General features: G+C 42.9%; 1 protein-coding gene across 8 annotated transcripts; it reads left to right on the top strand.

Annotated features, from left to right (window-relative positions):
* Positions 1-21,896: 21,896 nt before the first annotated feature.
* On the top strand, positions 21,897-68,876 carry ZC3H12C (zinc finger CCCH-type containing 12C). 8 transcript variants are annotated; one of them, XM_035542781.2, is made up of 8 exons: positions 35,129-35,176; positions 35,940-36,020; positions 37,241-37,388; positions 42,732-43,498; positions 56,069-56,208; positions 59,310-59,544; positions 60,580-60,686; positions 61,874-68,876. In XM_035542781.2, the coding sequence occupies exons 3-8, from the start codon at positions 37,365-37,367 to the stop codon at positions 63,271-63,273; spliced, it is 2,673 nt and encodes an 890-aa protein (XP_035398674.1). In that variant the 5' UTR covers positions 35,129-35,176; positions 35,940-36,020; positions 37,241-37,364; the 3' UTR covers positions 63,274-68,876. The 8 variants fall into 8 exon arrangements, with proteins under 8 accessions (XP_050566525.1, XP_035398677.1, XP_050566518.1 ...); XM_035542783.2 differs by lacking the exons at positions 35,129-35,176; positions 35,940-36,020; positions 37,241-37,388 and adding exons at positions 22,565-22,756; positions 24,231-24,368; XM_035542782.2 differs by lacking the exon at positions 37,241-37,388 and having other exon boundaries at positions 35,151-35,176.
* Positions 68,877-71,758: the final 2,882 nt, after the last annotated feature.

Here is a 71,758-nt window from a genome sequence, read left to right as displayed (position 1 = left end):
CACATTGAAACAAAAACAAAATCAGAAACAGAGAAAAAAAATACAGTTACAGTTAATTTTTCCTTGGGACAACTAGGTGACCTGTAAGGAACCATGCAGCCCTGTTTTACTTTTCATCTATAATTCTCAGATTTCAACTATAATTCTCAGGTGCAGGAAACTGGCACAAGAGAAGCGGCCAGTGTGTCCAACATCACCCTGGGTTCCCATCTAGAAGTCAAGGGTACAGCATGTCCTCTGTGACACTGCTAGGAAAAACACCTGTTTGAAAGGATGCTGATTTTGTTTCCATTTAAAACAGATCACAGTTGGTTTCCTATGCTCTTTCATATAACCTAACAAGTAATTGTTTAAGTGGTTTCTTCGATAAAGGTCTGAAAGATTACTTTGGCTGAAAGCTGTAAAATATTACTGTCAATTTACGATGAAAGCCATGAGTAGGAAGCAAGCTCTGTTGCACTGATTTCCACATATATAGCAAGGAGCAACTCCAGTGACCAGGCAGAGCGTGTGCAGACTGGAGAACTAAGGTAAGCTGCAAACATAACCTGCTGGATTTCCTGTTCTGCTATACCCATGTAAATATTCAGCAATGTCACTGACTCCTACAGAGATTGAAGTTGGGTTAACTAATCTGTATGTGAGCCTTATCTGTATTATATGCAAGTCCACTAGAGTCATTTCCTTGTTTTTGAAGGGCATGGGATCGGACATTTGTACTCTTACTGAGTCAGAATCTGGCTTGGAGAGTTAAACTCAGCTTTCATGCTAAGGACGTTGCACGTAGCACATGGACTGCATACTGGACATCTGGGATACAAGTCTCGTCCTCCTAACAGTGAAGAACCGACTTTTTACTGCCACCTGAAAAAATACTGAATCATTTATTAAATTGCTGTTATTAGAGCTGTCGGATAGGTAACAGTAAAAGACTGAGATTTTTATTTTTTTTTTTTGCCTTTGCATCCCATTTCACTGCTGCCATGCAAGACATGCCCTTGCATACCAGCTGAATGAGGAAATGTTGTGTGGTGTAGCAGCAATTGAATTGTGGCTTTGTTTAAGGGAAACTGCTCAGTGTGGGGACCAGGATTTTGTACAGCAGTTAATGAACTTCCTATACTTTGAGTCCTCAGCTCTACCTGATTAGCTTGTGGTGCGAGCAAACAGGGCAGTGTTGCTCTGCTTTGTCTCACCAAAAACTTCAGTGGGTTCCCTGGAATGCATAAGGGATTTGGTTGAGGACTTCTTATCCTCCGAGATGCCCATTTATCTCAGTCCTCTCAAGATGCAGTAATTTTATAAATGACTGGGCTTCTGATCCCAGTTCCACTACTGATGGAAATTTATCTGCATCCCAAAAGCTGCCAGTGCCAGCCAGCAGGCTGAGACGAAGGGCAACCAGGCAGCACAACGCAAGCACAAGCTGCTACCGCCGTCACTGCTGAGGCTGTTTGATGGACACATTTTCAGCCCTCTCCAGCCACTCCAGAAACATTCTGTGAAATAACTATTAGTCCCCATACATCATCGTGTGGATTACATTTTTATATTTTCTAGGCTTTGCAAGTGAACAGAGGACATCAAGTACTAAATTCTCCTTCTGCATCAACTCCGGAGCAGCCAATGCTTTACAGATTGCCACTCTGTAGGTGATACGATATTGTTCATTATGTTTGGTGGGAACTGACACTACATTTTTCAGTGTTCAGACGTGATTTACCCACTGTGCAAGTACACGGCGAACGCTGCAATTGCCATTTCTTACTAATTATCTGGAAAAATCCACAGAGGGAATAAGAAACTCTCACAATAGCTCTTTAGCTAACAAGAAAAAGGAAAAGAGCATGAAAGGTAAAAGTACATCTCTAGAAATAAATAGAATATTTTTGACATCCATAAAAAAGCAGAACTAGGACCAGCAAATTGTTCTTCGCCCTCGCGGGCTTTGAGGAAAGAAAAGGGAAGGTTGGTCTCCCAGCGCAGGGTACTGAGTCAGTGCACAGAGCATGAAGAATCGTGCCCCAAGGCATCGCTGCTGAGGCAAAGCTGCTGGTATTTGAGGTGACTGAACAGGACAACAACAGGACAGCAACAAGAACAGGACAACACTTGCATTTGGGAGCACACCAGAGATTCCAAAAGGTCTGGTTCAGAAGAGGGATTGAAAATACCATTAATTAAGGTTTTAGCTATGTTCTTAATGTTGTGCCCATAATTTCAAAGACAAAATGTTCAGACTAAATTTCCCCTCGCTTGCCTACTGTTTCTACAAATTGGATCTGTGCATCACCACAAGTAAAGACCACAGGAACATTCAGAAGTGTTAAATGAAAGTAGAGCCAGGAAAGGAGCTCAGCTAACAGAAAGGCTAAATTTTAGGGGGGGGGGGGGAGGGGTGGAACAGGATTACTATTAGTATTTAGTTTTTAGGGTTCACCCATTTTCTTCTTTTTTTTTTTGCTTCACAATCCTCTTGGCCAAATAACCTTAAAGACATAAGAAATTATAGCCCAAATTTTTTAAAATTGATTTTATATCCCAATTTTACACGTATTTAGAAGAATTGTTTTGCAGAAAATGAGTGATGAACGCTGGTTTTATTCACTGGCAGAGTCAGTGAAAAAGAAACTTCCTGACAGCATCGACCCCAGCCACCAGTCTCCCATTCAGGTCACTGCATTCTCCTAAATTTATTTGGAGTTTATCTGAAACGTTTTTCAGCTCCAGACTTAGAGCAAGTTCGTGCAGGACACCAACTGACAGCAGATGTAATCCGGACATAGACATGCCAAAATGTCTGCAACAGGCTGACAGCAGTCATCAGCAAAGACATAAGAGAAAACATATTTTCCTGTGCATTTTAATTACTCTCAGGAAAAAAAAAAAAATCCTAAGTCTGGACCAATTTTAAAAGGAAGGTGAGTACTTGCCACAGGCACTCCTGCTGGTGAGTCAGGAAGGAGATACCACAAACTCCGTGATGCTTCTTAATGCCTCCTTGGATTTGCACAGAGCTTCAGAATAGGTTGTGGAGTCCCTAATCCTCAGCCCTGTTACCCTGAGTCTACTGAAATAAACTTCACTGCCTGCTTTCATTATTTTCCTCTGATCTCCAACTTCCCAAAGGTGTGGAAGTGGGCTCTCTACACACACTTTTGGCTGAGGTCCCTGTTTTGGTGCCACGGTGTCTCCTCAGCTCCTGCCAACTCCCAGCTCCAAGCACAGGGCACCGTGGTCAAGTGAGGAGCTTGGCCTTCAGTGCAGATCAATCCCATTTCTAACTCTTGCTCTGGTGGGACAAAGCATGGAGATCTTACAGCAGCCTTCCAGTACCTAAAGGGGCCTACAGGAAAGCTGGGGAGGGACTTTTTGTCTGGGAGTGGAGTGATAGGACACAGGGGAATGGATTTGAACTAAAGGAGGGGAGATTTAGGTTAGGTATTAGGACAAAATTCTTTACTGTAAGGGTGGTGAGGCCCTGGCACAGACTGCCCAGAGAAGCTGTGGATGCCCCATCCCTGGAGGTGTTGAAGGCCAGGCTGGATGGGGCTTTGGGCAACCTGGTCTGGTGGGAGGTGTCCCTGCCCATGGCAGGGGGTTGGAACTGGATGGGCTTTAAAGTCCCTTCCAGCCCAAACCAGCCTATGATTCTATGACTTGTCCAAGGACAGGGGAGGGAGGGCCAGAAACAAAAATAGATGGGTCTTTAAAAGAAAACAGCACTGATGTATTTATTTCTTTCCTTTGGGGTGAGGGAGGCAGTCTGAATCATATCTACTAAACAGCTGTACCTGGTTATTTTGTGAACATCGTCCCTGTCCTTCTCCCTGAGCTGGAGCTTGTGGCTGTGGCATCTTGCAGGCTGTGAGAGAGAAGGGCTTCAGATCTCTGCTGCCCACAGTCCACGCTTCACCCTGAGCCAAGATGCTTCAGATATCTGATTAGCGGCATCTTGCTCTGGCTCCTGCAGTTCTCCTCTGGCACATTTGACCTTTAATTCAGAAAAGAAACATTCAGCTTGGCCTTCTACCTTGGAAAGGATGCTGACACCTGCCACATACTTTCACTTGGAAGAGAAAGTAATTCCTGCTCTGTTTAATACAGTAGATTGCTGGGGTGACCCATGGGACAAGCTAGATGGATATTTTGGGAACTCTAATTCTTAACTAAAAGCTCAGCTTGGAAGGGCTGTCCGTGTTTGTGACTCTGCAGCTAGGCTGGTATTTATTTAGCTGCTAGCGTGTGAGAGCTGCTCTGACTCTAAACATGTTCCACAATATTCAGGGCTTAAAATATTCCTCTCTCAGACCGTGGTACTGCCTTTGACCTTGAGGAAGCCGGAGAGAAGCATAGAAGCAGCTGGAGAAAAAGGCTGGAAGACCTGAAGCTGGCTGATTTGCCCATGTCCTTCAGAGACACAGCCACCTCCGGCAGTCAGGCCACCGCCTACCTGACTTCCCCAGAGCCTCCTTCCCCAGCCTGGAGGGGAAGCAGCTTGGTGCCATGGCAGGGACTTCTCTAGGCTTGGGTGCTGAGGCGCGAAGATGGCTCGACCTGTGGTCATCCTTTTTGTTGCAGAAGGGTGTCCCAGATGTGCAGCCTGGCTACGGGAATGAACCCACAGGACCTCACAAGTCCAGGACGACCTCCAGCTGAGGACAGCTTCCATTGCACATCGCTGCCTCAGGGTCAGCAGGGGCTCAGGAAGCTCAGGCTGGTGTCACAAGGGCTTTGACAGGACACTGCCCTTGAACCACACACTGTATGGGAAGCGGGGACAATACAGAGTGGAAGAGTCATGAAGCAAAACATTGTCACTTGGCACAATCGAGTGTTGTTTTAAGCTGATTGAGACCTAATGAGTCATAATAATGAAGCTGTAAGGCTCCAGCACACAGCACATCACAGCCTGGTCTGTCTGCACAAGGGACAGCAGGGATGGAGCAGCGCGTGGTGTGCTTCCAGTCCGGCTGTCTGCTAAAAGCCCTGCAGGAGAGACCAACACGAACCCTTGGGAGGGAGGAGAGCAGAGGGAAAACTGCTTTTCAGACACCAGCATGCTGCCACGTTTTTAAAGAGAGGATTACAAATGATTTTTCCTTGTGTCAAACAGGGAAACAAAGAGGAAGAACAGGCTGAAACAACAGGAGACTTGCTCACTCCCAACTGCAATAATGCAATTAAAACATTCACATGCTTTGTGATATAGTGATACATATCCTTGATGGCACTGGTTTTTGTTGATTTTTTTTTCTCCTATTATTAGCTTTGGGGATGATGGCTTATTATATGCATTTACTTCTCTGAGCTTTCTGACTGTCTTCTATGCTGAGCATGCAAAAACTTTTATGTAGGAAAAGAAACAGCAGAGATTCATCAAACATAGTGCTCCAATGTGATCAGTAGTGCTTAAGTAGTCCTGGTAGCCACATTTTCTGAGCATCTCATGGCCTTTTCTCAATGTATTTATTCTCAAAGCACTTCTGTGATGTAGGAAAGTATTTCTAAATCCATGTGCTGGAGGAATAACTAAAATATAGATAGTGAGGCCCATTAGCCTATCCATTATACCACATCTGTGCAAGTATACAAAACAGCTTGGGGACCCCTATCTGACCGCCTGGTACGGTACAGCTTGCATCCATGTAGATGGCCTCTATCCAATAAAACTGAGTGGCCTCATCCAAACTGCCTGCAGGCCCAGGGCTGTGCTAACTTCACCTCCCTCAGCTACAAAGGGCCTCTAAGGGGTCCCATCTGATACTCCAAAGGATGCCTCAGAGATTAGCCACAGCAACAGTAGTGGCAAAACTGGAGAAATTCCACTTCTGAAATCCCCAAGGATGTCCTGGGTCCATCTCTGGAGAGCTTTCTGGGAGACATTCACCACCAATTCCACCGGCATTTACACTGCTGTGAGTCCACAGTGGTCACCCACAGGTGGCAATGCCACCAAAAGTGACAGCAGTTGAGAATAAGGCCTGCAGACATTATCCAAAATCAGCACACATCAAGAGGTCCTGTAAGCCACATGATCTGCCGGGTTATAGCAATGGTTTTCTGCAGTGAGTGCAGGTGCAGAACTAACAGAAACACAGCCTTGGCTGGTTTGCAAGTTACTGTAAGTGCAAGAAGAGAAGCATGCCATAACTTTGTTTTAGTTTAATGTAAAACCCATTAGCTGTTGCAGCTGAAGTGAACAGGGCTCTTTCCATAACTCCCAGAGAGAGTGTAACCTCTGTGACCAGCCATCATTTCTTTTAATGTTGATACCATCGTCGAAAGCTTTCTCTGTACAGAAAAACTGATCAGCATTTCATAAAGCCTGGCACAAAACCACCAAGCAGAGGGGAAGAATAAACCTCTATTGAAATCTTTTCTGATGAAATTATGTTCATTAAAGGGAGAGAAAATCTGGCAGGACAAATGAATTATTTTAAATATTTGTTAAGTTCTGTACTTCCTGAGAATAAAAAGGAAGAAATAGCACAAACAACAGGTGCAGAACATCGCACAGTATGGGTAATTAATGCCACCCTCTTTGACATTTCACGGATGTTGGGGTCCAGCAAAAAAAAAAAAAAAAAAAAAAAAAAGACATTTAAAACATAGTTTATTTGATTTGAATGTTACTCACTGAATAAAACAAGGAGTTCGGAGATAAATATGCAGAGAGTGTTTCTTTTTATATTTATATTTTTATATATGTATGTATAAATATAAACTTCCCGCAAGCATTAGCTGGAGCTCTTAAAAATACATGAGCACACATAAGATATCCTTACTCCAGCACCAGCTGGAGTTATTGTCGCTTTCAATAACAGAATTAAAATAAAACCTCCCAAAAGGCTCAGTTTCCTACGCATCTCCGCCAACAGAGCAGTGAAGTAAGAGTGCCATCAGGCCAGGGATGAGCAGCAGGAGGCACAGGAGGGTGTGAACCCTTCAGCCCAGCTTTGCTGCAAGAGGAAACAATGCCCTGAGGCTGCACCCTGAAGCTGCTTTCAGTCGAACCAGGCACCTCCAAAGCCAAGATTTTGCAATGGCATCTACTCAGCGTAAAATGCTATTTCACGTACAATGATCAGAGGAGTTACCAACAGCACAGAAGTAATCGAGTTTTTATCAGCTTTCTGGCACACATCGTGGTATCCAAGTGTCAGAAAGCCAGACCTGAGGGAGCATAGCAAACGAGAGGAGACGTTTACCACTAATACATTATGGCTCCCAGATTCATTTTGTTACCTTCAAAACTATTCTCAGTGAAGCATGAGTAATCACTTATATTTTTCACTCTTTTATAAATGTAAACATTCTGTCTCAGAAGTGATACTCAAATGTTTATATAAAATGCCATTTTCATGGGCTACTTTATGAAGGGCTGTGTAATGAATTTTAAACTGTACTCCAAAAGACCACACAGAGCTTTATGGAGGTTCCCTTGAGGGCTTCCTTCAAATCTTCCTTGAAGGCTTCTGGAGAAAAATGAGGACATAAGAATAAGTTTGATCTTAAATCAGAGTCCATTTCAAAACAGGAAAATTCAAGGGTAAGATTCATCAAAGAACCTGAGAGCTTTGTGTCTGAAGGAAGAAGAAAGAGCCTCACGTGTTTCTGTGTATTTGACCTTAAACATGGAGATGACTTTTTTCCATCTTCTTTCATGCAATACAGTTGGTTTTTAAAAATTTTATTTTTACTTGGAAAAAAAACAATATCCATACTAATAATGCTCATAATACTGTGAGTGATTTTAGGGTAGCTGGAAAAGTAGAGGTAAAAATATACCAGAATTATTATTGATCCTGAAGAAGACCAATTCCCCTTCAAACTCCTTGGAGCTCTGGTAGAGAGTCCAGGTATCCAGCAGTGTGCTGAGAAACACATGTGAGTCTCAGTGGCACGCAGCAGAACAGCAGGGAAACTCTCTGAGCCACTAGAGTTTCCCCGAAGTCAAACCACCAGGTTTCACCCCTCATACAGGGCATCATGCACATGGAAACCACTAGAGGTACTTAAGTGATCTAGTTTTAAACCAGCTCAGAGACGCTACTATGAACCTGAGTGAAGCCATTTTCTCAATCCAGTTAGAGACAGCTAAGCCAGGTATCTTACAAATTTCTGCCCTAGCTGGATCAGAAGCAATCAAACAGAAGTCTGCATTTTCACTTGATGTTTTAAACTTCAGCCTGCTTCTGGAAAAATAACTCTCAGCCAGCCAAACAATAAATCACAATAAGGAAAGAAGCATTCGTCTGCTCTCAAATAAAAAGAGGGTAAATCCCAGAGTATGACAAAATTTAAATTAAATCTTGTCTAGCCCTCAAAATAAGGACTGATGCAGGGAAGGCTGTTGTGACATCTAAGGCAAGGACCCGGCATTTTCCTAATATAGAAGCTTGCTGCCTGTGCAAAAATAGCAGATTAATCATACTGATTAAGCATGATGCAAATATACATGCAGTAATGCTAGCAGATGATCTTGAAAATGTATTAACAAAAAATGAGGCAAGAACAGCAAGTTTCATTCAGGCTTGCACTTTCAGATAACTGGATGAAATTTAACCTTATGCAAACCATCACTTGAGTATCATCCTCCTGCAACCGTAGCCTTCAGCAGCACATTTAGAGAAGTGAACAAAGAGGCGTGGTTCATGCAGCAATATGCCTAGAACCAGTCATGGTACACATTATGCTAATATTTTGGCAAGATGCTTATAAACTGTTAACAAGACCCGTAAGCTGAGCCCAAACTGCAAGGTTCTCTTTGAGTAGCAATATCTCTTGCAGAAAGAGGTAAGATTAAATTCATAGCCAGACTGATAAGGGAATGACTGTTTCTTGATTGAAAGTCTCAGTACTAACTACTAAAAAGCACTAGATATAAGAATAACTGGTTCTGTTTTGAGTAAGATCTAGAGAAGGCAAAGATGGAAGCCTTGTGATTTCTTCCCAGAACTCCCTCAGTTCCCTCTAACATGGCATTAGATTGCCCCAGGAACACACCAATCTGCCTCTAACAGGTGATAGCTCTAAGAAGCAGCCTGAAGATTTGGCTTTCCAAAGTAGAAATCCATTCCTCTGCTCAACAAGCCTGCACAGTTCAGTTCCTTGCCGACCAAACTCCCAGGAGAGTGCAGCTACCCGAGGATACAAAGCACCAGTCTCAAGGATATGAATATCAATCTCATGCAGAGCCCCTGAATGCCAGAACTCAGAACACAGGACAGTTAGCAGAGCCAAACACCACTAATGGACATGAGCTGAAATCAAAGAAGTTAATGATGCAATTGAGCAGCTCCTGTCATCGTCAAGTCTAAGGAGCCTGTAGCATCATGTGGATCTGTGACACCAAGCTCACTATTTCTTCCATCTGTCCCAGGAGGAAAGTGACTCTGCATTCATCCTCTCAGCAAACACCAAGACAGATTCGCCTCTAGTATGACAAATCCATCCAAACTCAATCAGTCAGCAACAAAAACTGGAGTCAAAAGAAGCAGATTCTGCACCTATTTACATACCACCATAGGCTAAGAGATTCATAGCATAGCTCCTGCCCAGCAGACCCCATCAAGTCAAGCCTGGCCTCATCTTCAAGAGCTGGATCTTGAGGATTTCGCAATAGAGGCTTGTCCCAAACTGGCCAGGATTTCATTAAAAGCAGGAACACGAGTGTTCTGGTACCGAAGGCAGATACGTGGCCCTGACTGTTTTCCCCACCTCCCTAACTCCTGCTGGGTCCATAATTGTGCTAATGTTTCGTTACCAATGTGCACCTCTTTAGGACACAGTGTGGGTGTTTCTGGTGGAACCTCCACCACGATCTGTGGAGTTCTTTCAGGCATTTTCACTCAGCAATTCACTGAACTCCACCACCTCTGGGAGCTGGGGCTACACTTGTTAGTCAGACCGCGTTGCGGCCTACACCGAAGGCGTATCACTCCTGGGGCCTTTGGTGCAGCCAGTGCGGCAGGCCCTCAGCACTTCCCAGAACAGTGGCCCTAATAGTGTTCATTTCCATTTGCCACAAGCAGTGAGGCAGAAGAGCCTTCCCTGTGCTGCACGTGTTTATGGACAAGTGTAAATCATTCTTACCTGACACCTGTGAGGGCTGAAACATCACCAAAGTCCTCATTTACTGAAAACCCACATGTGACTGCTGACAGAGGGGCTGCTATCCATCCTGCACTATGTACCTTCTTCCAGATCTGCCCTAAATTCATTTTGGACTGTAATAAAAAATGGCAACTTTATTTTTAATTGAACCAGGATGGTGGTCACAATATATTATAGTTAATGTGGTGTGTAGACGCTGAAATACAGGAATATCTGGGGGAAGTTCAAGACATTTACATAATTAATCACCCTTTTTAGGGTAGATCTACCACAGTCCAAGTATATTTGGGCTAGGAAAGGACTTCTGAGCTGTCTTTTAACCTCCACCTAAGATGCCACCCTTTCATAATGTGTTTTGCATAAGTAATTTTGCAAATTGCACATTGTCACTTACACAGCAATCAAGCGAGCTAATTTTCAGTGGAGCATACTAAAAAATCAGATTGGAAATCATTATGCCTCTTGAATGTGCTAATCTTCGCACCCTGTGGCTTTTTAATAGATGGTGAGATTTCACCCAACAACAGTGTGTCTAAACAGTAACAAATCTTCTAATAACACAGAACCAAACCTGCTCGATGCCACTCTGCCTTGGGTTCAACAGCCTCAAATGCTCAAGCAAATTCAGACTGACTACAAATAGAACAAACACCAAGTAAAAGCAACAGCGGTAACTAAAATTAACCTGACATTTCACGACAGAAAAAGGGAACCAGTGTCAGGGCCTTTTCCACATCCTGGCTCTCAAACGCTAAGCAGTGCGCCATGGTTTCAGTTTGTTCAAAGCATTGCCTCTCGCTGCTTTTAGAGAAAAGCTGTCATTCATCACAGACCACCTACAATATGGCTAACCCTAAATTTTGAAAGGCACTAGTGGCATACTTAGAATTGCTATTAATTATTACTTGGAATTAGTCAAAATCAGGGAAATTGGCTAGAAAACTGCTCGATGTTCATGAAAATGAATTGTACGGTTTACGGTATGCATCCTTGTGCTAGTACAGGCTGGGCCATCAGACCCAAAGAGCCTACTGTCTGATGGGGAAGAGGCAGATGGGAAACAGTTTTGACTCCTGGGGAAAAGTTTAAAGAACTGAAAAAAATTCTCCACTCCAAATCAGGATAAGAAGTCTTCATGTCAGTTTTAAAAAAGATGAAATGACTTGGGCTTAAAAAGAGATTTCAATTCAGTTTTGATGATTTTGTTTTCTCACCATCCAGTTTCAGTAGAAAAGTCATTTCAAATGAGAAAAAAATGGGATTGTCTACATATAAATCTTGAAATATTGCATATCAGATCTCCAAAATCAATGGTTGGTCAGATCACATGTCTCTGACTGTGGCACCCATCTATCTTCACCTGTTCTAAATTAGGAGGTATGAAGGGGACAGATCCTCTCTGCATTTTGTGTCTGTCAACACCTAAGGCGGCAAGTCCTTGATCTCGCACTAATAAGCTTGTAGGCATAACATTAACACAAATAACAAATTATAATCAAATAATTGGAAGAAGCAGAAGAATTGTGTCTCAGGTTACATGTGAACTGTGGTTATTAGTAGTATCATAACACTAATAAAATCAAGGAATAATCAAAATGGTATGGATTACCACAAACACAAGCACTGTTTGCAGACACTCATGCATTCTCCCACACCCCTAATGTCAGTTTGGTCATTTGCATTTTCTTTATATTACCTTCGGCCTCAGACAGCTCTCTCCTCTTGAAGTTTGTTCCGTTTTTATCAAAAAAAATGTTCTGAGTTTCTTACAGATTGACATATGAACAATTGGAAGATTCAGAAACAATTATCCCCCATAAGATGTATGATAGTAATAAGGAATTTTTTATGGAACTATTATAAAGCATTTAAGCAGTTTATAAAAATAGAACTGAAAAGAGTAATATTTCTGAACACTGAGCTACAATGGAGTACATTTTTAGATCCACTTGCTTTTTAGATATATGTAAAAATCCTCTCAATATTCCTCCCCCACCCGTGAACTTGAAAATTTACTCCACCACATCAAGAATGAGGGCAATACCTTCTTAAACTAGCAGTCTAGTAAGTTTCTTAACAGCACTTTTGGCATCTTATTTTTGTGAGCATCTTTTTAAATAATTGTATATATCATCAAGAATCTACCAGCACGCTTTTGTTGATGTGGTGTTTGCTGATTTTGATGCTCTCTATGCAGGCACTCTGGCTCTCTGACATCCAGTGCCAAGCTTTACAGCACAAAGCTGTGTGGGGTGTGATTCAATTTTTTGCTCTGGTGGTGATGTAATGGAAGAGGGCTTTTCCTCTGCTTAAGTTCCCCACTCACTGTCCTAAAAGATAAGTTCGGGTTCCCACAGCATACATTTAATGCCATGTAGTCTCTCTTCTACCACATGCTTAGTTTCAAGTTCCTTATTATGAGAACTACATGAACCAAATGGAAGGAGCCCAAAGAGGAACAAAAAGGATGACTTAAGAACAAACAATGCTAAAGGAAACAGTGGGCTTGTTTCGCCAATAGAAGATGAGAGACGGCATGACAAATATCAAATAAGGGTAAAGGGTGTGACAAACAGGAAAGGAATAAGCTGCTTACCATACATGTCCTGTAGATGAGACAGAGAGAAACAGCTTTGGATATAGGTTAGACTTTAGGGGCGGTCTGTCCCACTCAGCTCTAAACACCATACTGTAGGTAACTGACTCAAGCTCCAGATCTCCACTTCCAGCAGAAACTTAGAAACCTGCAGTATTTGTAGATATATACCTGGAGACCTCTACACTTTAGAAAATTAATCCCATGCTGAGTATTTGAAAAATTCCCAGGGAAATGGTTCTAATAGTACGAACAAGTAAGTGCTGGAGCATTTTGTCTATAGAGTGTATGGCATCTCCATCACCAGATGTTCTCAAGAAGAGCTAGGAAAAACACAATTGGAACTAATTTAGGTTAAGATAATCTTGCTGTGGAGCACAAAGGGGGGCCAAATGATGTCTCTTGTCATCCTATTTTCTGTGATTTCTATGATTCTGCACATAAGGATGTACAAAGGTGGCCAAGGATGTGGGTAACAGACCCCAAAAGGCTCAAAGACTGGAGCATTAAAAAGGTGAACTGTCCTGGTTTCAGTTAGGACAGAGTTAATTTTCCTCCTAGTAGCTGGCAGGGTGCTATGTTTTGGATTAGGATGAGAAGAGCGCTGATAACATGCTGATGTTTTAATTGTTGCAGAGCAGTGCTTACACCAAGCCAAGGACTTTTCAGCTCCTCGCTCTGTCCTGCCAGCAGGCAGGCTAGGGGTGCAGCAGGAGCTGGGAGGGGACAGACCCAGGACAGCTGACCCAAACTGGCCAAAGGGGTATTCCATACCATCTGACGTCATGCTGAACAATATATAGGGGTGGCTAGCCGGGGTGGGGGGGCCGGCTGCTCGGGGATAGGCTGGGCATCGGTCAACGGGTGGTGAGCAATTGCATTGTGCATCACTTATTTCGTACACATTATTACTATTGATATTATTATTATTATTATTATTATTGTTATTATTATTTTCCTGTCTCAATAAACTGTCTTTATCTCAACTCACAGCCTTCACTTTCCCGTTTCTCTCCCCCATCCCAGAGAGGGAGGGGGGAGGGTGAGCGAACGGCTGTGTGGTGTTTAGCTGCCAGCCGGGCTGAACCACAACATGAACGTATAAAGCTGTTATTGCCTCCTGAGCAATCTATATATACTGGAAACTGTTCCATTAGTTCAAAAATTGTTACAAAGGGAAATTGGAGTGAACATAACTCAGAGGAGGATCTGAGAACCTGGATGCTCAGTTGCAACTATCGTGCTATTGCCATCTCAAATGCAATGAATAAATATATAAATATGGAGATGGTTCAGTGCTTGCCTGTTTTCAGAACTTTTTTTCAAAAAAAGGGGCAGAACATTTATTTAAATTGAAGGAAGAAAGAAAGTAGAGATTCTTATCTGTCAGGAGATGATGCATAAAGAACAGCAACTACGAAGAGAGAAGATATTACCGCTGTCTCATTAACAATAGGCAAAAGCACTAAGAAAATGGTAACATCATGTACTTAGCAGCTTTTGGTCAAATTGCATAGTTCCTGAAAAAATAAATTCTCACTGCAACCAAAAGCCATTTTGTTCGCCTCTGGAAGCTGTTCTGCCGTGTTCAGCCCTGAGCCATCGTGAAGCAGAAATATGCATGGGAAAAAAAATCAGGAAAGAAAATGCTAGCGTTGACTCTTCTTTTGCGTCAGTAAGATCAGAATTTAGCAAAACAAAGGAAAAAAAATTGTATCACTTTAACTTGTAAAAGCACCAACCAGCTACAGCACTGAGCTATAATACTTACAATAAAAAATACTGTCAGGTGAAACCACAGAAGATGACTAAGAAGCTGCAGAAGGACAGAAAAGTTTGTTCCTCTGCAGCAGTCTGCCAGTTTTTGCCATCTGTCAAATTTACCAATAGACAAATTTTACTTACAAATTCACTGGGACGCTTTGATTTGATTTTTTTTCAAAGATACCAAGTTTCAAATTTGTTACACGCTTTTCAGAAAACATTCCTAGTTTTGTGACAGGTGAATCTCCTCTCCCCACCTCCCATAAGCAATGCTTACCCCAGAGGAAAGCCACAATTGCAGTACGCCCCAAAATATTAATGCCACAATTAAATGAATCAAAGGACCAGCTGCTGGAGCAAGACACAGCCCTCTTCTGGTTTGGGCACTTGAGTTTCCTGCACATGAAATTCAAAGTATAGCATTATTTTTACAGAATCTGGATGTTGGTGCACAAACCTCCTTGACATGAGAGCCCAGTCCTGGACAGAATTTATAGGGACAAGCAGGTTTAGTTTCACTGGAAATTCTAGTTGACTTTGGACTATCTGAAAATTATCACCCAAGCAGTTGTTCATTTTAATTTTTGGCGTTTAAAATATTTTAAGATAAACTAAAGGAAATTTCAAAGATTTTTTTTCTCCTAACCATGGAATCAAAAAACCCAAATAAAGATGGAAACTCAAATTATTTTACATAATGAAAATTCTGTAAAACTTTTCCATCTAAAAGTGCTCCATTTTTAAAGGATTTTGACTCCAAACTTGAAACACTATAGCAACTATTTTTGTTCAAATTTGCATTGCTTCAATACACAGACACCCAAAACAAAAAAAAGGGATGAAGGCATTTCACTCTCCCATCATCCTTCTTTGCCTTATCTATTAAAAGCAACAGACGAATATATGGGGTAATAAAGCCCTTCCTAAAGGAAGGACAAACCCCATACACTGGGTTTCTTCACCACCTTCTCCCAGCACTCTCCCCAGCCCAAAGGGGACCTTTGGCATGGGGAACACCCCCAGCACCGATGTTCCTCTGGCTATGCCTTGCCTCACAGCTTCCCAACAAGCTCGAGGTGCCTCCTGTCCTTTCTGGGCTCCAGAAGCCAACGTGCACACATCCTGCTAAGCGAAAGCCCATCAGCATTTTCCGAACGTCAGATTCCTGCTTTCCTGTTCTCTGCTAGGAAGAAGATTCCCCTCGGTTTTCAATTATGCCCCTGGATATGCTGACAGTAAGTAATTCTCCTTCCTGCTGGTGCTGTGGAATTTTTGCAGCCCGCGCCTCTGACCTGCCCTGACCCACTTCAGGGATCCCCCAAGCGATGGCTCCCAGCTGCAGGAAGGAGCTTGCATTTGCTCGATTCACTCTCCCACAGGCACAGCCAGGGAATTACTTCTCTGGCTCCCCCATCCCAGCGTTACTGACACATCTCATGGCTTCAAAAAGCCTCAGGGTTTTGCTTGTTTTTTTCACGATGAGGGGGAAGGTGATAATGCAGGCCACGCTTGTCTGCATCCACAGATGTATGAGGCAGCCCTTTTTTCTTTCTTTTTTAACTAAAAAAAAAAATGCTGACTCGTCAAAGGCAGATTTCTGCCTCCTGCTTATCCTTTGATCACCTCCCAGTCTCACTGTCTCCCACAGTGCTGTAAGGTTGCAGGAGCAGAGCCCTGGACAAGTCGAAGTGTTTCAGAGCTTTCCCAGTAAACAGGCTAATAAACATTAAAGGATGAACGTTTGCACTGGGACACGGGTCTTAGCCCAGCCCCGTATCTTTCTCTGGCAGCAGCCAGCTGAAGAAGTCCTCTGCCAAGCACAAGAACCAAACAAACATAAAAAGCTCCAGCAGGGAGCTTACGGCTCAGCGCTGTCTTAGGGACTTGCTGAAACAGAGATCTCTGCTCCTTGGTTTTCAATAGCTCTAAAGGGATTTTTATTCCATGAATGACTCTGCTTGTTTTTGGAAAACATTGGTAGTTTCAGGGAATTTCTCCTTCTGTTACTCTGAAACCTGACATCTGACAATTTCATCTGATGCTCCCTAATTCCTATATGAAGAGGGACAACAAATAGTTATGCCCTATTGATGTTTTTCATGCCATCCATGGTTCACAGGTCTCTCTCATACCCTCACCTGGCTGTGTGTCCTGTGCAGGCTGAAGAGTGCCTGTTCAGTCACACCTCACGGAGAAGCTGCTCCACATCCCCGACCATCCGCATCACTTTTCCCTCTTTCTACTGTGTCTCTTTTGAGATACAGAGGTGAGAACTGCTTGGAGCATCCAAAACCCTGGAGCACCATACACGTGTACAGTGGCATAATGATGCTTTCTGGGTTTTATTCTTTTTTAATACCGATTTCTTTCAGCCACTGTTGAACACTGACATGTTCATTATAACCCCAATGTCCTTTGCCTCACATGAAGTCAATAGTTCTTCATCACTGGATTTTAGTTTTTATGACCTCAAAAAAAAAATAAATCATGGAATTTTTTCCCCTTTATTCCCTGCTTCTTTTTCCACATTGCTACATATACGGTGGTCAGCACAGGTGCAAGTACACAGACCTGTGCAGGTAAAAGAAATGGGAAATACATATTCTGTGCAGAAAAGCACACTTTTAATCTTTAAGAGGAAATAAGTACAGAAAGAAAATCTCCATTCTTTGAAAGGATAAAATGGCCATCCAATTTTCCAAAGTTATCTTTAATGGGAAAAAATGTAGGTTTAATCTCTTAATGGACATTGTCTTTAAAATCTCCACAAGTGATGTATTCAGCGTTGGCATTTACCGCAATAGCATTTTTATTCCAGGGTGCCCAAAATGTGCCTGGGTCTACACTCACAGACATGCTGATTTAAGGCTGTAGCAGCAAAAGTTTGTAGAAGCAAGTAATATCTACTTAGACTAGATAGCCTGGTCAGAAAATAGAAAACCTATCATGCATGCTGTCTGTTGATCAGATCTAACAAGTAAACAAATGGCCATTGTTTTTGGTATAAGCTATTTATGTTAAATTGAAATGCGTAAGTGGGTATTAAACTACATTTTTGAATTGTAATTCAGTTTTAATTTAAAATTTAAAAGAAAATGCTACCTAGAAAATAAATAACACATCACAGTTCCCATTAAAAACTCCTATGAGCTCCTGGCAGAGAAAATAGGGGAATTTAGGAGTGTGTGCATGAGCTAGGTCTGAAATACCAATAACATTTTACAAATGGAGTGATTTTATCTAGTATATGTCCAAAGAACATCAGATTTATGTTAACATTATGTAGGGTTTATGTGGAATGTGTTTGAATAGACTGAAACAGTCATCTAAATAATTTTTATTGCATGTTTGACTCACATGAAATTATCAGTTACCTCAGCAGCTAACTGCTGTACAAGTCACCAACTCGTGTCTCTTGCGGGCTGCCAAGAAAATGAGAAAAGCTTGGGTCTTTGACTATACTCAAGAGAAAAATGGGACAAAACATTTTTTTGCCCTCCAATGGGCACAGGAATGACTGCGGATCCTACTTGAAAAGAAAACAGAATGTACAATGGGACTGGATAAATGAATGGTGATTAATGAGGAGCCTCAGAGTATGTGTAATCACAGAAAAATACCTCTGCAATGGACTCGGATTAGTCACCTAATCCATCCTCCAATTCCAATGCCAGATCAATAATACTTACTACTTGTCCAGCACATCCTTAAGGACATCCAGTAATGGAGACACTACTACACCCTCCGTAACATAAAGCTGTGCCTCACTAATGTTACCATTAAAAAAGCTTTTCCTCCGTGATGCAATTTAGATCCATTACATCTTACTCTACCTACCCAAGAGTAGATTATTCCCTTCCTCTTTGCAATGGCATGTACTTAAAAGTACATGACGACTCTTAGCATGTCTTTCCCCTGCCCTCTTTTATTTAGTCCAACAGCTCCAGTTCCTTTCGTCTTCCCGACCCTCTGCTTGTTCTTGTTGCCACCTGCACTGTCTCCTGTTGGCTCCCATCCTTCCTGGGCTATGGTGCACAAAACCAACCCTTCTGCTGATATCCTACCAATACTGCAGAGACCATGGATCGCGTCCTGCACGTACATCTTCCTGGGATGTTTCCTATTTTTGCCACAAAAGCACATTGCTGATTCATGTTAAGCTCATGGCTTACAGTAGACTCCAGATTTATTTCTGAATGGTTACTTTTTCACCAGTTGTTCTTCCTGAGTTTGTGCAATTTTTAATACCTGCCTAAGTTAAGCAGCTTGCTTTTGTCCTCCCCACAAGTTATGCCTTGTTTTTTAGACCAGTTTTGTATTTCTCAAGACGCTACCCTCCTCCTCCAGCATGTCTGCAATTCCTCCCAGAACTGAACAGAACCAAATCTAGATTCCTAGAGGATCTTACGTGGTGCATCCATTTTGACACAAACCCTTGACACATACTCTGTACGTATGGTTATCTAACTTTTTCAGCCCCAGTTCCATAGCAGCTCTGCACAGACTCCGTTTCCCTAGCTTTCTATGAGCATACCAAGGTACAGTATCAAACAACGTGACATTACATCTTTGCATGACTCAGTTGCTGTGGTAACATAAATTAACAAAATGTACATTGTCGTAGCAGCTTTGTCATAGCAAGTATGTAGGCTTTTCTACGCAAATCATGGCAGAAGCAGCACAAGGATCTGAGATGAAAATGTAACTGGACAAAATGTGGTGGCTGAAAAGGGAAAATAATGACAGTGGGAGGCTAAAGCAAGAGCTGACGAATCATCTAGGTGTTTTAAGGATGCCTGTTTGGAACCAGGGACCACAACTGTGTTTTAGTGAAGAAAAAAAAGGAAAGGATGAGGGTCTACTCAAAATATTGAAGCAGGTGGCCAGTGGGAAATAGACTTACCATTTAGGATCTTAAAGTAAAGCAGCAGTTATAAAATAAAGGCAACAACCACTAACAATCGCACTGCTGAAATCCATTATCTGCTCTGGCACATCTGATGAGAACAAGCCGGATCAAGAGAGTTTTGAGCAAGGACTAACTGAAAGAAGTGGACTGGTGTGGAGGAAGGCACTTAACACAGGTTTCCCAGGACAAGAGGGTGAGTAGGTTCACTTACAGGGCAGCTTGTTGGACAACTGCAGGAATAAAAGAGGCATTTTCTATCCAACAGGCAGAAAATATTCAAGTCATGGAAAAAAGCTGTAGCTAGTACGGGGAGAGCAGACATGGCAGAATAAATGCACAGCACATTTGAGAAAGTAAACAAACTTTGAAAATATTAATATGCACTTTTTAATTAAAAAAAAAAAAGCAGCTGTGATGCAAAGTTGCTAAAGCCAACCTGACTTAACAGAGATTCACAAAGAAGGCAAGGGAAATTAGAGTTAACATGTACAGGAAGACAGATGGTTTCAGAGAAAATGTACTGTTCATAAACTTATCTGATTCTGTATTGTTACATTATAGTGATGTAAGTACAGATTCTGGAAATGAAGGAGATTCTGGTTCCAGCACAGGGCAGCTGGTCCTGTTTTCCCTCTTCTTTTTTAAGCACTGATTATGCTCACGAGTGCATTGTCAGTTATTAATAACAACTTTTTCCTCCGTTTACGTACCAGGAAAGGGTTGTGCAACATGTGAAAGTCCCGGACGAGCTACTGAAGTCCTGAGTTTCAGCAAAACCTGAAAAACAGTGGTGTGGGAAGAACAGTGAACATGTAATGGGGAAGCAAACTCAGAGGGAGAAGAGAGGCATCGGAAGTTCTGGAGGCGTATGAATTCCCAGCACCTGACTGTCCTACCAAGAGGAAGACTTTTAACTCCTACAACGTTCCCTTCCAGGTACTGCTGCTATATTTGGGGTTTGCGATCATGGGACAGAAAAATCTTGGATTCCGACTCCCACACTTCTATTTTAATTTGGAAGCAACTTGCTACTTAAGTCAATAGAGAGGAAATGGGATTTTGCCAATAAGCAACCCAGTGACATCAAGCAGCTCATTTCATTTAAACTCACGTTTGAGCAAACTTAACTCACGCTTACAATGAGCACATTTTAATCAGTTACAAAGGTACTGGAGGTTTACATAAACTGAAACAGGAGATGAGGTCAAAAAGATCTTTTAGACAAACTCACTGGGAACTAGAGTTTACTAAGGAAAAAAGTTAATGTGAAACTCTCTTGTTACTTTAAGTAGTTTCAAAATCAATTCCAGTCTCTCTCTCTTCTTCTGATAATTGCAAATCATTTTCTTCAGTGCCGCAGTGCTTTTAACTGACTCATACACTCCTCAATCACCAGCAAAGCCTTCCATAATAAGCAGCAAAATGGAACTGCAAGTGTCTAATTCTTTAGTCTTGCTTTCACTAATTTCCCCTTCTAAATTAATATTCTTAGTTGCATTTGGACACCACTCTGACATTTCTGAAACAGCATCAGCATGTCTGGGACTAAGGGTACAAGCATTGTCTTTTTTTTAGTAGAGGTCTCAAACTCTGCGCAGCCAAGGAGTAAACCACAGCCAGCCTCCTGCACCAAGCCGAATCTTCCAAATCATGCTCAAGCAAACTGGGGATGAGATACACTGAGAAATTGAGCAAATCTTGTGCTGAATAGTAGAATAGACAAAATCATGCCATCCTGCTTATAGACTCTGTCAGCTCTATGAGGGAAGCTTTATTGAAATATATATAGGAAAGTGACATGGCTCTGTTTCTCTAGAATGTTCTGAGTAAATCTATCACGTTTTATTGGAAAAATGAAACCTGCAGAACGGCATTTCAGGCTGATATTTCTGCACAGGATTTATTACATGCAAAATTCATAAATGTAGCCCATTTTCTGCTGGGTGCCCGAAGAATTTTTTACAAACTTCAGTAGTAGAATACGAGTAGGCATTGGAATGGGCTGCCCAGGGAAGTGGTTGAGTCACCATCCCTGGAGGTCTTTAAAAGACGTTTAGATGTAGAGCTTAGTGATATGGTTTAGTGGAGGACTTGTTAGTGTTAGGTCAGGGGTTGGACTCGGTGATCTTGGAGGTCTCTTCCAACCTAGATGATTCTGTGATTCTGTGAGTGACTAACGATTACATACACACTTTGCGCCTGTGAGTAGCGATGGCTTTATATCGTATCGTGTATACGCTCAGTCAGCTAGCAAGCCACAACCGCAACATCAGCGCTTCATTCATATCTTCTAACCACCTTCCTGGCGCGCAGCAACGTCTGCACGAACACAGAAGGCATAGTAGGCTGGTGCGAGGTAGATGGATTACTTCATCTCCACACAAGTAACAGCAGGGTGGGAGGAAACACCTCCTATTTAGAACATGGGACAGAAACTGAGCTTTCTACCAACTCTGCCACAGACTCCGTTTGCGGTCCTTGCCAAAGAGCTCTTCCATCTCTGCTCCTCCACCTGTAAAGCCAAGGACAGTGAGGTACGAGGAGACTCCGGTCGCAAAGCTCTGTCTGTCAGCACCTCGCCGATGGCAGCCGGGCGGGCCTGGAGGACCACACGCCCAGGCCGTGCTGCTGCCATGGCCGGGGGGGTTCAGCACGGAGCCTCCCCTCCAGCACTGGGGTAACGTGTGGGTGCCTCGGGGGCGGCACCATGGCACCCACCGCCAGCCTCGCCCGGTCCCTCACCAGCAGGTGCTGCCCAGCAGGAGGAGGAGGAGGAGGAGGAGGAGGAAGAGGAAGAGGAAGAGGCGGCGGCTGGGCTCGGGGGCCAGGCGGGCTGAGGCCATGAGGCGGGCGGTGGGCGAGGTGCCGGCGACCTTGGCGGGGCGGGCCGGCCTCCGCCCCGCATGGCGGCCAGGTGGGTGCCGGGGGGACTGGGGGGCGGCGGCGGCCATGGCGGCAGCGGCGGCCCCGGGGCCGCCCATTGCTGGGGCCGGGCCGGCGTGCGGGTAAACACGGCCCTGCCCCCGGCGCCTCCCCGAGGTTGCCCGGGCGGCAGAGGACGAGGAGGAGGAGGAGGAGCAGCAGCAGCAGCTCGGTGGAGGTAGGAGACGGCGCCGTCCCTCGGCCCCGGGGCGCCCCTGCCCCGCTGGGCGGGCGCTCGGAGCCCCGGAGGGAATTAGAAAGTTGGTTCGGGTCCCCTGCTCGCCCCGCCGTTCCCCTTTTTTATTATTATTTTTAATAAGTCAGGGCGGCGGTGGGCTTCACTCCGCGCTTGTGGGCTGTGCAGGACGTGTAGCCAACCCCGTGGTAGGCAGCCACCTCTGAGAGCACCGCCTGAATCATTTCCAGGTCCAGCCGAGCCTTTCCAGGTGCAGTTTCTCTTTAGGAAAAAAAATAATAATAATTTCCATTCACCTGTGTGTTTTGGACTTCATTCTGCAGACAGGTATGAGTAACGTCGGGCATGTACAGTTGCATTTGTGGCACCGTGACGTTATTTTATAATGCCCTCCGGCAAGGAAACTCGGCTGCTGTGTTTGTGCAGCACCCACAGCAGCCGGTCCCGTCTGGCAGTCCTGTGCCTGGCCACGGCTTGGTGATTGTGGTAAGGCTAGGTAGCCCACGTTAGATATTGTTGCTGAAAGTTGGCTTCAGCTAGTCAAGCCATCCCGCTAAACATTGGGTCTCGCTTCTTCACCAGGAGAAGCGTTAAAAGTGCTGTGTCCTGTCCTCTTGGTCTGTGTTTGCAAAGTGGAGCCGTAGTTCGTAATTGGGAATCTTCATGTTACACAATTAATAATGTGCTTAAGAAAGTGCTAGGTGTACAGTCTTTTGATCTGGAAAGAAAATAAACCATTCATGTCTGGGTTTGCAAAGTGCCGGGATGCTGTCTCTTCCACTGTCTCGTTGCCACCTGGCATGTGCCCATAGAGCAATCCAATGAGCTTACTATAACCCTCTTCTGGGACAGCATTAGATAAATCTTAAACTTTTTTTTCTGTGTGAGGATGCTCTGAGATGAGATTCCACCTCAACAAAGCGTGATGTAGTGAGCAGATCAAAATTCAAGCATGCTGTTGTTTTGAAGAGAATTTGTTATCTCAGTGCAAAACAAGTTCACAGCTATTTTAGTATGCTTACGTTACTTTTACAGATAAATGTGCTTCCTCTTCCTTCTCCCTTCCCCTTCTTTTTTATTAATTAGAATTATTAGTGTTGAGAAATCAAAAACTTTTTTTTTCTAGTGGAGATAGTTGAACCAATTCAAGGTATCTCATCTCCCTACAAACCTTGCCGTATTTATGGTTTCAGTCCAGTGTGCCCGTTTCACTGTTACTACTACACTAGACATCTATAGGACAGCAGTTACTCAGTGGTCATACAATAAACATTACCATTTTTGATCCTTTTAGAAAAGCAGTTATAATTTATGAGGTCCTGGTAGATAGAACTCCCCAAAAAATTTTTAGGCATCTCCAACTTGAAAAGCTTTAAAGAAATGTGGTCTTCTGATATAAATGCAAAGAAAAGTGGAGTTTATTTAAGGTATGCAATTTAAAAACAAGCCCTATACATTCAACCAGACAGAGCGTGAAGGATTATCTAGACTTGACTCATCTGTGTATATTGTGCATTTTAGGCTGAACACTGAGCTGAGTAACAGTCCACTGGAGTGATTTCACTGCTTGCTTTTCTGGATTGTACCAACTTTTAAAATGTTTTTGGTGTTCCAGAGCTGTTTATTTCTTTGAAGGAAACTAGGCTAGCAGTTGATGAGACTTGAAAAGACTGGAGACTCAGTTCAATATTTGATGAAACCATTTGCTGTTTAATTTTACATAGGTAAGTGAAAAACCTTACAAGATTTTCTTCACTGACATCTTACATATCCTACATGCAGCTGAAAATACTCCTTAAGCAAGCTGAAACAGGACAATTCAAAGTCAACTTGAAGTGAAATGAGGAACTTGCTTGGCTCAGGTCAGTTTTTGTTGCATTCAGAAATGGCTACATAAAAAAAAAAACAAAACCTCAGTGCTTGGTAGAAAGGGCACATGTCATTTAGGTTGATTTCTTACATTAATGAAGTCACAGTCTTGTTCAGTATTTTCTGTATCAGCTCTGTAACTTCTGGCTTGAACGAATACTTCGGAAAAAATAATAATAGTAAAAAAAAATCTACCCCCTTCGGTACTTCAAGTCTGTAGATTTTTCACTGCTTATGCTTTTCTTTTTTTTAATTATAACAGATCCTAACCTGAATTTTCTAGCCTCAGCTACTAACCATGGATCTCAGCCTGTATTTTAATTAATTCTTAAAAGCTGAGCTACCTGAAGAAGAATGACAGTAGTAAAAGGGGTGGGGGTAGAGAGTTACAGTAATCAAAGGGAAGGTTGGAAATGGGATATGTAAGGTTACGGCGTAAAATTTACCTTTTTCCTGTTCAGTAAATATTATTCTGCTGCTTTTACTGTTCAGTGAAGCAATGTCCCACATGTAGCTAGGAAGTAGTGGATAGGGGTGGGTTTTTTTGTTGTTGTTATTCAGGAGATATTTCCTCGTTCGCTCATTTCCGTAGTGTTTGTTGCCATGGCAGCTGGCCAGTGGCCTTATTAGTGATGAAGGTGGTTACACTTCTTTTTTCGTGTCTTGTGATACTGGAAACTATATCTGAGGTACCAGAAGAAACAGATGTTGTACATAGACAGTAGTGAGCTGTTTCTGTGAAAAGACTGAAATGTTTCAGTCCTTGGACTGAAGTTATTGTATAGTTATGTGTTATATTTCTTACTGTGTACTGCGTAGTTATGTTTAAAATGCCTCCCGTCTTCAAGCGTGCTAAATATTTACAGTGAATGTACTACCACTGCCATATGTTTGAAGTGAGTAACCCATTAGCTGAACAAGGCTCTTTTTTTTTATGCTTGAAAGAATTGACACTTACTGCTTTTTAGTTACTAATTTGTATGTTGAAAGTAGTGTATAAGAAGAGCAGAGGTAAGATGGTGTAACAAGAAGTGGAGTCATTTTTCTTACCCCCTTGGTCATTTCCAGTTAGCATGCAGATAGGAATTCAATTGTAATCTGCTCATAATTGCCTTCCTGCTAGAGTTATGAGGCATCTCTCAAATTTTCCTTCTCTTCCCCCTCCTCCTTTTCTCCTTTTATTTTTTTTCCCCTCTCTCCATGTTTTTCCTCTGCGTATCTTGTGGAATAGGCAGCTCTGCAGGGTTAGAGGGGGAAAATACCATATGGATGTTTTCTCCCTTAAAGCTCTGCATCTTTAAGTACTGTTATATAGCATCTTGAGGCTCTGTCAAAAAGCATGTTCTGTGCCATGTTGTTTATTGATGAGCAGAAACTCCACAAGGTTTTCATAACCTTGGGGCTTTCTGCTTAGATGAACTAGGCATTTCCCTTTTTTACCTGTTTTGGGATTGATTACTTCAGGCTGTATCACATTTCTTGTGTAAAAAGGCTGAACTTGCACTACCAAAAATTCAAACCGTATTTTGCTTAGCATAAAGAGCTGGACTTGACACTTGACACTTTGCCACTCTGCAAGGATATTGTGCTCCCCGGTTAAAGAGTTGTTTTAGCTTTTTGGTAAACTCCAGCTCTATTCATTCTTGTATCACAGCTGCAGAATGGGAATGTTTCAAAAGACTACTTGAATTTTCAGACTTGTGCATCTGTAGTCCCAACTGGAAAGGTCCAGACAAGAACCTTTCTGAAGTTTGCCACAGGGAGAAAAGCAGCTCACCCTCTGCAACTGCAGGATTCCTTCTGGCAGGCTCACCGCACAGTCACGCTCCAGACTACCTCTCCTGAGTGCCTGGCTGTGTTGAGGTTGTTTTTTCTTGATTTATGATACCAGTGTTACACTTGAAGATTTCACATTTGTCATCCTCCTCCCTTGGAGGGGAGGTGTCTGTTTATGTATACATGTAGGTAGATATAGATAAAAAACAAAATGCTAGACCATCCCCAGGGTCTGTTGTCCTTTAAATGTAGAAACATCATACGTGCTCAGGAAATACAGTTCCCAATACCTTTGTTTTAACCCAAAGTGACTTGGGTCTGAGTTCTTTCAGGATAAATAGGCATAAAACTTCAGCAAGATTGTACAAACTAAAAATGCATTCTCATAAAATAGTTTTATTGAGCCTGGATAGAGAGAAAAGTAAAGCTATGCTCAGGAGGAGGGATTTTACTTCTGTGGAAGTTGGTATTTTGAGAAAAGCAGGGAAAAGCGAGGAAGAGACAAAGCAAGACATGAAGTGGTCAGGAGTGAAGGAGAATTTAATGGTCATTAGTAATCCTCCCAGAGGAAGAAATACAGCAATTTCTTTTGGTATGAAAGGAATGTCTTAGGAGGTGGTTGAAAGTTGCAGAGTGGTGCCAAAGATTGGGGAAGTTAGTGAAGCTGGAGGTGTTCAACAGCACATGTGACACAAGTTTCTGCAAATACCTGAAAAGCAGTCTGCTTGCTGCAAGCAGCTAAAGCTCCGAGGCTGGCAAGAGTCTGAAATCCTTGAGTGCTTTAGTAATTGACTAAAATTGTCATGATAGTTCCTAAAAGACCATTTCTGTGAGCCATCCTCCCATATGAGCTATAAAAAGTGATGTGTTAAGTTGAGAAATCAATGAATCAGGTCTTGAGGCAAAATGCCGTGAAACTTTGAAATTTTGCGATGAGTTGAAAATTACTGCTCTGCTGTCACTTAGTCCTTTTATCTTAGGACTAATTAAATTTGGTGGTTTTGGCTAAGACTGGCTGGAGAAGGGACAGATTGCAATTCCGTTAATAGAAACTACTTCCCTAGCTTCCTTTTGTTCTGCAAGCTTCTGTTTATACAAGTAGCTGGTATCTATAAACCCTTGTCTCTCTGCTTTCCTAGTTGCTGTTACGTTTGGTGCCCTGTCTCTGATAGGGCTCTCGAATCCTTCATCATCTGTGAAGTTATTTGAACCACTGAGTTACCTACTCCTTCCTGCGCAAAGCATCGAAGCATAGCCTCATCCTCGGTGAGAGACGTTTCCCTGGTAAAGTGCCACCAGCGCTTTCATGGAGATCTCCACTTTATCGAAGTGGAGGGTCTGAGAGCACACAGACTGCAGCAACATCCCCTAAGGCCCTCCCAGCTCAAAATGCTCAACCGAGTTAAAAACTTGAGATAATTTCTCTGTCAGCCATAATTCCAATACATAAGGTTTGTCTTGCCAGATGCACCTCTGGAAATGGTTTCTTCTGGCTGGGGAAAGGCTGTGATTTACAAATGCCCAGGGCAGTGCACCTGGGTTCGTGAGTCTCCATTGCAGCTGCTCTGGGATTGTTGCTGCTACCCTTGCTGGGCTGCCAGCCGAGCTGTGTGTTGGTCCTGCTGCTGTAAGATTAAAATCAGAGTTTTCTGCTTCAGCTGTTGTTTCCCCAGCCACTTGATCAGTTGTCTGTTAATAGCTTTTTATGGTAGCCATCGCTTGGAAAATAACATCTGATATCGTGTGTGCATTGGCAAAGCTTTCATCTGGTTCCAGCAAGAGGCTGTGTGGCTCATGAGTGTGGTCCCCACTAGCTGCAGCTTGATCTTAATTCCAAAACTCGTTCAAAGTTAGGCTGTTTCTTCTGAACTCTGCCATCTTCTCTGAGGGGGCCATCCCTTGTGTTAGGAGTGGAACTTGGTAAGCTTCCCTTGCCCGATAACTTAAGAGAAATTAAACTGTAGTTCCTCACAGAAATTGAGCGTGTGTTTGCATTGTGGAGTTAGGCAGCCAGCCTTTTTCTAAGACTCAGAATAATTGCACTTTGGCTTTGTTAGTCCCGTGTGTGGCCTCTCCATAAAGTTCTGTTCAGCGTTTGGTGATGGGCCTCCATCTGATTTGTTTCACAAAGCTGGCAGCTCCAAGGTTTTGTGAGGCCGTTGTAGTGATCCGTAGCTCATGTGGAACTGCATGAAACACCAACCTCTGGAGTTTTTGATTCCATCAAGGCGGTACAGATGCACAGAGGTGACTCTGGCTTCGTTTCTCTGCTGATGAGAACACCTTGCTAGGGTTCAGAGGGTAGCACGTTACAAATCGGTTACCTGTTGACGCGTACAAGAGGGACCTCAGGTAAGCAAACTCATTCACAAGAGAACAAGTGTCATCATCTTAATGTGATCTTTCTGCACTCTATGTACAGAAAGCGGTTTGAATTGCTCGTGTGCAGCTTAGACGCGCTCATCGGTGTGCCTGGGGGAGCACTGGAAGCAGATGCCTCCAGCAGGCATTGTGAGTAGAGTTTAGTTCATCTGCTGACGTGGAAGGCTTTTGTGGAAAGTGAAGCCTCACCGCCTGATAAGCACAAGATGATGTTGCAGAAATAGGTAATAAGGCCAAGCGTGCTGCAATAGCAAGAGTGCAGCCAGCAGATGCGCAGGGTGATTGTTCGCCTCTTTTTGGCACTCAGGACGTCGCCCTTGGAGCACTGTGCCCAGGTTTCGTCTCTGAAGGACAGGAGACATGGACTTGCTGAAGCAAATCCAGAGGGTGGCTCCCAGGGTGTGCAGGGGGCTGAAGTACATCACGTACGAGGAGAGGCTGGGAAACCCAAATTTGTTTGGCCTTGGTAAGAGAAGTTTCAGGGGAATCTTATGGCTCTCTTCAGGTATATAACCTGAGGGTGTAGAGAAGACAGAAATGCTCCATGTAGAGGTATGGACCAGAAGGACAACAGCCAGCAGTCACAAGTCACAGTGAAGAAATTCTCACTGGCCGTAAAGAAAAATGTTCTCCACATGAGGGTATTTAAACGCTGGGGCAGGCGCTTAGGGAGGCTGTGGGATCTGCAGCCTTGGAAATTGGCTGGAAGCTTGACTGGAAAAGGTGCCGAGCAACCTGCTGTAGTTGCCCTTGCTTTGAGTTTCGTGGGATTTGTTGAACTCGTTGGCCTCTGGAGATCCCTTCCAAACTAAATTATTTAATTCTAAATGCAGCATCACTCAGTGTAAGAAGGTGGAACTCAGGAAAGAAAAATGTGAGCTCGGGGAGCCAAAAAGAATCAAAATGTATTAACTTTAATGAAGGACTATGTACAGGTATTCATTCACAGGACAAAAATCTGGTTTGCTTTCCAACTTTAAAAATAAAATGATAAAGTTGGGACTAAACATAAAGGAAATCTGGTCTGCAATGTTCATTTCTAATTTAAAAGTTGCAACCTTCTGAGCTTAGAATGAAATGAATCTGCAACTTTGAAGATCTACAAAGATTATTTAAAATCACTACCAGATGGTTTGTCTCTTCTTGATATATTAGGTTATTAAACAAAAGTGGCCAAACTGTTTTATTAATATGTAAAATTAGGATTTTAAAGGCTGGTGTGCGTAGCTTAGTGTGTGGACTTCCCGGTGGGTTCTCCTGGGTCCTGGGATACAGCAATCTGAAGAAAGCCCGTACCTAGATGACAGGTAATCAAATCGACCTCTGGGTAGCCGTTTTCTCTTTATTTATTTTTGAGCTTGGATTTGCAGCTACAGTAACCTACTTACTGTATGATCTGGCTATTGTTACTATTTGTCAGTGCTATTAAAAGATTCCCCAGATAGCAGGGAAGAATTATATACTGTGTGTGTCTCAACAAAGTGCATTTGCTGTCTCTTTCCTAATTCTTTACTTTAAAAATCTGAGTAGAAATTTGAACCTTAACATATTTTTTTTTGGCTTTTTCATCCCTGTAGAGAGTGAATTGTAAAGTTGAAAGTCTTGCAGAAAATCCGCTGCTGGCAGCTCCCTCAGAGAAGGCTCCAGTCCAAAATGACAACTGCAGCAGTGTGGTACAGGCACAGGAATTGTCTCTCAAATAAGCATAGCCCTGTGAAGCCATTTAGGGCTACACAGAGTCCAACCAACACCTTGAACTCTGTCCAGGAACCCTGGAGATTAAGGAGCTCTGTTGCCAGCAGCATGACCTGAAACACAACCTGCCTGTGTCGCTAGACAGTTTGAGAAGCCTATTTTCCTCCGACACTCCTTTCAAACTCTTAATAATAGCATGGTACAGATAAAAGATGTTAGGTTGACTAGTGAAGTCTCTTAAATTTGTATTTAAATGAAGACAATACTTTTTTTTTTTTCCACTTAACCATGTTAGTTTTGTTAGCGGATTTTCTTCTGACAGAACAAATTTGAATAAAAGTACCTTGCTAAGCATGACGGTGTACACTTTGTACAGTTGTAGGCATTGTCTGGCTGCCCAATATTGTCACAAGGAAAGTTAATTAGACAGTTCAGATTTTCATGTTCAGAAAGCACCCAGACAGCGTGACTCATTCTGGAAGTGGGAAGAGATCAAATCCAACGTGTATCGCCGGAAACTCCTTGTTTGTCTCTTGAGCGATTTGTATGTCAGTGTCTCTGCCTCGATTCATGAGGAAATAAATAAAAATAAGGAAGGAATGAAACAATGTCCTCTGGCAATGATCTTAAACTAATTGTCGTCATCTAGTTTGTGGCGGAAATCTGCATGTTCCACGCTGCCCTGGTGTTGATGAGAGCAGTTGATCAGCAGCCACCGTTGTGCATGACAGGGGCTTTCGACATCGTGGTTTGCAATCAGAAGGAAAAACTTACTAGTAGAGCTGGAAGGCGCAGGTTGGAAGCCGCTTCTCTTGGTTTTCTTTGGCAAGCTGTATAAAAATAGGATAGACCCATAAGTGGCTACAGACTGGAATTTGATAACCACCAGCAGGTGATTTTTCTGTCCCTTTTTTTTTTTTTTTTTTAAGGATTTTTAATCTGGGTAATTTTCTTAATAACAGCATATTGTAGGCTCTTGCATCACCAAAAAGAGCAGAAATAAATATAAGGTACTAGATTACAGTGTATTTCTAAAGAAAGCTTCTGAACTTACACTCAGTGCTAGTGGCAGCTGTTGTATTTTTCCATGATATTTGCATTTTTAAGAAGGGGGAGGAATTCTGTCCCTCGGGAGACTGTAACTGAGGGAACGATCCTAAAGGAAGGTCTACAGGGTTGGTGGGTCTCACTCAGGGTTGTATCTGAACAGGGAGCAAAAGTATCTTCTTCTACAGACATAGACATAGTTTCAAAATCAAACCTCGAGTGGCCAAACGGTGGGAATGGTGAAATTTCATTTACATCCTGTAAAAAAGAACATTTTCCTGATAGAGTTTGGATTGCTCTTGTGTGTCTATTTCGCCAAAACACTAAGAATTTCTGGTCACCTGACTTACTCTTCTGGGAAGCAGGACTTCTGTGGCTATGTCCTCTGTGTGTGCGTGCACTGGTTTATTTGTGCAGGTGTGGTCATGTAATTTGTTTGTTTGTGCCTGGTTTTAACTATGCTTCGGTCGGAGCATCTGGTTAAACATGGGAAAACCCTTGTGCTAGCTGCGTGCCTTTGCTGCAAAGAAGGCAAATGGTATTCTGGGCTGTATCAGGCAAAGTCGAACCAGCAGATCAAGGGACAGGATCCTTCCCTCTAGGCAGCACTGGTGGGGCCACATTTTGGGCTCCCCAGTACCAGAGGGACCTGGGCATACTGGAGAGAGCCCAACGCGGGGCCACCAGGATGATGAAGGCACTGGGAGCATCTCTGCTGTGAGCAGAGGCTGGGAGAGCTGGGGCTGCTCAGCCTGGAGAAGAGGAGGCTCAGGGGGGTCTCATCCGTGTCCCTCAATCCCTGAAGGGAGGGTGCAGAGAGGCCGGAGCCAGGCTCTGCTCAGCGGTGCCCAGTGCCAGGACAGGAGGCCATGGGCACAGCCGGGCACCCAGGAGGCTCCCTCTGAGCCCCAGGCAGCACTTCTGTGCTGGGCGGGTGACGGAGCCCTGGCACAGGCTGCCCAGAGAGGCTGTGGGGTCTCCTCCTTGGGGATCTCCAAAAGCCGCTTGGACGTGGTCCTGGGCAGCCTGCTCTGGGTGTCCCTGCTTGGGCAGGGGTGGCACCAGGGGCCTCCAGAGGTCCAACCTCAGCCATCCTGTGATGCTGTGATTCCTTGGAAGAAGCACTAGTTATGGATCCATGCCTGCAATGGATATCTGAAGTTGTGCTGCTGAGGCAACTACCTTTCCATTATCTTCTTAGTTAAGTGTGGTGTTTTCTTCGTTTGTTTTCTTTGTCGCATCATCAAAACTATTCGCTGTCGGAATGAAGCTCTTGGCCCAAGAAAACGTGCTTCATTTCAGGAGTTGCTCAGTGTGATGCTGAAGGGTGACTGCAGTGTTTCTGCTCTGTGCTTTCTGCACAGTTGGCTGGTCGAGCTCGATCCCGTCAGCCTCCTTAGGTAGACAAGCTGTAGTTGGGGGCAGCTGCATGTGGGCACCATGTCATCTCATGGCAAACAGCCTGTGGTCACGGCCTTTGTCTACCCACAGATGAGGAAAGACTGCAGCTGTTCATATGCATGGTCAGCAAAGAAATAATTGCTACTTCTGGAAAAGAAAATGCTGAAGTTTTTCCTCTCCTCTTTAAAACATATTAGAGGATGTGATGAATTGAGCAACAGCTTGCTCAAGTCTTGCATGCTGTCAATACTGGGATCTAATAGGCTTATACTGGGAACTTGTTGACCTCTTTTAAGGTGATGGCCTGGTGAAAAGTGCATCTCTACCTTGTTAAACTTTAAGGATAGCTACAGGCACCTTTAGTTGTCTTTCCAAAATTGAAGTAACTCTTTGCCGCTCCGCTTTTTGCGTTTGGAAGTGGTTTTATATATCTTCCTATGGAGAAATCACATTTCACTTTAAAATGCAATTGATACTTTAAAAATATTTTTTTGAAGGGTAGCTATTTTCTCTAGGCAGAGCATTACTCGTCTTTATCATAACATCAGTTGTGTTTCTGAATTCTAGGGAGTTTTTACTGGTCGGTTAGTTCTCTCCTCTGCGTGGCTGTAAGAGTGGCGGTGGTTTTTTGTTTGTTTGTTTTGTGACCACATGTGGATAGAGTCTAGAGTGCCACTTAACCATTTCTCCAAACTAAGCGTCCTTCTCTCAAAGTGCTGAGCTTGAGATACTTGGCGTCACTCAAGATGCTGACTGGTGAAGAGGAATTTCTGCTGTATTTCATAGCGTCATATCATAGGATGGCTCGGGTTGGTAGGGACCTTACAGACCATCCAGTTCCAGCCCCCTGCCATGGGCAGGGATGCCACCCACTAGATCAGGTTGCCCAGGGCCTCGTCCAGCCTGGTCTTGAACGCCTGTTTCCACTTCATCATTTGGAATATAAGCTTTTCCCTTGTAGCTTCCAAGTACAATAGTCAATGTAGGATATTTTGCAATGTGAGCTTTGTCTTAGTATACAACCTTTGTCTCTCTTTCGTAAATGCAACGTTATGTGCTTGATTTAACTTGTACAGTCTATTCTTGTGAATACATCGGTTATTACTGGAGACTTAGCATAAAGTTCTACAATAAAAGATAATGAAATGCTTTAGTAGGCAAATCATCTAATTGCTGCAACCGTAGCTCTGGAGTTACAGAATGACCACTCTGTATGCTTGCATACAATCATTTCTTTTTTAAAGGCTTTGTCTTCATGCTTGAAATGACAAGGCTTGTTGGAAAGTAGAAGACTTCTTTTAATTTTTTTCTTTTTTGTCCCCCAATTTCCATTATAGTAGTACTTCCCAAATACTGCTGGCCTAGGCAGTCCAGATTTCCCAGCTGCTCCAGCTCTGCCTCTGTGGTCCCTCAGACCCTCCCAGGTGTGCATTTCCGACCTGGCTGTGTAGCAGTGACCAGGAGGGGACACTTCCCTTCCCACCCCTTGCCCAGCTGAGGGGCTTACCCCAGGCTGCACCCCTATAGCATCCTACAGCTGGCTCTGTGCTCTCCTCAAGTCTCCTCCTGCCTCCGAGTCCGAGTTATCCCACCACCTCCAGCCAGTTCACGATTTTGGGCTAGCCTGCTGCTCAGTCAAGTGGTGTTAGAGACCCGATGAGCGCTGTACGCAGTGTGGGATCTGTGGGAGCCACAAGAAGTAGGTGTTTGGAGCTTCCCCATCTTGAAAGGTCAGAAGTTTGAAGAACTGCCATATGCTGTATTTTGGTGACGGGGTTTAACTTCGTGACTCTTTGTATTTTAAATGAGGTTATAGGAGGTTGCTGAGCTAGTCAAGTTATTGGATTTGCAGGTTTTAGCAAAGAAGTAGAGCACTCTTTGTTCATTTGCACTGTGTACTTTCGAGTGATTCTATTGTAGCCCGTCACAGATGTGACAGGAGATCCACATTGTTTCTTACTGAGGTTTCTTTGTTGACCTCCTCAATCCCAGTAGGAAGCCTAGTGTACTGGTTAAAACCTTAATATGAATGCTTTGCTGTCATTGCAAACATGATTTAATAGGATGATCTGACTTTTTGTAAGCCTTCAACAGCACAACTTCTTTCAGGGGCGAGCTGAGAAAATTCTTCAAGTACAGGCAGCTGTTTTACGGAACTGACATCATGCAAAAAATGTTTTCTTAATTCATGCAACTGCAGCTTGTTAGAATACTTTATGCAAATGAAACAATATAACACAAGTCTTGAGATTGTTCTGAGCTTAGTCACAGTCAGGGCTGTAACGTGGCGTTAGCATGAAGATTTATCAGCAGCCGACGTTCAGACCTGGTGCCCAGAAGACACGCAGTTGGAGTATGGGAAGTTGCTTTGTAGTGTAGGGTTTTTTGTTTGTTTTGTGTGGGTTTTTTGTTTGTTATTGTACTTATTGTTACTGCAGAAGACATTGAGGGGACCCATCTTAGCAAGTAAACTTGCAGAACTTACACCCTTCTTTTTAAGGTAGGTTTTCAAGCCAGATCATATTCGTGTCCTAATTGTGTGTGTGCGGCCACAAGTACACCATTTATGTGCTGGGAAGTTCTCAGTTTGTATGTAAATGGTATCTTTCTTGCCCTCTGCCAAAACAGGCCTTTCTGGTATTATGGAAGAAGTGCCTGGCTCTAATCAGGGAGATACTAAACTAATGACTAGCCAAGTGATCCTGCTTGCTTTTAAGGGCAGTTCTTGGGCATAGGGGAACTGGACTGGCTTCCTATTTTGCCTACAGAAGTTTTAACATGCTTAACGTTATCCAATACCGGCAACTGAGGTAGTCTAAATACCACAGCAGGGACTGATTAGCTTTTTCAGATCACTGCTTTTATTTGCTGTTTGCAAAGAGGCTTAATCCAGTGCTGGAGATCAGGCTTCCCACTGTGCTCGTGGGTAGCTTTCCCTCAGTCTTTGTGTTCACGGTGGCAGAAATTAGTGAGGAGTCTCCTCCTGCCGCCGACTCAGAAGCCCCAAAATAGTGGTGCTAGCTGTTGTTCTCGGGAGTGTTTAGTGGACAGTGCAGAGGAACTAAACTTGGGGGTCCTGATCTTCGGTTTTGTATCTGGACGTATGGTAAAGTCATCAGGTAGTAGCATGATGGCGTGTGGTTTCATTTACTGTCTTGAATCACTAATATCCACGTAAAGCTCTGGGAAATCACCCAGAGAGGTCTAACAAACCTATTCACATTCGTTACTTCTTCTAAATCACAGCTGAAGTTTCCCAGCAGGTCACCTGTCTTCCCAGGCAGAGGAGAACAGCTGACCCTGTGGCTTTCAGTAGTGCTTTCGGCCACATGCAGATGCTGAAGGTCAGTAAATTCGCTTTTCTAGCAGTCATTCAGGTGAATATTTGCAAACGTAGAATCTCCTCAGGGCTGCGTGCTTCTCTGCACTGAGCTGTCTGTGCTAAAGTTACCAGCTGTGGTAGCTTCTTATTTGAAAGGCCATATGACTCTGCTTTTTTTAATCAGACATCAAACCTTGCTGCTGTTATAGGGCCTGTTGTATTGGAAATGTTGGGCAGTGCAGGGAGCAGGACTGGAGTTTGGGTTTGGGTATCTGTATGGCTTACCTCAATCAAAATAAAAACAAGAGAAGCTGGCTATTGCCTAGCTCCTGACTTTTGTTCAAATATTTCATCACTGCAAAGAAGCAGGAAGATCTTGACATCTAGAACAGGCCTGTGAAATAACAGGGAGAGAAGTTCTGTTACAAACAAATAGGAGTGGTGCCAGAACAAAAGGGTGCTTCTTGTTGCCTTTCTATCAAGTGCCCTAATGTTTCACTGCCATTACATAAAAATATGCATTATTGCACGTATAAATATTATGTGAGTTCAGTTTAATCAGTTTTGCCTTCTGCTGAAACTGAAATATACCCACAAGTACTGTTATAACTGTGTATAAATGCAAATTTATTACACTTATTGACTGATGCACAAAAGTGTCAGGAAATTCAGAAAGCGGTTTCTGAATACATTTCAGTGCTTAGTGTGGGCTCCTTTCATACCTCCTTGCACAATGTACCAATATGATTAATTTTGCTAACAAGAGAAGGGGAACGCACATAGCTACTGATGGATTTATTTCTCTTCAAAATTTTTCCAAAAAAAGAACTTTTAGTTTCCGTGATAGAAGAGATTATATTCCTCAGGAGTGGTTTTCTTTTTTTTTCATAGGAGCTCACAACTTTTACTACTTAAAAAATAATTCCTTTCTTTGTTTCATGAATTAGAAACAATGGGGAGAAGCCGAAGTCTGCCCAAGCCAGGTGTTTCTTGTTGGCAGCCTGCTCCCTAATGACTCTGGCTCTCATACAGCAGCTGCCTGCTAGTCTCTTTTGTATGGCCTATTGTTGCTGCATACCCCTCGTTAATACACATGCTGCCCGGGGCAGACCCTGCGAATGACATCAACTTGCTTATCTTAGAAACCTCCAAACCTGATGCAGGGTGGGGAGGTTGCCTTGCATCTGCCTGGCCAACTAATTGTGAGCTCTGCGGGTTGTGATTGGCTCCTCTTCCGCTCAGTAATAGGTTAAGCAAAGACATTGCGGGTCCATCTGTTCATCCATTCATTGTTCTGCTTGCTTGCCTGAAGTCTGCAGCTGAAATCGTGTTAAGGAGTTGCTTCTGGAACAGCTACAAGAAACCAATGTCTGTGTGTTTTCCAGCGAACGTAAGTATACGGACTTCTCTCTGCAGAAATGGGACGTTTCACCTTTCTGATGTTCCGGCAGGTCAGTTTGTGCTCTGACAACGTAGCTAGCGTATGCGTCAGATGAGGTTTGCGCACTCTGGGTATCTCTTAAAAAAAAAAAAAAATCTATCTGAAGACTAAGTATATTAAAGAGTCATCTTCTAGCTCAGTGCGTTCTATTAAGGAACTTTTAAAAGCATTAGAAACGGTGCATTTCCAAGAACCTGAAAATGGTAGGCAGTAGCCATCAGTAGAACAAATTTTCTTCTAGCCCCTTGAGGAGAAGGGAAGATTTCAACCTTGAGTTACAGGTATTGACATTCTTTTTACAAGTAGGCTATTGCTTATTTTAATTTCTGAGAGGTAGAAAACGCTTTTAGAAGAAGAAAGAAAACTTTTATTTTGTACCATACAATGGGTAAGTTTTCCTATTTGTGAAAATAGGAAGAGCTCCATTGTCGGCTGTGCAGATACTGTATTGTGAGAGCATTAGGATATTCTCAGGTGGGAACGTGTTCCATTCAAAGCTTTTGTGCTTTGAAAGCTATTCAGAAGTGTGTCAGATCTAGCATAGTTATTTTTATAAAGTTTCTAATCTGTTTTGTTTTATGTTTTGAGTTCAGATGTTAGGCTGAAGAACAAGCGCTATATACTCCATGAGCCTGTGTTCCAAGGATCATGTAAGGAAAAAAAAAAACAAAACAAAAAAACAAAGACCTTCATATATGAGTTGGGAGGGAAAGAGAGCATATAAAAGGGTTAAAAAGAGGTTTGCATTTCTACCACATGCCCTATTGTGTGAACATATGCATGAGTCTATTGAAAGTTTTCAGAAGATGGGCAGGCCACCAGTTGCTGGTCTCCTGCAGTTCCAGTAGACATCTGTTGCCCCAGAGCATTAACCAATCTGTTCAATGGGACATCCTTCCTTTGTTGGATAGAATGATGCAGACAACAGCACTCGCTGAAATACAATGGTAATTAAATACATAGAAACTACAGCAGTAGGTATTTATTACATATTCATTATTTTATTTGCATTGTTGCAGTATCTTTACGATTTGAGTAACATACGTTCATTTTTTCTTTTCTGATCAGCTATGCACTTCTTTGTGACAAGTGATTACAGTGTTTCAACAAACTTTGATTTCAATATTTCCCATTTTCTTTTTTAGAAGATTTAGAAAAAAAACTTCCTGTGTGAAAACAAGATGATCTATTTCACTGTAGAATGTATCTTCAGAAACTCTTGAATTCTTTTGAGAATACACAATTTCTGGTACTTTGCCACAAGACATGCCATTTGCTCCTTGTTGTTTTCCTCCATGAACAAAATTTGCATTAAACTACTTTTCTTATGTTCAATTGTAAGTGGATAATATTCAGAATATGCATTAAAAGATTAGATGATCTCTTTGTCCACATTCCTCTGAGAAACAGAAATATTCTGTGAATTAATGAGTTGATTGTTGTTAACAGTTAGTGGAGAATAGTGGATGAAAATGGAAATGAAAAAGGAATGCAGTTCTACGATGTAGTAGCACAGTGCTCATCCAACATACTACGTTTATACTTCATAAGTGACTCAATAATACAATATTTTGGGCCTTTATCAGTGAACCCAGTATGAGATGCTTTAGTTTCAAACAGGCTGTAGTTTGTTCTTAAAAGTTGCATTGCTGTAAGTATAATGAAATTGGTAACGCCCAATTTGGACAATTTTTTTTCTTTACACACAAAAGCAAGTTATGTTACTCAGCTGTGAGCATAACCAAAAGTTGCAGACTTTTCTTGACAAGATTTTTTTTGACCGATTTTGTTTGCTTGTTTGGCCCTCAGTCAAGTCAGAACTCATAGTGGATGTTTTTGTTATCTATATTGCATTGTATCAGCAAGTATACTTCAAAACCTTATGTGCATAATGAGAGTTCTGTGTAAATAAAGAATGTAAGGAGTTCTTCATATCTGATGTTACTCCTTGAATAAATGCCACCTTTTCTGTTTTTTGGTTTTTTTTGACCTTCATTGTCCTATATCTAGGTACACTAGTGTTTGAATGAATTTGAATTCCAAATAAATAGATTCTGGCATACTGCTCCTCACTAACCAGGTCAAGATAAAATAACTCCAGCAGCATTTAACAGTGAGGTCTGATTTTCATGGTTCTAATCAAGGGCTCCTGTAAGGGACATCACCTTGGGAGCTCCCAAGTCCAGCATTTCTAAGAGATGCTGCTGACCACAAATACAGTGTGCAAAGTTCACAGATGTTGCAAAAATTGGTCTGAAAACAAGTACAGTTTGCATGCAGGGTATAGGCCAAATGCCAGGAATAACATACTGCTTATTAAACACAGCTATTTCAGAAATTTTCAGTTTGGGATTTGCAGTAGATGCCTCGTCTTAACTACCCTTGAGAGGCCAACGAGACTTAAAGCAGATGGATGTGAGGCTGGGATATATACATTCCCAACAATGCACAAAGCTCAACTTGTGGTCACTTTTTGTATGTAGTTGATGTGCAAATCATCTCAACTATGCTCCGTATTAGGTCTGATCTTCAGATATATTCATATGCCAATGAGGTTTTTTAATCACACTGGAGGGTGTTATGACTGTAGTTGCTGTGAGGCACTCAGATTTCAGTGAAGAAGGAATTGGAAAACGACTTAAGTATTATTTTAACACTAAGCAAACAAAATCCTCCTAGTGATCGAGGCACTTCAAGATTTCTTTATGCCATGCTGTTAATATCCAACCTCATTCCCCCCCCACACACACACTTCCAAGGGGGGGGAGAAAAGGAAAAACAAAACCCAGCCTCTCTCTCTTAGCTCAGTGCTAAAATGACATTTCACAGTACACGGGTTTAGGCAGCGACCCATTATCCGAGCGCATTCTGCGGCGGCGGTACATGAGGCAGCTCAACTTTTCAGTGTTGCCCATTAACTGGACTTCCTCGAGTCAGAGCAGATTGCGGCTGGGGAACAATGATGTCGGGCCTTCCAGATTGGTTTGGCAGCTGCATTGTTCTCAGAGGGGAAACCAGACGCACTTAAGTCCCACTCTTTTTCATGGGCTTTTGTTCATACCAAATTATTCTTTTGCCGCGCTAGTATTCATGATGGTATGTTAAAGGAGTGCATCCTAGCAACTAAGGGCTTGTTGCTTAGCAGCCTTGCTTCCAATAGGTTTTTCTTGTTTGAGTTTTTTTGTTGTTGTTGTTGTTGTTTTGGGAGGGGAGTCAGTTCTATGAAGGCCACAGCGTTGGGTTTTCTAACTGTATTCTTTTATTGGGATATCGCTGTGATTTGTTACTAGCACTGTGCTATCAAGTGCATTACGTTAGTTAGTAAATTACTGGGTGGAAAGGTTCATCTCTTAATTTCTTGTTCTGTTTAATCTGTGGTATGGCTTGAAATCCTAAAACTTCAAGTTAAGGGAATGTAATATTCCTTGATAAGCTGTTTGGGAGAATGTTATGGCCTTACTCTCTTCTAATAGTCAGATCAAAATAAAACTTCAAAGTAGAATATTTTTAGTGGTCAGTCCTGATAATCCATAACTGGATTATGGCACTGGATACAAAAATGCTTCTGATGATTTTTATTTATTTATTTTAACTAAAAACTCCCAGGTAAACTTTTTTTTATTCACTTGATAAAATCTCCACCATAGCGATGATATCTTAGCATTAAGTGCCTATGGGATGCTCTGTTATTAAATCAGGGGCCAGTTTTCTTGCTTGATTCCCTTAAGCCTTAAGACCAGCCTGGATGAATTGCTCATGTGCACCCAGATCCTTATCCCCAGAAGAGGAACATACACCGTATTTTAAAAATACTGGGTTATTCTTAAATGCTCTCCTGTAAGGTAATGGGAGAGTTAATGTACTTGCTGTCAGAGATGTTGGCTCTTTGTGGGACGTATCTGTAACTTGTATTAGTGTAGATCAAGGGATTCTGCTTAGCATAATGTTTTTTTCTCAGTATAACTTCTTTGATGAAGGTTGTGTCTGTACTGTATTTGTCGAGTTCAAGTGAAATCCCTTGGATCTACATCTTATTCTTATATTCTGCCTTGTAAGATGGAAGTGTGAAAGAACTCTTTGTTTCATAGTCTTCCCTTGGTGTTTTTTATTATTATTTTATCGTAACCTTGCAGTACTATTGCTTCATATTGACCATTGTCATTTATGATAAGTCTTTTACTTTTTTAATTGAAGCAGTTAGTAAAAAATCCCATCTAAAAGAACAAAATATGGGAAAGAGGTAGCAAGCTGTCTTTAGAAGTATAGGTTGTGGAAAGTAATCTTTGTGATGAAATGGGTAACTAACTTCTGTATAACTGCCATTATACAAAAGTTCTCCAGAAAAACTGGTGCAGCAAGTGTACAAAGTCTGGAAAACTGCAACTTTTCTTTTTCTGTTCTTCCTATGTGACTTCTTCCTATATATTTAGTTTGATCCAGGAAAAGGCTTGCACAAGTCAAGTCCAAGAGTTGAAATTAGCATTTAATTTTGTTGCCTTATTGGCTTGATGAATAGCCTGGTGTGATCAATGCAAGGATTTCCATTGGCTTTATTGACCATTAGATCAATCCATGCCTCTGCATCCTATATATGTTAGTAATGCAGTACTCTGAGAGCAATTAGTCTTTCTTCACTTAACTATCACTTTATGAAAGAGTTCAGAAATAGGTTGAGTGTATTTAGTTTAACTGATAATGTATTTTAGGGCCAGTAAGTTTTTCTTTGTTTTATGTTACTAATAACTTTTGTTTATGATAGCATCTTATATTTGCCTAATAAACCAGATAATCTAGTATTATGCTAATTTCTGTTCAACAGAGAATCTAAGCTACTTAATTTAAAAGGTTTTTATAGTACTTGTATTGTATAGCTGCATTTTTCTTTTATTGTTGCACTATTGTCTAAAGTTAAAAGAAATACCTGGTACCTTTAGGTCTTGATGAGTTCTGAGTTACAGTAAACGAACTTGTAGTATTTGGTTTCATATTCTTTCCTAAACTATTTATTTTCATAAACTGTATAAACTTCCCTATTCTTTCATATTTCTAGAAATGATTAAGTAAAAGCATTTCATACATTCGGAAAACAGTTGTTAGTCGGCTTACCTATTTTTATTCCTTATTAATTTTTGTTGTTGTTTTTTCCAAAAAAAAGTTTTCCATGTTTAAAAAAATCATATAAAGTCATATTTCATTTCTGGGAGACAATAAATGCAGTTCCAAGGAAGCAGGAAGAAAATACAAAACAAGTAAGATGTGTAACCAGTTGCAACGTTTTTGTTCTCTCTTCAGGAATACGGAACACTTTATATTCAGGAATACAAGAAAAACAGCAAAGTGGAGTCAAGTACATGCAGCAGCTTCATGGGCTTGAAGGATCACCTGGGGCATGACTTAGGCCATCTTTATGTGGGAAGCACTGGCACACAAATAAATGCAATTGTACCTTGGTCGATGGCGGACAAGCCGACGATGGATAAGGTTAATTCTAGGAAAGAAGATGTAGACAAGGAGGCATCTGAAGAGACTTCAGGAAGCTCCAGTTGTGACTCTGAAGAAAGCACAAATTCCGATAATGATTCAGAGAAACTGAATAATTCTGCATCAGAATCGCATTTACTGCCTAAGACTCACCGACAGCTGTGCCGATCTCCTTGCTTAGAGCCTCATCTTCTAAAAAGAAATGAAATCTTGCAAGACTTTAGGATAGAAGAGGCTCAGATAGTACCGAAGGAAGTCAAAAAGCCCCCTGATGTGGTGAAAGAATATCAAACCAAACTGGAGTTTGCACTTAAGTTGGGTTACTCTGAAGAGCAGGTTCAACTTGTACTAAATAAACTTGGTACTGATGCTTTAATAAACGATATTTTGGGAGAACTTGTCAAACTTGGGAATAAAACTGAGACTGATCAGTCTGTAACTAATGCTAACACTAGTGTAATGCGTGAAGCGTCTTCCATAGAGTCTCAGAGGTCAGAATCTCCGCTGCAGGAGGATGTGCCGGAGGATGGTGACAACCTGAGGCCAATAGTTATTGATGGCAGCAATGTTGCAATGAGGTATGTGACCATGAAGCTTTTGCTTTTGTCTTTAAGTGGAAACAGAATTGCCTTGTCCAATTCAAGCACTGATGTTCTGTATAATTGTCTAAAACTGTGTGCAGGTTCTCTTGCAAGCTTCTTCCTCAACCACACAGTATGCCGATCTTGTAATCAGGCTAGAGGTCTGTAAGAGTCCAGTGGTTTGTACTTGCTGTTAAAATAACCATAGGTTAATTATGTCAATCTCCCTGTGTACACAGCTATCAAATCTCTCCTTCCCACTGCCAGTCTAATAGTTAATTAACTTTGATATGCTTAAAAAAATCCTTATTAGGCACCATTGCTACAAGTAATTGCTGTATTCGGTTACATACAAGAGGTCAAAGCAAAGATTCTTTAAGATTATAAACCAGTAAGTGACGTAGAAGAGACTGGTTTAAGGGGTACTTTTCCGTGGTAGGTTCATATGAAAAGTGATCTATCAGTAAAATCTGAGTGTTGGTTATCAGATTTGGAGCTTGACTTTACTGTTGTTAAATCCTGAGATAACTGCGTCTTCAGACTTTCACTTACATGCCTGTGGGTGATGCTTCTGCCTGCAGCATTCACCCATTCTGACCCCACTCGCCTAGGTGCACAGCAAGAAACTTGTCTGGTGGGAGGCAGGAGGTTCATACTTCCTCAGTGATTACACAGATGGAAATGGCAGAGAGATGCTCAGAGATGGTTTTTACAGCTGTGTAAATGATTAAGCGACAAATTGATTAGTAACTAATTAGGTAATTCATAGGGATTATCTGATTACTGGCAGCACAGTTTAGAAGGACATTTTTCATCTCCTAATGAATTGATGTGGTTATATTAACATAGCAATAAAAGTTGGTGCGAGACTCTTCCGGGATAAAGGCTATAGGTCACTAGTGGGGTTTCCCAGGGCTCCATTTTAGGGCCAGTTCTCTTCAATGTTTTCATAAATGACTTGGATGCAGGACTTGAAGGTGTTTTGAGTAAATTTGCAGATGGTGGTACTAAATTGGGAGGAGCTGTTGACTCCATTGAAGGTAGAGAGGCCCTGCAGAGACATCTTGACAAATGAGAGAACTGGGCAATCACCAACAATATGAAGTTTAACAAGAGCAAGAGACGGATTCTGTGCATGGGATGGAGCAACCCTGTCTGTACGTACAGAGTGGGGGACAAGAGGGATCTGGGTGTTCCAGTCAACAGCAAGTTGAATGAGCCTGCAGTGTGTCCTGGTAGCCAGGGGGGCAACCACACTCTGGGGTGCATCAAGAATGGCACTGCCAGCCAGGTGAGGGAAGGGATTGTCCCACTCTGCTTGCACTGGTGTGGCCTCACCCTCAAGTACTGCATGCTGTTTTGGGCACCACAATATAAGAAGGACATAAAACTATTAGAAAGTATCCAAAGGAGGGCTACAAAGATGGTGAAGGGTCTAGAAGGCAAGATGTATGAGGAGCAGCTGCAGTCCCTTGGTTTGTTCAGAGCAGAGCAGGCTGAGGGGAGGCCTCATGGCAGCCTGCAGCTCCCTCACGAGGGGAGCGGAGGGACAGGCGCTGAGCTCTGCTCTCTGGGGACAGACAGCGACAGGACTCGAGGGAACGGCATGGAGCTGGGACAGGGGAGGGTCAGGCTGGGTGTTAGGGAAAGGTTCTGCACCCAGAGGGTGGTCGGGCACTGGGACAGGCTCCCCAGGGCAGTGGTCATGGCACTGAGCTTGCTGGAGTTCAAGAACCATTTGGATAATGCTCACAGATGTCTGGTCTTATTTTTGGGTGCTCCTGTGTGGAACCAGGAGCTGGATTCAGTGGTCCTTGTGGGACCGTTCCAACTCAGGATATTCTGTGATTCTGTAGTGCTTCTTTCCAAATGAGGTATTCGTATTTTTTTCTACTTGATGAGTCATTAGTAGTCTTGCTCAACTTGAGTTGTAAAAGAGTTTTGTCCAGTTGAACAAACACTATTCTGATGCTAAAATGGATTTGAACTGCCTTTTACAGAAATCCAAAACACTTGTGTGTTAGTTAGTTTGCATTGCTCAGATGTGATGCCTGAACTTAAGGTGCCCTACTCCCATTAACTGCACCCAACAGATTCCAGTAGCTCCAGACCAGTCACCTTTCCCTGATGTTTATTCAGCTATTACCTTAAGTAATAAGGATATGACTTCCTATTCTCAGTTACTTCCTTGATGCCTACATAAAACGGGCCAAATGTGAGTCCATGCTATGCATGCTACAGGGCCTTAAGATAGAAAAACTATTATATTAACTGATTTAGTCTATATCTAAGAACATAATTAACAGCTCTTTACTTCTTTTTCACCAACTTTATATGATAGAATCATTGAGTTTGGAAGGGACTTCTTGAGGTTTTCTAGTCCGGTCCCCCTGCACAGAGCAGTGTCAATTCTAGGCCATGTCCATTTGGGTTTCAAATGTGTTTAAGGATAGAGATTCCACGTGTTCTCTGGGCCAGTGTTTGAATGCCCTCAGTATAAGGAAGTTGATTTTCCTTTTTTTTTTTTTTTTTTTTATGTTTCAACAAAATTTCTTGTACTTTTGTTAGTGCTCATTGCCTCTCATCATGTCACTGGACACCACTGAGAAGTCTGTTTCAGTCTTCTTTATTCTCTCCCTATAAGGTATTTATACATATGGATAAGATCTCCCTGAGCCTTCTGTTCACCAGTCCCAGCTCTGTCAGCCTCTCCTGGTCTGACAGATGCTCCAGTCCCTTAATTATCTTTGTTGCCATTCTCTGGGTTTGCTCCAGTATGTCTATATCTATTCTTATATGGGGGAGCCCAGCACTGAACCCAGCACACCAGATGTGTCTCACAAGGACTGAGCAGAGAAGAAGGATCACCTCCCTCAACCTGCTGGCAACACTTTTCCTAAATGCATCCAAGGACTCTGTTGGTCTTCATGCTACAAAGGCACATTGCTGGCTCATGGCCAGCTCAGTGCACACCAGAAGCCCCAGAGTCATTCTCTTCAGAGTCGCTTTCCACTTGGTGGCCCCCAGTTTGTACTGATGTCTGGGGTTATTCCTCCCCAGCTGCAGGATTGGCATTTCCGTGTGTTGAACTTGCTGAGGTTCCTGTTGGCCTGTTTCTGTACCAGTCCTCAGGAACATCCACATTCACCATGACCTTTCAGAGGTTACCAAGAACGGCCTCACAGTGTCATCAGCCAGCACTCCTGAATGCATCCTGTCAGGACCCAGTGGTTTGGGAATGTCCAGTTGAAGTGTTCCCGGACCTCTGCCAAGGAGAAGCCTTCCTTGCTCCAGACTTTCCTTGGACCAAGATTCCTGAAGGCAAATCTTTCCAGTAAAGACCAAAGTAAAGAAAGCATTGAGTACCTTCAACCTTTTCACATCCCTTGTGACAAGGTACCTACGTCTTCTCTCCAGGGCCATATCCCATGGGATTCTTCTAAACAGGGTAGAGTCTGCTCTTCTGAAGTCCAGGGTTGTGATTGTGCTTTTTCCATTGCTCTTTCTTTGAAGGCTCCTGAACACCACTCAGGTCACTGCAGCCAAGGCTGCCCCTGACCTTCATATCCCTGACCAGTTCTTCCTTGCCTGTAAGTACGAGGTCCAGCAAGGTTCCCATGTTGGTTCCTCAGTCACCAATGCTAAGAAGTTGTCATCAATGCACTCTAGAAACTTCTGGGTTTTGCTCTGCTTCAAAGACACTTTTGCTCTGCTTTCATTCAGCCAGTTGGCAAAGATGTGTTCGTTCTGCTTGGCCAAGTGGATTCCATGTTTAGCTAGAGATCGGTCCTTGATTATGGAAGAGGGTCCCATGTTTGTAAAAAAAAAAAAAAAAAAAAAAAAGTGTGCACCTGTTGCTGACACTAGCCATGCAACCAGTTGTTTACCTGCAGGATGGGTCTCTCCCCTTCGAGAAAATAGGTAATAGTAAATAAGTACTTTAAATACTTAAAAGGAAGGAGTTCAGCTTTTTCCCACTGCTTTGAATGTTGTTGGTTTGCATGTAAGATACAGGAGTTCTCCTGCAGTTCAGACATCTTATTCAAATTTCTGTATCTCTGTATGTCCAGGGTACTGTTATGAGTACCTAACACCTATGAACTGGCACAGTCTATTGTTTTTCTTTCCTCTTTGCTTTTGCAAGCTGTTGCCAACTAGCCCACTTCGGAGCTGCTAACAGGAAAAGCAAGACCATAGCTAGTCTTGGAAGTTTTCTTGTATGTTCTCACAAGAATGGGTAGACTTATTAGACTTCTTATCCCTCTGTTGTCATAAGACATGTACATACTGATTTACTATTATAATTACTCTAAATAAGAACTGCTTGTTTTCCTTTAAGGGATCAATTTGGTGTATGGGGGAGGAAGGGAGGTATTCTGGTGAAGGTTGAGGTGAGCAATGCCCAATAATACAAGTGAGGTGAGACAGCTGTCCTCTTCTGGAAGCATCAGAGACTGCGTGCTGCCCTGTCTCCATTTCGTGTCTAGGGATGTGGTTTCACAGCACATCCAGGGAGGGACACAGGGTGACTTCCTGGCACTGAGAGGTGACCCTGAAAGTGATGCTTCCCTCCCTGCATCTTATCTAGTGACAGCACAGCTGCAAGCTGAGTTGATTCAGCTTCATTTCTGACTTTTTTTCTTCTAAATTAGGGTTATTTTTTCCATTAGACCTGTAAATGAAACCAGATGTCTTGGTGGTTGGGCGAACAGCTAGGTCTGAAACAAAGGAGGAAGGACTTGTCTGATTATGTGGCTGGATGTTCATATTTGTGTAGCTGGTTGCGTAAAGCCAAGTGATGGTGGGTAGATTTGTGAGTCCCTTGAGGATAAAGGGCAGCGTAGATCCAGGCTTGGGCCAGAATAACTCACTCTGGCTGGTTTAGGTGCCGGTCTAGTCTGGTGGCTGCTGTTCCAGACAAGCTGCTCTAGCAAGCTTGCTAAACCTCTCTTACTGTAGTGGGCTTCCTGACATTCACTAATGCTTGGAAAATCTTTCTTATACTTTGAGGTGGCATTGCTTGTCATTTGTGCCTTAAACTGAGAACAGTTGATCAGATGCATCTTGTGTATTTCATATTTTAACGCTCCAATATTGGCTAAAGAATATGAATTGGTTAAAGTGTGAAAACAAAGCAACATTCCCCCCTCTTTCAACACATGTACATACACTCTTTTCTTAAACCAATCCTACAGATGAGACTGGCTTGTGTGTGCGTGTACCTAATTTAAAATTAGATCTGAAGAGAAGACTGGATAATCCCTTAGAGCAGGTGTAGAGCACTTGCTGTACATTTACTACAACTGAGAGTGAAGCTGGACTGCGGGGTAGAAACCTGGGATTCACTCATACCGTACTTATGCAGTGAAGTACACTGGCATTGCAGAGTTGTGTAGATGTAACTGTGCTGCAGAACAGTGTTCTAGATTGTATTCATTGTAATGCAAAATTGTAATTCAGAGCCTTAGTCCACAAGAGTAAGAAAAGCATTTGTCCACTATATAGAAATTCACTCAGCACCTTATTTAGTGCAAACTGCGCAGCAGATGCTATACAGATAACACCTTTCAGTACACAGTAGTCCTGTATCCCCGTTTGAACCTTTAAGCTAACCTAAATTTTCCATTCACTTAACAGAGGTAGACAAAAGAAGGTAATCTTTGCCTATCTAGCAACTACCGATCATCATCTCTTCACCCCTGTGTCTGCTGTCTGTCCTGGACCTGCTTTTTGTGCATCCCAGGCTGCTTTGTCTGGAGTGGAGGGGAGAAGGTCCTGTTTCTCCACGAGGCAGCAGAGACAAGGATTTGAGGGGTTTTTGCCCCTTCTTTTTAAGGCTTTACTGCAGAGGTTCAGAGAGTTCCTTCTGAAGAGAGAAAATAGGCTGTGGCTTATTTGACGCAGTCCTTTTCCTTTGCTTGTCCTTTTCAAGGATAAGGTTGGGACTCTGAAAATTGCCTGAAATTAGTTACTGCTGCGATGCTTTTCTTTGCTAGAATCAAAGTCAGCCTTTTGCCAGCAAGAGTACAGAGTAAGAAACAGTGTTGTTAGTTACAAAGACAATTGCAAAACTTTCACTATGTTATTTATGTGCTTCTGTCCCATATTTGTTACCTTTACAAGGCAACTGTGGGTGACTTCACTTTTTTTACTGACAGGGACAATGAATTACAGGTTTTACGTAAATGTACATAAAACTTTGTGCTGAAAACGTATAAACAAAGTCTGAACCTTGTTGCTGTGCTTATGGTGAAAGCAACGTGAAGACAAGAATGGTAAGCATGTAATGGCTGCATTAGAATTTTTATTCAACCACTTTCAGAATTACATAGGAGAAAGAACTGAAGTTTTGATCATGTGTGATGTGGGTTTGCTGGTTGAAATCAATGAATCTTATTCTGAGTAAGTAGATTTTTCTGAAACCTTCGCCCTTAGTATTCCAAGATGATGTAGGCATTGAACTTCAGCTTCCCCGTTTGGAAAACCCCAGCCGTATTGGTGGTACATCCTTGCACAAGGACAGTGCCAGCTGAGATGTCCATTGCATACCTAACTTTTATTTGGGAGAGGAGGATGCTGACGTTTTGTTTTTTAGTTAAATGCGCTCCCACTTAAGAAAGGCAGAATTTTTACAGTTTTCTTACAGCTTTCCTGCCCAGCCTTGCCTCCAGCTGGATGGTCTAGGCGCTCGGTGGTATCAGAAATGCATGTCCACACCTGGCAGGTATGACAGCACCAGTGCTGTTCAGGAGGGGCATTCAGCTGGAGGATGTGCAGGAGATACCCAAAGGTGCCTCAGCCAGCGCTGGACATCTCTGTTTAGGTATCTGAGTCCTCTCCACGTGTGTTAATCACGACACAGGTCATTTGGCAGTAGTAAAAGGTTTGCTGATACCCAGACTACGTAGTTTTTCCACAGCTGCAAATCTTCGTGCAGTGTCAACCAAAGGATGATTGGTTTTGTCTCCTCTATGCCAGATGTAGTTTCCATCTAGCAATTAAATTGCTTATGTATTGTGATAATTAACCAACAATTCAGCTGCATTAGCCTCTTCTCAGACTGCCTGCTGCTGAGCTCAGTAGCCACAAGAACACTGGTTGAGACATTCATCCCTCAGTGGCACTGGCACTAACATGGCACTAAAGCAGCATTTTCTCCATGATCTGACTTGTTTCTTAAATTATTTTGGGAAGGCACTTTAAGCAATAGATAAAAATATTTTTCCAACAAGTAACGATCATGTGGATGGGAGCCTGTTACTGGCAGCTCTGAGTGTAACTTCTCTTTGTCTGTTTTGAACTCTGACTGCTGAGTGTGTGACTCTGGCTCGGTCACGCACCCGCATGTGTGTCTGGCCGGTGCCAGCACTTGCCGTGCTCCTGAGAGTGCCCCAGCACTGGAAGTCCTGCAGCTGAAGTGGTGTTTTCATACAGGCTTTTGATACAAGGCCATTTTCCCTCAAAGACCTCAAAGCATTGGAGTCATTTGGACTAATGGGGAAAAAAAAAATTGTAAACTGTTTGATCCACTTCACATCTGCACCAAAATGCAGATAAGAAGCAGGGTGGAAGGCTCTGGTTACTGAGAAATGCTTTGGAACAAATTATTACCCTGGTCAGGAAATTGGTGGAGCTTTATAACGAAATTTAAAATAATAATAATAATAAAAGGGAGGGCGAGGAGGGATGATGTTAGTGATAAAACCAGCCTGCCAGGCTAATGAGTCACTCATCCAGGGTGGAAATTCTTATCTCTCTTGTGGACTGCTTCCCCCCTATGAAATGAAGGAAGAAAATCCTCTAAATTTAAGAAAATCGCCTCTAAATGTACTAGACTGATCAACATTTTAGTTTTGTTGTTCTTGTTTTTTAATAAATATACGTTTATCTGTGAAGTATTTGTTGTGTACAGAATTCACTTAGATAAAAGCCTGTATATGAATTGCTACAGATCTTATTACAGCTTTCAGCTCTAATGTCATTAGTATGTATTCTGCAGCTTTCAAAATCTGAGCCAAATTTTGGGTTGAATATTGGATTACAGCATGGCAGAAGCCTTGCAACTGTTGTTAGTAGTCAATGTTTTAGGAGTATACCATAACTCCTTTCGATGACTTAATCGCTTGAAAATCTAATCTAGGGGCTAGGAAGGTAACCGAGAAAATGAAAATGTTCTCATCAGATATTTTGCCACTTTTCTACTAACTCTGTCAGCCTAGAAAATGCTTGACTGTTTTTGCTCAGGAAGTGTTCGGTGTAGTACTACTAGCTTTTTATTTTTTTTCTTTTAAAAATAAAACTACATCTATCGACAGGCCAAACATGAAGGTAGTAACAAAAAGAAATCATTCATGCATGGTATGAAAGAGTAATAGATACTTCTTAAGGAATATTCTTTATTTTCCTTTAACTTGGAGCAGTAGTTTAAATACAGTCGGCAAACAGAAACAGAGCAGAATACACTAATTTGCTATTGCTGTTATCCTGACTGCCCAGAGCTTCCAAATACTTGCAATATTTGGAAGAGTTTTCTTTTTTTTTTTTAAAAAAAAGCTTCTTGACAAAGAAATACAAATATTTCTTCTCTTTACAAATAATCAGAAAGAAGAAAGAGGAAGAAGCATGACTTCAGTCTTTTCATCATGATATATCATAAAGCTGATGAAGCACAAAGATCACAAAAAGGAGAGTGTCAAATCTGCATAACCACAAAACAGAAAAAAAGAACAAATTTTAATCACATTTTTCAGCCTTTTTCACTAATAATTCAATTTTTTTTTGGAATTTTTATCAGTTCAGATACTAGCTTAGGCATGCCTTTGAAGAGAAGCAAAAAAATATGAAGACTTATGTGAGCTGTAAATCCACTTGCTCAGCAATGCTGAAAAGCTTGTATGTATTGTAATATATTTCCCATTTCTGTTATGTAGAGTTTAAGTATATTTCAAATTTATGCTCTGTTTGAGAATATTTCAATGGTCTGGGTTAGGAAAGAGAAAGCTGAGGAGCTTCTGAACTGCCTGATCCTTGCTCTGCCTTGAACAGTGTGGCTTGAATTCCAACCCAGCGGAGAGCAGCAGGAAAGAATTTTCCTTTCTTTCAGAGAGGCCAGGATTTTGTTCCAGAAGTGATTTATCCGATTTATGGGGAGAAACATACTGTTCATGCTGTTACTAAACCGTTCTCTAACAAAACGCTGGTTCACCGTAAGGAGTGAAAAGTGGTTTTATCCAGTTGAAACCATGGAGATTGTTTGGAGTAATATCAGCACGGTGATTTCACTGGAATTTAGTAGCTGGAAGAAACCCTTCCTGACTGTTTTAAAATGGATTGCAATATGTGCACAGTTGTACATGATCTGCTGATAGCATGAGCAGGAACTTCTTGTATCAGACTCCACAAGGGAGGCTGACTGATGCATGCAGGGAAGAAACCCTGCATCACTCAGCAAAAATAAAAACGTGGTGCTTGGCCTGCCCCCTGAACACACTCAGGAGTCCTGCATGTGTGTTATCACAGGGGGGTGTAATTACATTTGCCATAGCTGGAAATACTCTTGGCCATTTTTTTCCTGTGCATATGTGTGCATTTTAAATGTGATGCATCTGTGCATGGTTTGGCTTCCCATTCCTGCGAAGTTACAAAATACATACTGCTCTTTCAGCTAAACAAATGCAAGAATAATTGTATGATATAAAGTGATGCCTAGAAAAAATATTGTATGTAGTTTATTATTTTGTTATTACAATGTAATAGTGTATTACATTACAGTAATGTACAAAACAAGTACCCATAGCTAAACAGGCTGTGAAGGTACATAAATCTCTTGTGCCCTACAGTCTTCCTAGTATAGCCTTGTAGGCAAGGAGATGGACTTAAGCAATCCTTAGAGAGTTCCTTGTGCCAGCTAAAACCCGCAAACTTTGATTGTTGCAGTCTGCAGCAATTGCAATATCTTGATTTACGTTCCCAGGTCCTGTTTCCAGTATCATTGGAGAGGAAATAATGCAAGTACTTCCTTAAAACAGAAATGTGGTAGTCTTCTTTTTTTCTAATTTTTTTTTTTGTTCTTCTTTTGTGGGGCCTGTGACCTTCAACACAGCCTCTGCTGAGGATGGTTCTTTGTGAGAGGTGTTAGCCACGATTCAACATCTCTCAGCCCCTGGACACATATGAAGGTGTAGGCCACATCCTGTGCAGGCTTCTGGAATCTGAACACAGTTTCTAATTTTTTTCCTCACTATTCCTGTAGCGCTTCATCCAGTGTGCAGTTACTCAAGTTTCCTCAATCAAGGAACATAGGGCAGTGCTGTGGTTTAGAAAGGATACTTTAGAATGGCTGTACTGAAAAAAAAAAAAGTTTCTTAATAATTTTTCTCGTGTTTATATTTACTTAGCAACTTGAAGGTAGGAAGAACTTTTAGGTGTGTCATCATATTGTCCCTGTCACAAACCACTCCTCGGTGAATGAATTGTCTCCTACCTTTCTGGAAAAGCAGGTGATGCAGTGTATGCAACAAGCCTGTCAGGCAAAAGCTAGCGGCTTGCTGTTGTGCCCGCGTGTCTCTTCTGCTACATAGACCTGTGCGGTTGGGAAAGACCTTAGAAAAATTGCCAGCCTTCTTGTTTGTGTGGGGACAAAGCTTGGACCAGTCCCAGAGGAGCCATCTGGCTTGTTCTTAAACGTGTCCCATAAGGAGATCTCAAAACACCCCTCGGCAGATTGTCCTGTTAATTGATTAGAAAGATTTTTCTAGTGCATTGCTTAGCTGTTCCATACACACATTATAGTGACTTTTCTGTCCCTACCCAGTGGGACCAGGATGGGCTGGCCCCAGCTGGCAGCCAAGCACCCAGCCAGCTGCTTGCTCACCACCACCCCACAGCAGGACAGGGGAGAAAACGGGAGGAACACCAGCGAGAAAACTCAGAATAATGACAGGGAAATGACTCGCTAAGTATTGATGCAGGCAAAAAAGTCTCAACTTGGGGAATTTATTTTAGTTTATAAGCAGTTAATAATTATCTAATTACTTATTTAGATAATGGAAAACAAAAAAGACAAACATTAAAATACATGAGGGAAAATGTCTCTCTTTTCCCTTTTCCACACTCACTTCACTTCAGCCACCTCTCCTCACTGCTGCCTTATCCCCACGCTCGCTGCAGGCACCTCTCCTCCCCAGGTTACATTCAGTCCCTTCCATGAGGCCATGAGTGGTGTAGGGGGTTGGGCTCAGGACACATTTGTCTGTGCTGCTCCTTCCTTTTCATGCTTTTCTTCCTGCACTCTAGCACAGGCCCTTCCCAGGCCGCAGTCCCTCCGGGGCTGTGCCTGCTCCAGCATGGCCCCATCCCTGGCCACAGTCCCTCTGAGGGAGGTACCTGCTCTCCCACAGAGCACCTTCTCCTCCTCTGGCCTTGGGGGTCCCTCATTACCTTCTCCTCTGACTGTGCCGTGCTTTTGCCCTTTCTTAAGTGTATTTTCACAGAGGTACCACCAGCTTCTCTGACAGGCCTGTTGGGCAGCAAGCTGGAATCAGCTGTATCCAGCATGGGGAGCCTCTGACCTCTCCTCACAGAGGCCACCCCTGCAGCCTCCCCGGGACTAGAACCTTTCCATGGAGGCCCAGTGGTTGGTTGCTGTCTTACATTCCAGTTACATCCAATGTATTAAGACATTTTTTTCCCAGAGTAACTACATGAAGTTCTTCCAACCTTTCCCCATAGGTTTCGTTTTGGTTTCTTTTGGATCCTCTCCAGTTTCTCTCTATCTTTCATAATATGCAGTGCCTGAAATTGGATGTGGTAGTCAGCTGAGGACTCATCTGCCTTTAGCAAATGAAATAATTGCATCCCTTGCCTTACCTCAGACGGTTATTGCACAATGGACGCACATCTTTTGTTTTGCTTGTGTCTGATCGTATTCTCCTGAACTTGTGTCTCTCCGTGTTTTTTTTAATGCACAATTAATTTACCTTCCTAAGTGCAGTACTAAGCAAATTCTTAGTTTTCTTTTGTTGACTTCAGTCTCCAGTTTGCCCTAATCTGTCGTGCAGAGCTCCTGCCTCCCGCTGGGGTTAGGAGTCCTCCTCCTCTTCCTCTGCTCAGATGGGAGCTCGCTGAGCTCCTGTGCTGGGACCCTGCTGGCCCTTCAGGCCCCGTGCACACAGGGGCTTGGTGTTCATTGCCAGCATTTCCTCAAAAAGTTGCACTCTTTCATGGGGTATTTCAGCCTTCCCTTACCAAGTCTCTGTGGGGGTTATACACCAGATTTTCGGTTGGGCTGTGAGGATTTTTAACGCTCTGTGCTTGTATTTTTCCTATTTGTCTAATCTGTTCAGAGATATTAAAAATACTCAGCAGATTCATTGTCCCTCTGCCATATCATTTTGCAAGTGATAGCAGCATTTGGGCAAGGCTCAGACTGACCCCCAGTTGCCTTTAGAAACCCTGAAACAAGTGAACAACATGATCCTGGATGGGGAGATTTGTGTTTCACTGTGTTTCTTGTGCACTCACAGAAAAGCGAAGTCATATAACAAGGAATTTTAATGTGTGTTTCAGCCACGGGAATAAAGAAGTATTTTCTTGTCGAGGAATCAAATTGGCAGTAGACTGGTTTTTGGAAAGAGGCCATAAGGATGTTACAGTGTTTGTGCCAGCATGGAGGAAAGAACAGTCAAGACCTGATGCTCTCATCACAGGTAAGCTCTGTTCTGCCTTTACTGGTTTGTTTGTTGCTTTGTACAATGTGAATGCTACTGCACAAATGAACAGATCATAAAAAATGAAAGACTATAATAGAAAGTACCTTTGGTGTAGCAACTTCATTGCAATCTTCAGGAAGGAAAAAGGCAAAGAAATGTTATCACCAAGTCCTCCTTTTCTGCTCGCCTTATAAATTTTCCCTTAATATTGCTACTTACTTCTTCAAGAACATTACTGCCATTTTTTAAACCTGTTCCAACCATGTAGCATTGGCAGCAAAGATTTGAAGGCAGTGATTCACCAAGTGATGGTTCTTGTGGTGAGCAGTCTGCCAGCCTGGCCTGTCTGCCAGTCACCTGCGGTGAGTCACTCTGCCCTGCACCGGGAATGAGGAATGATCCTGGCAGAAAGGGAACAGTTCTCCTTTTGAACGTTACTATTAACAAGTGAGAAAGCTTTTGAAAATGTCTGTTTTAAATGTGCTTATTAAAAAAAAAAAAAAAAAAAAAAGCTGTAGAAGCATTTACTTCTTTATCCAGCTTCTTTGTTCTGTATGGAGTATGGAGAGTTGTCCCACTTCTGCCCTAAAGTTGAAGCAGAGGAGAATTAGGGCTTTTTTTTTTGCCTTTTTTTTTTATTCATTTTAAACATAGAATCACAGAATCATTAAGGCTGGAAAAGACCTCCAAGATCATCTAGTCCAACCATACCCCTACCACCAATGTCACCCACTAAACCATGTCCCTAAGCACCACGTCCAACCTTTCCTTAAACGCCTCCAGGGATGGTGACTCCACCACCTCCCTGGGAAATCCGTCCCAATGCCTGACTGCTCTTTCTGAGAAGAAATGTCTCCTAATTTCCAACCTGAACCTCCCCTGGTGCAAAGGAAGGGAAGCCTATGAGAATAGTAGCTATGACTTCTAAAATAATATGGAAGCATGTTTTGATTTGCATGTGCATTTCTGTGCATTTCTGAAGAGCTGGAAAGGTCTTTACAACTCTTCATTTCATTTGCCCTATTGCTACAAGAGCATGCAATGTTAGTGCAAGAAAGCATTTGGAAAGCTGTTGTCATCCACTCAACAGAGGCAGTGTGGAGCCTTTCTCTTGAAGGTAGTCAGGTAAATGTTTGCTATAGGCTATTGCAAAGATAATACAGAAAACCATACCCCAAGAAAGAAGATACATCGTCTTTCATAAGAGCTGGTCTTGATCGAGTTGTTTCACTGTACTAGTGTTTGAGGTATGAGAAGAGCATTGGCTAAGTAATAAAGAGTTGACTATTTAGAATTGAAATATAACATCTGCTGGAGCTGTGGCTAGGCCTAGAAGCCCTGAAAGGAGTTTCAAGCAAGTAGGAAGTCTTAGAGTTGACCAGTTGTCTGCCATGAAAAACTAATTTCCTGCGTGTCATCATGGACCCTGAAAATGGGAGGAAAACCAAAGCAGTTTATTGTGTCTTCTGTAAAACAAAAGTTTTATCAGGATGCAGGGAGCCTGTTGGCCAACAGTCTTGTGAAATACATTGTGCTGACACTCCATTTCTGGAGAGATGTATCTGAAATATGTGGCCATCTGGAATTTTGAAAAAGTCTCAAATGACTAACTAATGGTTCTAGACTGTCCATATTTATAAGAAACTTCTTGGACTATGTAATGACTGCATTTTTCTTATTACTACCTGCCATTCATCTAGACTTGGCAGATTTTTTGTTCTTAATGGGGAAAAATCACTTTCCTTCAGACTCTCACTCATCATCTACCACACAGGGAGAAAAATGCCTACAGAAAGGCTCCTTAGAAAATCATTTCTAATCTTGTGTTTTTTCTAGTAAGCAGATAAATGCTTGCATGAAATATATTGCATATTTGTAATATTAGTGCTGTATTGGAGTCTTTTTTTTTTTTCTGGATGGAACATGTTCCCTGTCGAGTTTCTTGTGCTACAAAACAGCTGAGTTATTTGAGATTTAAACCATTATTAAAAGCCATGACTCATATTCAGCATACAAGTGTCTTCTGCAGTTGTAGGTGTTGCCTAGCTTTCTGCTTATTCTTCTTTTGTAGCTTGTCTGCTCTGAGGAGAGTGATAGCTAGCAGAAACAACAGAAGGCAGGGGTGCCCCAGCGCTAGGTGCACTGGTGCTACACCCGGAGTCTTAGTCCAGGTCACCTCCTTGGTAGTCTGAGCTCCTCAGGGCCTCCGGGTTCAATAAAAAGAAAGAGAGAATGCTTTTGGAGGGGTGACTGAAGGACTGTGTAGGACAAGGAGGAATTACATCAAATGTTAAACACTTATTCAGCAGGATGAAGAGAAACCTTTCTGGGTTTGGTAAGACTTCATACATAACATTGAAAACTCTTCAGTGAAAGATAAGTTCTGAGCCAATACTGGCGGTAAAAAAATAAGTAAAAATTCTGTTGCTTTTTTTATATGGTTACAAGATGACATCAGAAGTCTTTTTAGCAGATATTATTAAAATTTGTGAAGAGCCTGAGTGTCTGTACACATCATAGGTTTTCTAGTCCTTATGGGTACTAGGAGTACCCTTCTTGTGATGGGGAGAGACTTTAATGAGGCAGTTCCATTAATTTAAGCTACTGAAGTTGTTGCAAAAGATATTTCTTGCTGGCGGGTACCACAACAGGATGGAAGAGTTGTATCATTACCACAGAGCTCAGTTACGGAAAACCTTTGGCTGTAGCTGGGTGTAACCTTCCTAATCACTGACATTGAGTAAGATTTAAGACTTTTTTCCCTCAAGCAGAGGGGTTTTTCACAGGAGTTTTGGTAAGCAGTGTTTCCTTTAACCACAGCAAAGTGAACAAGGTCCCCTGTGTTGCTCTTAGAGAAATGCTGTGTAACGGAAGGTTTTCATTTGCTTTGGTTTGGTTTTGAAAGTATTGCTGGTTGATTGCTGCCTGTAACTTCAAGTATCACACATCACACATCTTCTTCAGGGCTGTAGCCTTTTAAGATATGGTTAGTCCTAAATGCTTGGGTTTTCTTCCTAAAATCTAATGTCTTCAGAGGTGAAACAAACATCTTTTTCTTTACTTTATTTTTTTTGACCTTTGATTCTTATTCCTTGTAGATCAAGAGATCTTGCGTAAATTAGAAAAAGAGAAGATTCTTGTGTTCACACCGTCCCGCCGAGTGCAAGGGAGAAGGGTGGTATGCTATGATGACCGATTCATAGTGAAGCTGGCCTTTGAGTCAGATGGCATCATTGTTTCTAATGACAACTACAGGGATCTAGCTAATGAGAAGCCTGAATGGAAGAAGTTCATAGATGAACGCTTGCTGATGTATTCATTTGTTAATGACAAGTAAGTCATTCTATCCTTCTAATTAAAATAACTGAGGAAAAGTAAAAATAACTAAAACTAAACTAAAATAACTAAATAACTAAGTAAAATAAATGAGGAAACGACAGTGTGAAGACTGTTACAAATTTATCTTCCACCCAAATCATTAAAGTAGATGCAGGAAGATAGAAGGAATAGTTTGTCATAGATTTGGTGTTCTGAATAAAAGTACTTGAACTTGATTTTTGTTCGTTTGTTTGTTTGTTTTGTTTGTTTGGTTTTTTGCCAGACCTTTTTATGGCAATATGTTTATATCTTTATATTGTAAAATTATTTGCCGCTTCTGGTGTATGCCAATGTAAATGCTATATTGTACATATGCTACAGTATAGTATTTCAATTTTCTTGATGTACTGAGCCAGCATTTTTGGGTACCTATGGTTAGTTTCCTAAATCATAAAGTCATAGAACAACCCAAGTTGGAATGGACTTTGGGACGTCTCTAGCTGAACCATCTACTTAGATCCGTCTCTGGTAAATTCATACCCCTGGCCTAAGTGTCACCTGCAATTAATACTGGTGTCTTCTTGTAGTGGGAAGGTCTCAGTACTCTGCCAAGCAGACACTTGTATTTGAGTGCCTCAGTAATGATGAAAAAGCCTTTGACAATCAGCACAGTTTTTCAAATCTAGTTGTGCTGTTTTAAGAAATTGCTGCCCTTGCACTGGTTTAGGGATGGGTTGTGTGCCGCCCTGCCCTGCTGCAGGGCAGTCAGCTGGGCCAGATTAGAGGTGCCTGAAGCAGACGAGGGGTGTCCACACTGTTTGTGTGACTGGTCTCTCAGGTAGCACCCGCAGCAGAAAGGTGGTCTTGCATCACTGCAGGACAGGGATGTCAAAAGCTGCAGCTGATTTCAAAGCAGCTCTGAAAGTACCCAGGCTTAAAAATGTTAGCATGTCAGCTTACGGTGTGGGACACAGTCATGAGGTTCTTGATCATTGCATGAGGAATACGAAAAGGCATTTGCTTCCATAATACTTTTTTGTTGCCTTACAGATTTATGCCTCCTGATGATCCTCTTGGCCGCCATGGCCCAAGTCTGGACAATTTTCTTAGGAAGAAGCCTATTGTGCCAGAACATAAGAAGCAACCTTGTCCATATGGTAATTTGTTTTTCTGTTCAAGTGCTTTCTGTACTGCTGGGACTGGGGACTGAACTCCTGCTTTATTTTAACGCTGCCAAAAATAAAACTTTTAAACAGAGGTTCTTACATTATTGTCTTAGCCTGAGAATGTTTGAAAAGCTGAGCACTGGAGTTAGTGATTTTTTTACATGTGCTGGCTAAAGAACATTTCTGTGTACCAGTTGAACTAAAGGAGCAACTTCATTAATCATTGGTAGGAAGAGATCCAAAACATCACCTAAATTCTTCAGGCTCCAGAAAGCCATTTTATAATGTGCTTTGTCCATAGCACATCTATTTTTTCTGCCAGAAAATGGATTGAGCTGCCTGACGTTTAGCTACTCGCCTTCCTTACAGGCACACCAGCATCTTGACTGAGCTGAACGTTTGCTGCTCTTATGACTCTATGATTTTCATGTTAAGTTTCCCACTTGTATGTCTCCTTAGCGCAATACAGCAAGTGTGTGCATACACGCAGATGGCATCATGTTCAGCTCAAAATGTGGCTGGTGGTGTTGGTCTGTGTTCCTAGAGCAGTTGCTGCAGCACATTACCACTGCCTCTTTTACTGACAATACAAGAAAGGAGATCCTAGATCTCACCACGTCACACAAAACCATTTGCACGATCCTTTTAGAAACACAGAAAGGTTTGGGTTGGAAGGGACCTTAAAGATCATCAAATTCCAACCCCCTGCCATGGGCAGGGACACCTCCCACCAGACCAGGTTGCCCAAAGCCCCATCCAGCCTGGCCTTGAACACCTCCAGGGATGGGGCATCCACAGCTTCTCTGGGCAACCTGTGCCAGGGCCTCACCACCCTCTGAGGGAAGAATTTCTTCCTTATAACTAATCTAAATCTCCCCTCTTTTAGTTTAAAGCCATTCCCCTTCATCCTATCACTACACTCCCTGACAGTCCCTCTCCAGCTTTCCTGTAGGCCCCCTTTAGGTACTGGAAGGCTGCTGTAAGGTCTCCCCAGAGCCTTCTCTTCTCCAGACTGAACAACCCCAACTCCCTCAGTCTGTCTTCATAGGAGAGGTGCTGCAGCCCTCTGATCAATCTTTCAAATTGTCAGCAAAACTTTAAATGAGAGGCATTTTCGTTGTTTAACAATTAACAGATGTTACTGCACGTTTTTAATCTCATTATGTTTGTGTTAACAGGGAAGAAATGTACCTATGGACACAAGTGCAAATACTATCATCCAGAAAGAGGAAATCAGCCTCAGCGATCTGTAGCTGATGAGCTTCGTGCCATGTCTAGAAGCACAGCTGCCAAAACTACAAGTGAAGGAGGACTGGTAAAAAGCAATAGTGTTCCCTGTAGTACTAAGAATGATGGCACTTCTGAGCTTAAGCGTGCCGCTCCGAAAAGGCAATCGGATCCTAGTATAAGGACTCAAGTCTATCAAGACTTGGAGGAAAAGCTTCCCACCAAAAACAAATTGGAAACCAGGTCTGTACCTTCCTTAGTTAGCATACCAAGTTCCTCTGCTGCAAAACCCCAAAGTACTGCACCTTTAACCAACGGCCTTCCATCCGGAGTTCATTTCCCACCTCAGGATCAAAGACCACAGGGACAATATCCTGCTACAGTCATGATGGCAACCAAAAATCACGGAACGCCAATGCCTTACGACCAGTATCCAAAATGTGAGTCTCCCGTGGATGTGGGGTATTACTCTATGCTGAATGCGTATTCAAATCTGAGTATATCTGGTCCACGTAGTCCCGAAAGGCGCTTCTCCTTGGACACAGATTATAGGATCAGCTCTGTGGCTTCTGACTGCAGCAGTGAAGGGAGCGTTAGTTGTGGCAGCAGTGATTCCTACGTGGGTTACAGCGACCGCTCCTACATGAGTTCGCCTGACCCGCAGCTGGAGGAGAACTTGAAGTGCCAGCACATGCACCCCCACGGCCGCCTTAACTCTCAGCCCTTCTTACAGAGCTACCACGAGCCTCTAACCCGAGTGCAGAGTTACAGTCACGAAGAACCAAAGCATCACCACAAACCTCCAGTTCCGTACATGGCTGTGCATCTGCAGCATCCAGCAGTCGGTGCTCGTTCTAGTTGCCCGAACGACTACCCAGCGTCTCAGAGCTCGCCGCACTCAAAGACCATGCACCTGGGGAGAGCCCTCGTGTCCACCAGAATCGACAGCATTTCGGACTCGCGTTTGTACGATAATTCTCCACTGAGACACAGGAAGCCTTTTTCTGGCCAAGACGGGCTTGGAAGCTGGGACAGGCAGAGTTACGGGGTCGATGCCTACGGCTACCGTCAGACCTACTCCTTGCCCAGTAACCCCACGCAGCCGTGCTACGAGCAGTTTGCCTTCCAAAGCCTGCCCGAACAGCAGGACCAGACCTGGCGCGTACCTTACTGTGGAATCCCTCAAGACCCCCCGAGGCACCAAGACACCAGGGAGAAGGTTTACATAAACCTGTGCAACATCTTCCCCCCCGATCTTGTGAGGATTGTCATGAAAAAAAACCCTCACGTGACGGACGCGCAGCAGCTCGCCGCAGCCATCTTAGTGGAGAAATCTCAGCTAGGTTATTGAGAGATGATGCATCTTTGTGGTGTCTAGTAGTTTTTCAGCTCAGCTCTAATGCTGAGGGAGGTTTGCTACAATAGCATTTGGGATCTCCTTCTCAGCAAGGAGGTTATATAGTAATCCATTTATGTGAAATACTGTATCATGGAGTCTGTATGTATAGCCCCATGCATCCGGAGTACCCAGTATGTTTTGTGTTCTAGTTTGAAAATTTTTAAATGGCTATTTTCATGGCTGGAGGATGCTCCAGTTTAAATTAATATATACATATATATATATATGAAAAAAAAAATCTGTCGTCTCTGGTTATAATCTTTGGTGCATCAGGGGTTTATATGCAGCACTTTCTATCCTTCTTACATGTTGTTGCAATTTTCGGTTTTGTTTTTTAACTTGCTGGATGTTTGTCCTTGGGCTGTGGGGTGTCAAAACGACCTGCAGAGAGAGGATTTTGCTTCTTCCAGCAGACAATTTTCAAGCCAAGTTTTTGAACTTTTTACAACACCATGTTTGTTTGTTTGTTTGTTTTTGTGTTTTTTTTTTTTGTGTGCTATAATCATATTTATAGGAAACAAAGATTTACTACAGCACTGACTTTATTTTTTAAACGAATAATTGAGTTACCAGTTAACGGTGAAATGGGTAACGATATATTAGTAATTTATAGTACGGCACTTTTCATTGCTCTTTGTTTTGTTTAAATAGTTACATGTTTTGTTGATGCAGTTGATTAGTAAGATCAAATGCAATCAGAGGACAATTTTTTTCGTATTATTTTTATTTTTTACTTATTTATGGATAAGGTGGAAAGCCTTACTGCCTGATTTTCAAAGGTGCTGAGAATTTGCAGCCCCCTTTGAACCTACCACAAACTGCAAACACTCAGTACCTCCTAAAAACAGGCCACCTTGTTTCAATTCCCATGTGCTGTTTTCCAGCTTTGTGTACTCCTGGTCAGTAGAAAGGGGCCTGAAATCATAGGGTTCTGTTTAGTTGTTTTATGTGTTTTTCTTTGTATTGCTGCACCAGTGTACTGGATAAAATACGCTTTTCATAAAATATTTACCTGTTTTTAAATGAATTTAATTATCTCAATGCAAGTTTTGTATTTAAGATACTGTTTGATTTTTTCTTGCTATTTATCAAGGCTGGCCTGAAAAGGGTTTGTGTGTTGAGGATATGCAACGTTTATTAACTGCACTATGGTAACGATATTGTAGCTCAAAATAATAACTTAAACTTTTTGTCTTTTCTGTTTTGGTTGGGGAGGGAGGGTCGCGGGGAGAGAAGAGGCTGTATGTATTCCTGAGGTTAGTCCTTGGCCTGTTGCATCGTGGAGGCCTGATTCTTGCCACAAATAGTGTAGTTTTAGAAACAGACAAAACAAGTCTGTTTTAGTACTAGTAAGGGATATTTCTGGTTAAAGTCATGGGTTTTACTAGCACCTCGTAAGCTTTTATATACATATATATATATAAAATAGAAATAGATCTTGCAATTGATGTCAGTTGTACTTAACATGACATAGTCAGTTACCTACAGTTTTAGGTTTCCATCCGTTGTAATGTTTTTCAGTGTTAAAAAAAAACCTAGTTTACACTATTACTGCTGATAATTTTGGTACACTTGCTGGAATTTAAAGGCCCTGAAGAACCAGAAAGTACCTTTTACTGTTGATACAAATTGTATCTTTTTAACTGAGAACTATTTTGATTTGTAGATTTAGTAGAAACACAAACGTATAACTATAGTCTTTTGGGCAACATTTTATCCCTTATTGGAAAATTAGAGTTTTCAGACATAGAATAGACTTAGGCGAGTAAAAATAGATATTTATTTAGGTGTCTGTCTCAATTTCACATATTAAAAAAAAAGAAAGAAAGAAACTATTGGCATCTTCTTCCTTCTAAAATCTTTGTAGTGTAAACTCACTAAAATAAAGGTAAAATGCTGCCTGAAAATGATGTCCAAGCACCTTTGAATACGAAGACATTTTCACTACTCGCGCGACACCATGTGTTGCGGTGAGTAGGATTTGGGTATACAGTAAATGCTTCTAAAGAGCATTGTGCTTATAGACATATCCAATAATCTGAACCATGTTCAGCAAACTAATTCAGGAAGTAGTGTTCCAGACAGCTTTTACTGCTGATTTGGCGTGGGATCTGCATTCGCCTGTCCCTGTGACAATACAGGAGGTGCTGTACATAATCTAGCCTGAGTTGTCTGTTTGACAGTAGTTTTTCCCTTGGTTTGGTGGGTCGCTGTCTGTAGAGCATGTCTGAACGTAGAGGTTGATGCAGCGCTAGCGCTGAGGTTTGGAGTGGTAAATGGGTCTCATCTCAGTTGTACTCTAAGATTTTTTAAAAACTGAATTACACTGAAGTACTACACCATAGTGTAGATGCAGCTGTTTTAGTACTGCAATTATTGTATTTGTGTTTTTGATGAGTTTCTACATTCATTTTTATGTAGGAATTCACTTCTGCCAAAAGATGAATTCCTTAAACGCGAACAGAAGCGTGTGCATGTAAAAGAGGCGTTTCATCTTTCCTCCCTGTCACGCGAGCCTCAGAAGGCTTCGAGCAGCGCCGCCGTGCCCAGGTCGGAGCTGCCGGCAGTGGCGCCGCCACGTGCGGCATCAAGCCCCTGGAAGCGTGGTGGTGGCGGGGGAATCCTTGCCGTACGGTCTGTGCTTTGTGCTGAAGCACTGAAAATGCTTTAAAAGTATAAGAACGGGAGATATTTGGTGGTTCTTAATGTTGTGCAATGATGTGCTAGTTCCCCTTAGGCTCTTACGTTGGGTAAAGAAAACACGCAGTGGACAAAGCGTTGGCCTTGGTATTTCCTTTGTTGTTGTTGTGAGTAGCAGAGGGAAGGAGGAGGTGTGTGTGACCTCCCCCTCCAGGAGGAGATCAGTCTGTGGATTTAACACCCTGTAGAGAGGAAACCAGTGCTAAGCACGAACGCGATGGTACTGGTCAGTACTGCGCCTGTTGGTGTAGTTGCGTTGATGCAAATAACTGAACCGTAGCATCTTAAACCGTAAAAGGTGGCTCGTTAACATTGTCTTTGCTGCAAGTGCTGGAGTTAGAGAGAATAAAGCACAGTTAGGCCTGTCCCACCCCTAAAAAGAGGGCAGCGCTTTCCCTTGTCTTCACTACTCAAGAGTTGTTTTGATACTTAGCAGAAACTACATATTTTTAAATACAATCCAAGCCATTATAGCTCCCTCAGTAATGGTGTGTAGATACACGGTGTTTTGAGGGCACGATGACATTAGGCATCTGCCCACAACAGTTTTGTATATGAAGTGTGTTGCCAATATTTAGAGTTCTTAAAATGCCCCGTGGATACCTGACTTTGAGCTCAACGTGCCCGGGCTGCAACAGTGTTAATCACTAAGATGTCTTTTTTGAAAAAAATCCCGAAATGTAATGTTGTTGTTTTGTTATTTTGTTTTTTAATACCTTAAACTCACTTGCCAACTACCGCTAATGCTCTGAGGTAAGGCCACATCCTTTCAGGTGTCCCGTTGTCTGTGGTATGTCTGAACTGTCGCTCGGTGCTCCGCTGCAGAGTAGCTCCGAGGAGAGCCAGAAGTCTGCCGTGTTCGTGGAACACCCCAAAAAGGAGGAGTGCCAGCCTGGGGATGCCCTTGAAGGGGACTTTTGCAGCCTTTGAGTATGCGGACTGTTGCTGACTTGTTGCCGACCTTCTGCTGTGAAAGTAGTAGTTAATGGTGAACACTTCTCCAAAAATACCAAACCCCTCAGTGCAAACCGGAGTACCTCACTTGGAGCGGGAAGCCGGAGGCTCTTGTCCCCGCGGGGTGACAGAGGGAGGACGCAGTGCCCGGGGGAGAGGTGCCGCAGCACCTCGCGAGACTACCAAAACCCTTGTCACTTCTACCAGTTGCTGGTTTGACCAACTTTGACGTTTTTGACGTGTGAAGCTTGAAAAAAAAAAAAAAAAAGCGAGATGCTTTTCGTACTGTCTAAAGCATTTAGAATAATACAACACCCAACTGACTTTGCATTGCTACTGAGAAATTAAAATACTGTGCAATTAAAGAGACCTTTTTTTAATAAAAATAATTTAGAAATTATTTATTTTGATTTACAGTGTGACTCTTGCTAATTTATTCCTTGCATTATAAGGCCGTGGTGGAGTGCCATTTATATTTTTTATTTAGCATAGGAACTTAGGCTGTTGGAAAAAAAAAAAAAAAAAAAAAAACAGATTAAAGCTTAAAACAAAACAAAACCCTATGGCCTTGTTTTGTTTTCTTACAAAAGGGCTGAGGTTTTTTTAAATGTCAAATCATGCATTTTATATACTTTGTAAATTATAGAGAAGTTTAGTCTAAGAATTTTGTTGGAATTCAATGTGTGTGTGTGCATTGTTCAGACTAACCCTGTAACTAATCCCAAAATCATCTATGTGATGAAACGGTTGTTCCAGCTAACCTTTCGGTAGATAACACGAGATGTGTTCAGACTTCATGTTCAGATGTTCTAGCATGCATTTCATACATTTCATGGATATCTTAAGGCTTCACCAGGAGCTGGTGGTGTCGTGATCTATCACACGTAGAACGTCTCCACGCGTGTGGATCCTACTCCCGTACGCTGGGTCTTCTGTGCAGCGCGTTACCAGGCAGTACGCTGGTGTCTGTGAAATACAGGAGCTGTTTATGCAGGCACTACTGAATACACTGAGCTGTTAATAGCTGTGAGCGTGCTGCAAATCATTTTCCATCTTCCGTTTTCAGGTCTCGAGGGATGGGCATAATGCGTGCTTGAATTGTTTATTCCTCTGCCTATCCGTTCACATCTAAAGTGTAAATGGCTGCAGTAGGTCTCTTCCCCTCGTTCAGCTTCAGTTGCCATTTGAGGGCCCCGTCTCCTGAGTGCTTACGCACATGCCTGACTTCAGCACGAGTGCTTGCATTGGCTGATTTTGGTGGAATTGGAGAAGGCACGAATAAAGATGGGCATGTGTGCAAGTGCTGGAGGAGTCAGAGCCTTGAGGAGCGCATCGGGAGCAGCTGGGGAACAGCCTGCTGCCCTGCAGAGGTGAGGTCTCACTGCTGCTGCCAACACTGAAAGCACGCGGAAAACAAAATCTATTCAGACATTTCTGCACATCTCATCCTCACTGTTTCAAAGCTGTAACAATTACACCTCCTAAAAACCTCTCCATTTTATAAGACAGCCTTTTTGTTGTTGTTGTTCTCTGATGAAGTCTCATTTAACAAGTGAGGTTGGCTGGTTGGTTACTTTATATGAACAACGTTCTTAATTATACTGGTATTTAAGAAATGTTTTACCAGCATATTACAGAACATCGTGCAAGGAAACAGAAATGCAGATACAGCAGCAATAATTGTGTTTCGTAGTTCTTTTTCCCCTCATTATCTCTGTACTTGTACTGAGTAGGCGAGATTTTAACATTGTCCTGAAGCCAGCTCTGGCAAAAACGTTAGTTAAAAGTCATGTTTGGACTATGTGATAAAGCAATTGTCAAACTTGCTCCTTGTTCCTTCACTGGTTGTTCTGTGTTGTTTCTGTGAGGTGACAATTCACATCTTAAAACCACCGTCTAAACCATACAAAAAAAAAAAAAAAGAAAAAAAGAAACATGTACCTCAGATTCTGCTTTTAGAGAAAACAATAAAGATTCATTTTCCTCACTGATGGGCTGGTTTTGTTTCATAAAGTAAAAAATCTCGAGCAGCATAGAAGTTAGCAGGGAGTGCATAGAGAGCTTCGTGTTCTTACCTGCACAGCAATCTTCTCACTGGGAGTAAATTTACATGACAGTGTCATGATTGAGAGGTTCAAACACACAAAAATGATCATACTTCATTTTTAATGCAGTAATTCATATGTAATAGGCTCTTCCCGGCCACTCCCCTCAGTGAGAAGACTGAAACTCCAGGGTCAAATAGCAATGCCGGTCATTTAGTGGCAGAATTTGGATGGAGACTCTGTGCCAGCGGAGCTGGTCTCCGGTCAAGTGCTGTTACAGGTCTCTGTATATTTAACTGTGTAACCCTAGTGGTTTATCTGAGACTATTGCAAAGTTATTCGACGCATGCAAAGCTACGGCAGAAGGCCCTGTGCTGTGGTGAAAGAGACGTGAAAAGGCACAGGGCTGCCGAGCTGGCTTTTTGCCGAATTCGGCTGCCTGGCGGGGGTCAGCGTGCCGGGTTTGTTGGGCCCCTTCCTTCGTCCTGCCAGCCCTGGAGCGAGGAGCCAGGCAGGGCTGAGGTGGATGCAGATGGAGCCAGTGGTTGGCCTGAGAAATGACGTAGCGTTGCCCTGAATCAGTTGTGACCACTGGTAACACGCTTGATGGGAGTGCGCTGCACAGCTGCGCGCATCAGCTGTGTTACTGCACCGGGGCTGAGCGCAGCGCGTGGCTTTGCCTCCTTTCGGGGCAAACAGGGGCACTGGAGTGGAACTGGAAAGGTCCCTTTGATAGTTCTGTCTGGGCAGAACCAACATTTTGTGATGAAAAAGCCTGATCCCCTCCCCCCCAGAATCCCTGCAATTTTAATGCTACACAAGGGCAGAAGGGGAGGGGAAGTGACTCTTTGGGTGCTCGTCTGGCTCCCGAACAACCTCACAACCTCCCCGAGGTTTTTGCCTTTACCTTGTAGAGATTTATTTTTTTCCCTGAGCTGCTGCTAGACTGCAAGCGCCTTGATTTCATTATTGTCTGAAACGGGGATAGGATAGGGTGGGGCTGTCCCGGATGTTCACAGCTCCTTCAGCGGGGCACTACCGGCTGCTCTGCACCAGGCGGGTGCCCCATGGGATAAACCATGCTTTCTTGACTTCCCACTGCTGCTGTTCAGGAAACCAACGCTTGTAGCCTGAGCACAGTGTGTGTCAGCAGAGGGCCGGGTGGAGGTGAATGACTTTGCCTCCACTGGGTAGAGGAGACGGCTTGTGACCCAAGGCCAGGTCACCTTGGCCGTGTACTTGAGCTGCACGGCGCTGGCCGGTGGTTTGGCCACGTGTTTGAAGTTGTTCTCTAAATCAATTCCTTTGTGTCTCCACACAGTAGACCCAGAGGTCTTTTGTTTGCAGGAAAACCGGGACCTTCATGTCCAAAGGGCAGTGAAGCCGGTGAAGGGTCTAGGGAACAAGTCTTATGAGGAGCGGCTGAAGGAGCTGGGGTTGTTTAGCCTGGAGAAAAGAAGGCTCAGGGGGAACCTTATTGCTCTTTACAACTACCTGAAAGGAAGGGGTGGGGAGCTGGGGGTTGGGCTCTTCTCCCCAGCACCAAGTGATAACACAAGGGGAAATGGCCTCCAGTTGTGCCAGGGGAGGTGTAGGTTGGATATTAGGAGACATTTCTTTACTGAAAGGGTTGTGAGGCATTGGAACAGGCTGCCCAGGGGAGTAGTTAAGTCACCATCGAGAATGCCAAATCCAGCCTTTTTTTTTTTTTTTGGCTCAAGCCTCTGAACTGCTGGTGCTCGTGTGACCTCCCCAGGCCTCCCCTGGAGGGCTCCGAGCTCTCCCTTGGGCCCACCACAGGAAGGAGCTTCCCTGGTGCAGTCAGGTCTTTGGGTGCCCTCTCCCATGAGGAGCCGCCCGTCTGCATCACGCAAGGTAGGCTTGGGAAACCTACCTGGGAAAATCTGTTACCAGGCTACGACTGCATCCCGTGGTGTCTTTAAAAAGAGCCTGACCGGCATCACGGCAGCTCTTGCTGGCGTCCCCAGTTAACAGCCCCCAAAGCGAGGGTTGGCCTTTTGCTTCCACCCCCCGCACCACGGACGAGCTTGCCAAGAGCAGCAGGTGGGTACGGAGGAAATTAAACGCCGCTATTAATTTACATGAGCTGCTGAAGCGCAGGCAACAGAAGCAGGGGGATGAGGAGATGGCGATCAGCGCTAGCCCGGCGGGTGTTTTACGTCAGCCGGGCTCGCGTTACAGAGATCCCCCGATTGCGGCCCGGACCCAGGGCTGCTGCCGTACTTTCGGTGACCTGATACTCTGCAGCCCTCGGCTGGGGCCTGGAGAAGCGATAATCGCATGGGGGGCTGGCCAGGGCTGCATGGGAAATGGGAACTGTCCTACACAGAGACTGGAACAAAATACAGAAATACGGACGTACGTAGGTTGCTGCTGCTACCCTGCCCAGGCCGAGCATGGAGGCAGCTGAGGTCTGAAACGCGGGGACTGCAGAAAGAAGGAGAACACGGCTTTAGGTCAGGCTGTGTTGTGCCTTACGGAGCAGGCATTGCTCGTGCACGGTGGTTATCCACGGGTGTGATGTCCACGCAGGACACCCCATCACCAACACGCAGCGTTTTTCGTCACACAGATCCGCTACAAAGACACTTCAGACAGACCTGCATCGAGGGGTAACCTCCCACCTGCTAAATTCAGCAATAGCAAAATCCTCATCAGGGCAAAATCCTGACCCCAAATGGGAAACATCCTGTGGTCTTCACCCCAGGCACCATTTT

Source organism: Cygnus atratus, chromosome 1 (assembly GCF_013377495.2).
Source record: "Cygnus atratus isolate AKBS03 ecotype Queensland, Australia chromosome 1, CAtr_DNAZoo_HiC_assembly, whole genome shotgun sequence".
NCBI classification, from domain to species: domain Eukaryota; kingdom Metazoa; phylum Chordata; class Aves; order Anseriformes; family Anatidae; genus Cygnus; species Cygnus atratus.
The sequence above is the reverse complement of the archived record's forward strand: the minus strand, read 5'-3'. Positions and strand labels throughout refer to the sequence as shown.

Bases quoted from the DNA above. Each gene is read 5' to 3' on its own strand.
- ZC3H12C (XM_035542781.2), top strand. From the start codon at position 37,365: ATGTCTGTGTGTTTTCCAGCGAAC. The intron at 56,209-59,309 runs GTAAGCTCTGTT...TATTCCTTGTAG, and splicing joins ACCTGATGCTCTCATCACAG to ATCAAGAGATCTTGCGTAAA. The intron at 60,687-61,873 runs GTAATTTGTTTT...TTGTGTTAACAG, and splicing joins GAAGCAACCTTGTCCATATG to GGAAGAAATGTACCTATGGA.